General features: G+C 40.0%; 1 protein-coding gene across 1 annotated transcript; it reads left to right on the forward strand.

Annotated features, from left to right (window-relative positions):
* The first annotated feature begins 3407 nt into the window (after window positions 1–3407).
* UBL3 (ubiquitin like 3) lies at window positions 3408–58904 on the forward strand. The gene is made up of 5 exons (XM_086772005.1): window positions 3408–4313; window positions 48262–48370; window positions 52040–52126; window positions 56640–56717; window positions 57127–58904. Exons 1-5 carry the CDS (start codon window positions 4287–4289, stop codon window positions 57177–57179), a joined length of 354 nt encoding a protein of 117 aa, XP_086628131.1. The 5' UTR covers window positions 3408–4286; the 3' UTR covers window positions 57180–58904.
* Window positions 58905–72089: the final 13185 nt, after the last annotated feature.

Below are 72089 nucleotides of genomic sequence, written 5' to 3' on the forward strand. Positions count from 1 at the left end.
ACCAGCTGTGCTGGATCCTCCATTTGTTTGTGTTGTGTCGTCATAGCTCTGAGCTGGGGGAAAAAAAATCATGCAAATGTGATATAAATGTCAACTGTAGAGTAAATATGGTACTATGAACCTTTCAGGACAAAAACTCTGATATGTGCTGTGCCTAAGACAGTGGATTCTGTCCTGAAGTCATAATTGTAGATTCAAATATGTCATAAGAAGAATTTAAAAGCTAATTCTTCATGCTGTCTCTTGGACAGCAGAGCTGCATGTCAAAGAGGGGAGCTGATCCTCGTTTACACAACACTCTGCAGAAAAGCTGACCAACGTGAGCATGTACATAAAATAGCAAGGGCAGTCCCCTGACTCCTCCTGTACCCCACTGCTCCATCAGTACAAAATGCATGATCCTTCCTTTTAGCAGACTGTTAAAGGGAAGACACAAAAAAGCAAAAACCATAGAATTAGGCTGATTCAATTTCTATGTCTTCTTCTTTTTGGTTATGTCTTTGGTTCTGCTCTATGGTTATGCCCGATGGATGTGCACCTATCATTATGCACCACAGATGAGCTCATCCAACTACATAGTCTAAACGCAGTGGATGTGCCCTGCTGCTGCCTGCTTGCCTTGTTGACCCCTCATCCAGTCTGTCTGTGCTTGTTGGTGATGGGCTTGAGCACGTGGACTTCTTGATGCTCAATCAAAGGGTATTTCCATATAACCTTTGGCCACAATTATGAAACCCCGCTGTCTGCCCTGCCTCCTTGTAGCAGAGAAAGTGTGACGGGCCATGCGCCTTAACCTCAACTGTCACAGCGTGGCCAAGAAAAACATTTTGAGTTGCCACCAATTTCAGTTTACATGAAGAGACAGCTGTAAGTTGCAGTGCCTGAAAAGCAGACACGGTGCCTACTCTCTTGCCGCTACTACAAGAGTGCTAGCAGGAAGCGTATGGGCAGAGCACCTCCTAAATTACCCTGTGATCACTTTGAGGCACCTGTACAGGGCTGCCATCTGCATAGCATAAAGGGCTGGTCTGCAGGATGGCCTTGGAGCAGATCTCAAGAGCCTGTTTAAACTGAAGCTGTTGTATGCAAGGGGTTTGTTTGTTTGGTTGTTTTTTTATTTCAGGAGAAGCCTGCATTAATAATGTTCTAAGTATAAATTCTATTCAGCAAGATCTATTTCTAATTCTTCAGTCTGTCGCTGACTTAACCGGAAAGTCATATATGCCCAGGAATGCATATTATTTGGGACGAAGAGGCATCCTTCAGGGTTCACCCCTTGGACTCTCATCTATAAGCATTATTATTTAGATGTTTTATAAAAGAAGAAAAAAGAATGAGGAACCCTTGTACTTTTGTCTCTCAAAGTTACCTGACTGGAAAAAAAGTAAGTAATGCTTCAAAAATAAGCTAATACTCCCACAGACACAGGTCTTTTTATCCCATTGGTAGCTAGAAGACCTACCTGAGATTGGGGCTGATGATACAAGCTACTCTGTCTATAGGGGAGAGTGACAGTCACATCATTTGGGTTGAAAAGGACCTTGGAGGTCATTTACTCCAACCCCTGCTCAACCAGGGTCAGCTGGAGCAGGTTGTCCACGACCATGGTTTTGAGTATCTCCTCAGACAGAGGCTCCACAACCTCTTTGGGCAACCTACGCCAGTGTTTGGTCACCCTCACAGTAAAAAAAAAAAAGTATTTTCTTATGTTCAGATGGAATTTACTGATTTTTATTTTTTCCCCATTGCCTCTTGTTCTCATCAGCAGGAACCAGTCGGGATCCTTCTTCTTCATTCCCTCCCACTGGGCATTTATACTGGTGACATCCTCCCTGAGCCCTCTCTTTGCCAGGCTGAACAGTCTCAGCTCTCAGCCTCTCCTCCTATGAGAGATGCCCCAGTCACTGCCTCCCAAAAACGTGCGCTCGGAGCAAATTCGGCTGACGAGGGAGCGATATGCCCGAAGTCACGCAATGTATGACAGCATAGGATCATCACACAGGCCATGCGAGTGAGGCCACTTCTGCTGGTCACCAACTCTTCTAGGCATCACATAGGACTGCTTGCTGTCAAATCTGTCTTCTGAAGTTGGTAGCTTCATGCTATTTTGGTGCAGAGTATAGAGAAAAGAACCTACAACCTCTGCAAGGGACAGTGTCTTGCCAAGGGTTTTCTTTGCTGCATGGAGTCATAGAGAAGAAAGGCAGCCTCAAACTTTTACTATTAAAGAGAACAACTCTGTCTTAATTTCCTGTGGTTTTACATGAGATCTGCCCTTGAAGGAACCCGGCTGCAGGGTCACAAGCTCCATCTACTCAATTTTCTCAGTTTTTTTTTTTTTTCTTGGACAGTTTTACAGTACCAGCATATGAATATGTCTCTCCGCATCCCTCTCAAAAAGCCTACTCTTTTCTGCAATAGATCTGCACCTTGTGTAGGACTTTTTGTCTTTGATGTACGATGCATTTTTCAACAGGCACAGCCTTTCTTTGTTGAATGCTAGGGTCCAGGAGCAGCCTGGAATAAGGAACAAAATCCCGGTTACACACACCATTTCACACAACATGGATCCGTAACGAACACAAAGCGCTTTGGGGAGCGGGGCAGCTTGGGAAGGGGGCATTTTACAGGATAACTGCCCTTTCTCCAGATGTTTCCAAGTTGTAAGTCATCATTTCCATGGTCAATCTTACAGGAGCTTTTTTGATTAATAAAACTATATAGTTTGAAAAAAGAAAAAGGGAAAATAAGAAGAATTTTGGTATTCTAAACTAAAAAAAAAGAAATGAGAAATACAAAGAAAGGCTGTGGAGGCCCAGACTTGAGGGTCTGGGGTGCAAAACAAAAAAACCCCCAAACCCAACAAAAATTTTCTTTCTTTTTTTGTTTTTTTGGAAGCTGTCAAAGAGCACAGCACAGGCCCACAGGCGGGGGGCGGGATCCACAGAGCACGGGCCGCACCGGGAGCCCCACCAAACGCCCTGAGGAAGCTGCAGCCGCCCTTGGGAAGACGACGATTTACAGGGTGTTCGCCCGGGTGGCGGTGGGGGAGGCTGGGGTCTCTGCTGCCAGGGCGGGGAAGCCGCTCCGAGGCCCCGGTGCTGCCCCGGGGACCCCACGCTTCACCCCGGGGGCCCGGCGAAGGGGTTCTTCCCCCGCCCTAGCAACGGTTGCTGCGGAGTGGGGGGGGCGGGGCCAGGCGCCGAGGGGCAGGGCCAGGCGCTCCCCCTCAGCCGCCTACAAGCCCCATGGTGCCGCGCGAGGTGGCGGTGCGTGACGCGACGGCAGCGGGGGGGAGCGGAGGAGGGGACGAGGGGGGGGGGGGTCTGTCTCTCCCCTGCCGTGTCCCCTTCCTCGGCTCGGCAGACGCCATGTTGGTTTGAGGCGAAGATGACAGGGGGTGGCTGCGGGCGAGGATCGTGCTGAGGAGCGGCACCTCCGGCTGGCAGCGGGGCGAGGCAGCGGGTGACGGGGTGGGGGGGGGGGCACCCCTGCCGCGCCGCCCAGGGCGCCCGGAGCCGCTGGAGGACCAGGCGGGGCAGGCAGGGAGGGCGGACGGGCAGGCGGGCTGAGGAGGCGGCGGCGATGCGAGCGGAGACCTGAAGCTGCGGGAGGCGGCTGCCATCGAACGCCCCCCGGCCCCCGCCGAAGCGCCGCTGGGGAGGGCTTTCCCCTCCGGCCGCCCCTCAGGCAGCCCCCTCCCCAGCCCCCGGCAGACCCTGTTGAATGTCGCACACCGCCTAAGGGGGGGCCCGAAGCCCGGCGTCCTCCCCAAGCGGCCGCGGGCCCACCTCGGCCCTCCTGCCGCCGAGGTCCTGCCTGCCTGCGCTGACTGAGGAGGTGACTTGGACGCACCATTATCCCGTGAATCATCCCGTTCGTCATTTGTCAAGGCCGGGAGAGAAGGAAGAGGCAGAGAGGGGAGAGAAAAAGCCCGCACACGGCTCATGTGGCGGTGGTGTAGCCCTGCCTGGTCTACCTGGCACCGCTGCTGACAGGGATCTGCTGCCATCTCTGGTCTCCCGCCGGCTCCTCCGCTGCCGCCCCGGCACCGCTCGCCCCTGGATATTTCTCCTCCTCAGCCTTCCCCGCTGAGCATCGGGCACCTCTCTTTTTTTTCGGTAGGGGACGTGGAAGTTGCTGCCTCCAACGTTGACACCGGGTTGGCTTCTTGAAGATCTCCGGCGGGCTGCTCTTGGTGCTTTTTTTTTTTTTTTTGTCCCGGCTTTTTTTTTTTTTTTTTTTTTTTTGTTAAGTTGCTTTTAAGCCATTAGGGTAACATCAAGATGTCCAGCAGCGTTCCAGCTGATATGGTAAGTCTTATGTTCCTTATTAAACAGGATTATTATGGAACAATGTTTATTTCGACCTGTTTTGGCAGAGTAGATGGAAGGAAGAGGGGCATGTGAAGAAAAAAAAATAAGTCTCGGTTACATATTTAAGGAACAAAAAGTTCCCAGTTAATTCCCCCCGCCCCAGATGCTGGTTCTGCTTTGCGTTTTGGTGGCAGAGTGGGAAATCTGCAGCGTCGCCTTCTGTGTAGCGAGGCGGGGGGGGATGTCTGCTTTTCCTTACCTATGGCAGGGAATATCTGACTGCTCTTGCTTGTTTGTAGCACTGCTGTTCAGCTCTGCCGAGCGTTTTTGAGGGGACGATAAATATGAAGTAGAGCATTCAGAATGATTTACTCGAGCCATTTCTCTCTCTTTTTTTTTTTTCCACTTTCTAAACTAGCTGAAATTTAGTCTCTGCCTTCTTCCTTTTCTTCTCTCAAACTTCGCTGGTTTCTTACCGACGCTTTGTCTTCCGATGCTGATGGAAAGTTAATCTCTTCACTTGCTGCCGGGTCAAGAGCGAGAGAGAAATTCTCCTGCACTTATTTACATGGCGAGGTCCTTTGTGCACTAGCTGCAATCTGGACATTTTTCAAGGGCACTCCTAGTACTTCTTATGGCGGACTGTACTTCAGCCTGTGTTGGATACTCAGCTCGGTACATTTTAAACAGGAAGGTGTAGCAGGGCATCAGGAGGGAGGGTGAATCAGATCTGCTAGGTAATCTTTCGTCCGGCACGACTCTCCCGTTTGTATATATTTCCTTAAATCACTTAATTGGAGAAAAAAAAAAAAAAAAGAAGAAAAGTTGTGGCTGCAGTTTGATATGTTAGTTCTTTATTCTCACGGCAGAATATTTTCACGTATCTCCCCACGATTGTTCACATCCAAAGGTACTTTTTTTTTCCTAAAAAGCGGCAGACATGTCCACGCTTTTTTTTGTTTGTTTGTTTGTTTGTTTTGTTTTGCGAGTAAAACCTGCCCCGGCAGTGATAACAATAAAACCGAGTAGCCCTTGTTTCAGCCATCGATAGACAATTAATGGTGCATATGTGTGACAAACCGGCTATTGAAATAATGGCATCCTTTAGTTGCTTACTTTCAGTGTTCCCTTCACAGCTTTTGTGCTGCAGTCAAAATGAGTGGATTCTGCTAAAAAAGCAGAAACAGTAAGATATAGAGGATGATCAAACACAGTTTTAAGCTCCCCCCCCCCTTCTCTGCCTCTCTCAAATATATAAATAAATGTTGCCACCTAGAAGAAAAGGATGATGAGGAGACTGTTGCCTCTCACTTTAAATCCTTTTCATATATTTCTTTTTAGGGTCTCTCTGGCTGTTAGAGAACTCTGAACCCCCTTCTTACTTGCACGTGTCCGTCTGGCATTCCGTCACACAGTCCTCTCCTTAGCTGTGGAGGGTTAGATGCAAATCTCTCAGTGCTGCTTTTTAAATTGCCTGGAGGAGTCCCTTGACGGTGACATGAAGCACTCCTCTCTTCCTCTCACCCTGGGCTGAGCACACTGCCACCTCCACACTGCTTCTAGGTCCTGCTTGCCTGCCTGGGAATTGCGGTGCTGCCACTGTGCTTGTAGTGTTTCGACGCTTGACGTTTTATGCAAAATATAGACATTTTAGGATAGGTTACTGTTTTGTTCCTATGAAAACGATTTCCTTCTGTTATTATGATGTAATGAGAATACCACTGACAGGCATAGCTAGGCCTAGCTATGCTCTGTTTCTTCAAATCAGGAAGAAGCTTGTTATACATAGTGGTGTTTAAATACTGAGTCATTACAAAAGCATTTGGATGAAGATGTTACCAATGTCGGTAGGATTTAACTGAATAAACAGACGTATTCTGTTTTGTCTTAGGATCATTTTATCGAGTTTCTGCATTATTAGCTGCAGTTTCTCTCTGAAAGTTTGAAGTGTGTTGAGGAAATTCGAGTTACTAAATACAGCTAATAAATACTACTTTGTAAAGACAGCACTTGAAAATTCATTTTGGGTCCCCTTTTGTCACCATCTTCCTTATTTCAAAGGAGCTTGTTCGGGAAAGAAAACAGGATTGTTATTCGATTGCTCTTTAAAGAGGAGCACTTACCAGGCTGTCACCTTGTTTATATATGTTTTTACGTAGTGTAGGATTTTGCAGTTTGCATTTCTCTTATCCACCCACTGTGTAATTTGCATTTACATAAAAATGATTTCCCATTTCTGTAGGAGTTGGTATCAGTGTCGTGGATTGTCATGTTATGAAGACTCCATCGCACTTAGTAAATCTGCTATGAATTACTTAAGTATTATAATAATTATGTTTCAAACTGTTTATGTTGGATTCATGAACTAACCCTCTCATAATAATAATAAAACTATTATAATTGCTGCTTCTTAAAAATGTGTTAATTTGTCTTCCTGTCCCACCTTTGGGAAGGATCTGCTATGTATAAAATCACAGTAAATTATCAAATCTTCAGGAAGCTTTGTATCTGTATGTCGGCACGATTTGATCCAGCCTCCTTTTCTCTGACATTTGGTTGACTTCTTTCCAGAACTATGACAGATTTTGCCAGCTAACCATTTCAACATCACTTCTTACATAATTAACACGGCGCTTTATCATTTGCATTCCACTAATAAGTTGAATAGCGACACACCACATTCCGACTCTTGTAAGTTTGTGGTGCATTATTCCTCAGCAATGTCTGCTGCTTACAAGTTAAAACTCCACTCCTGGAATGAAACCTGCTAATATTGGCCTCTCTACTTGAGTAGCTTCATTAACCTAATTAGGACTAGACATGTGTGAGGCAGTGCTTGAAGACTATACTGCGTATCCGTATCTAGAGCCCCATTATGTTTAATTTTTCACAGAAGTACTGTCGATTGTAGTGGCAACAGGGCATCTCTGAATACGTTCAATAATTTCATCGGGTAATTTATCAGTTTTGCAATTTAGTAGCAGCTAGAGCTTGACTGTGAATAACAGCAGCGCCGTTTGCAAGTTGCCTTTCTTTGGTGATAATACAGAGACATTAGGTGGTTTATGGACTTGTGAAGTTAATCACACTGGTGTTTTGAGTGGATCAAATGAAAATAGTTTGGTATTTGTTTAAACAGTGTAGCTGACTGTTTTAAAACAAGTTATGAAAAAACTTATGCCCAGTCCAGAAGTTATTACTCAATTGTATAATCCCCCTTTATGTCAGGGGAGTTATCACAAGAATCTGGGAAGCTGTGTCTTTGTATTCTGTGTGCCTATGATGCTTCTCCTTACAGATATAAATCTTCAGGGATCTTAGAAGTTCCCAGTAAGGGACCTGTATGACTAAAAATGATTACCGTGTTTGCCGTTCCCTGTATCGGTGCGTTTTATGTAGGCACAAAAAGGCTCTGCCAGTAGTTTCTTCCTGGGCAATTCTTTGCATGCCCTGTAGGATATAAAATTCTTTTTCTGTCCAAGTCGTAATCGAGAGTGATGCTTTTGGCCCAAGGTGAGGGTTTTTTTATCTGTTTGATTTGGGTTTGATTTTTTTTTTTTTGGCATTTGATAAACAGAAGAACACTGAAATCTACCAAACAGTTAAAGGTTCTCAATTTTATTATATACAGCTATTGAATCCATATGCTATACTTAAGAGATGTAGGCCGTATGGGAGAGATTCTTTTTCATAAAACTGAATGTTTGATGTGAGACGTTTGCAGACATGAAAGAGGATGGAGTCTATGGTCTAAAACACTTCTATGCATGGACAGTGTTAGAATAGGGCAATAGGTGCAAGAAGAATAACAAATAGAAACCCTGCTTAGTTCATGCCTGGTTAGTGTCAGCATCTTTAGTGGAAATGTGTATGTGCATGTTCTTTTTCAAGAAATGTTTTAAGAAATTTAGTATAGAATGGTGATGAATAGCTTAACATATATAAGAACTTCCTTTTTAAAATATATTAATGGAGGCTAACAGGAGAAAAAGATGGACATGTAACTGATGCTACATCAGTAGGGGAATCTTTGCATCCAGCAGCAAGATTCAGACAGGAGGGACCGAAAGGAACTGGTTATGTGGCAGCAGAGGTTTGTTGTCTGTCATTCAGTCCAAACAATTTGTACATTTGAGAATAAGTGCCATATCATTATAATACGCTTGGAACATAGAAAGAAAATACTTTGTTCAATCATAGCATTTTAAGGTGTTGGAACAAAATGTAAGAGTGCATCTCTCTTCTTCTATTTCAACTGCTTTTCCTTTTGCCTTCAGTAGATCCTTTTTCCTGGTTTTGAAAATTGTTGTATCCCTAGTAGCCTTTGTGCATATAGTCGTAAGTTAGTCCTTTAAGTTTTTTAAGAACAAAATTCTAATTATTTCTCTGTATTTTTGCACCCCCAATGATGAAAGTTCTAGTTTATTACGTTCTAAGATTAAAATATCTTATCAAGTTTTTCTGTACAGATATTATTTTCCTTTCCTTTTTTATATTTTCGTTACTGTTTGCTGATTGTAACAGATAGGAGTTTCCTAACCTTTGTCATCTTCACTGTTTTGGTTTGGGTTTTTTTCGAGTTGATGGGATCTGTGCTAGGAAGAGGAGCTTGAAGAAACTCCTTCCTGACTTCCTTATATATTGAGCCAGTCTTTGTAGCATATTGCAGTGCTTCTTGTAACGAGATGAAGAATCTCCTTTTGTTACCTGCAGCAGTGGCCAGGGATAAACTTCTCAAAGCTGATGTTGAATATATATATTTGGGTATATGTCAAAGTGACTTGTATTTACCATTTCCCTCACCCACCCACATTTTTTTTTCTTCCACAGATTAAAAAATGTCTTACTATTTGTCTAAAACCTAAAAAGAAATATCTTAGTAATTACTGGTGGTTTTTTTTCGTATGACACTGTAGTGGTAATTCCACAGCATCTTGACACATTGAACATACTGTGAAATGATGTTTGTGTGTTCTTCATCTGATTTTCTTCGGGGATGAACGGCTGTAACCTGTGGATGAGATAATGATTGATATTTATGCTGGGCATTGGTGCAGCACTGTACTTCAGGTGGACGTGTAGGCTGGCAGTGTAAACTGTTTCTTCCTTCCTGCCACGCACTCTTGTTTTTGTTACCTGAATTGGTTTGTCTCTACTTTTGTTGTTTAACTCCATGAAATACTGGAGGGGATGTGCACTGAAGGACATTTAACTCCTCCCTTGTTGGGAATGCTGGGAAGCCAGCAGTAGCTGCTGACAGGTTCCAGCAGGACTGAGAGATGAAAAAGGAAAGCCGAGTATCTGAGTGTAGCAAAATTATCACCTCTACAGCAGGAACACTGAATTCTGCATGTTAAAAAATTGTCAGACGTCATCTGTGGGAACTGGACAGCTCAGTCAAGAACTGAATGGGGACAAGTTGCAAGTCTCAGATCTGGAATTAGGGACGACTCTGGGTACTGGTAATCTGTTTTTCACCTTGAAGCTTGTGACTGCTGTTTGTGCGTATATACACTTAAATTTTAGATCATTCAAGTCCTGTAACACTCTGCCTTGGCTTGGCTTAAGGCTGCAGTAGGAAATTAACCTGTCTGAATGTGGTCCTTGCAGCAGACTTGGTAAGCAATACTTTTATGGTACTGTAAACAAAATGACAAGGGCATGCTTTTCTGGTTTTTAACTGAGAGTTCCTCCTGATACATTTTCTGTGAATGTTGAAAGCCATGGTCATGGTACATGCAGTAAATGGGATTTACTTGTTTTATATTTCTGGTCAGTCAGCTTTGTTTCTCAGTAAAAGTCAGAATGTAAACTTTTGGTGATGTCTCTCTAAATGCTTATGCAATACTGAGCAGAATGGAGAGCTCGTTCTGACTCAGCCCGAGTGCTACTCTAGCTCGCAAGAATCCAGAAATATCTGGAATGTGACTAATAATTCTTGTGGTTTTATGTAAAAGAGATAGTACAGCTTATTTTCAATCTTTTCTTTGTACAATATTGGATCCACTGACTTGATTATTTCTCATCCTAACTATGGTGAAAGGCAGAGCTTCCGATCAATACTCTTTTTCACGTTATGTCTGATTTTGCAGCAATTAATTGAGCCTACTGAAGCAGCAAGCCTTCCCCACCACAATTTCACATGTGTAAACTTCAGCACACCGTAATTATTAAAGGGATATGACTGAGTGCAGTGCTGTCATTTTAGAAGCTATTGAAAATGAGCAGAATGTCATTGAAATTTTAATGTCATTGTTCTCAGGTGAAATCTAAACTCTGAGACCCCAGCTCTTCATCAGTTTTAACGTAATTTATAGGTCTGTCTTTTGAATTTCATCTATTGTTAAAAATTATTTTCTAAATTCTGGTAGAAGAGCAGCTTTAATTTTTGACAGCTTCTGTTGTACATATGTTGCAGAACATCTTAAAGCAATGACTGGAACATTTTTCACTTGGTATACCTCCAGACAAATTTAAATTCACAGATATACCACAAACTGTTGCAAGCAATGATAGGGAGGAAATATTGAGAGAAGAAAATAATGAAGAATCAACACCCTGCAAGAATTGTTGTTTTTTGTTTTTGTTTTTTTTTTAAAAAAAAAGAGGTTGCTGAGACATCAGTGGAGGTTCTGCAAATAGCATGATGTACTTCAATACTATTTTTTTTTTTTTATCCAAAAATAAGTTTGAGGAGGAAGAAAAGTTTCTTACAGGCTTCCTGAGAACATAGAGAAACTTATTTAGGGCATTTTAGGTTTCAAAATAGAGGGAGGTATATTTAGATTAGATATTAGGAAAAAATTTTTTTACAATGAGGGTAGTAGAACACTGGAACAGGTTGCTCAGAGAGGTGGTGGAAGCCCCATCCCTGGAAACGTTCAAGGCCAGGTTGAATGAGGCTCTGAGCAATCTGATCTAGTCGGGGATGTCCCTGCTCCTTGCAGGGGGGTTGCACTAGATGACTTTTGAAGGTCCCTTCCAACCCTAACCATTCTGTGATTCTATATTTATTTTTGAGAGCTACACTTAAAGAAAAATTTCAGGCCTTCTTACCTGTAGGTCTGGTGGGTATCTACAGTATAGTTCTGCAGCTGAGAATTGTTAAATATTTGTGGAAATTTGGTGTATTTTTTGGTCACTAACTGGGGATTGTGTTTAGCTCCTTGAGAGAGAATAAATGTGTTGCTGCTTATAAACCATCCACAGTGAAGGCAATCTCTCAATTTGTATTAAGACTCTGCAAGTATGTTGAAATAGGATTTTAAAATGTAGTGAATATTTTCCACAAATAGAAACTTTGTGTAAAATGGAGATTTGGCAGATTACACAATTGTGACATTGCCATCGGCATCTTGTAGTTTTTTCTGCTTTCTGTAAAGCCATTTGAAAATAGCTTGCCAGTGACAGGATTACATTTGTGAGTTTGTTTTAGTTTGGTTTTTTACTTAAAATTATTTGGGAGGTTCAGTTTCAAGTTAAATGGAAAGTTCGTGGCAGAGTTTAGCTGGGACTTTAATCCATGATGCTGTTGTTATGGAGACAGGAACAAGCAAGGTACTCCTTGAGTTTTATGTATCCCGTGTAAATTAACTGAATAAAACCAGAGATTCTGCCTAGGAGTTTGGTAGATTTTTTTTTTTTCTACTACCAGAAGATGAATCTATGCCTTACTTATGTTCAGCAGCACAGGGATGCAGTCTGGAAATGTTTGTGTTGATATCTACCTACTGTGATGGTTTAATTTTCTCTTGAGAGCTGGCACAGATTACTGTTCAGGCTAATCTGATTTATGTCAATGGTTTGGACCACTGCTGAGGAACAAAGGTGGTCTTATCCTGGAGTGGTCTGTAGCTGCAGCTGAGGATCTGGATTTTAATCTGTGAATCTTTGGCAGTTTGGATGAGAATGAAAGCTTAACTCCTTTTCTTTTTTAAAGGATGGTCCTGAGCTCTTCTGGAAGCTTTTCTGTAATCTTCACGGGAATATTCACTGTTTCATGTTGCGTAAGAAATTCTTTCAAGCACTTGATAAAAGTGTAGTACCAATTTCAAAATAAACACAAGGAGACTAAATGTGTTTTTCTTTCAGAGACTGGAAAGAACAATGTGTTTCATCTCAGAAAGAATGGTACTTCAAAGCTATATACCGTAGCATTGGCTGGTATCTCCTCAGTGGAGTTATGATATGGTAATGCTTTGTGGTCTGGCAGAGATCCACATCTCTGTAATCTGTTTCTGATACTTAACGTATATTCTAGATGGTACTACTTCATCTGTCTCTGGAATCTGACGTATGTTTTTAATATAGAGAAATAATGGAATCTTGATAAAATAGTGAAGTGCAGTGTTAGTCCAAAGTTTTTCATAGCTGAGGGTGTAAATTTAGGATTCTCTTCTTAAAGGTAGATTAGTACCAATCTACATATGTAGCATAAGCTAGTAAGCCTCAGGAAAGTTGTTATAAATTATATTACTATAAAAAAAAATTCTGAAATAGTAGTCCTTTTTCAGTATTTCTTTTAAGATTAAGTACTGTAACGTTTTTCAAACATGCTTATCTTTTATATGCTATAAGGGACTAACTAGAAGACGTTGTATGCTTCTAAAGCCTGAAATACCTAGTTACAATATTTTATATATTTACTTAATTATAGAATCCATGTTTGTATGGGCAGAAACATGAACATCAAAATAACCACAGAACACTATTCCAATAATTAAGTTTATCTTTGAGGCACAACACATTACTTAGGGCCTATTAAATCTGAATATTTATGTCATTTTTCCTGTGAATGAATATACTTTTAGTCTGTGCAAATGACTTACACATCATAACAGCTGTGCGGTGTCATGGTGAAAGCTTAGCTCTCACTTCTGAATCCTGGTTATTGATCTGTGATGGAAACAAACTTTATTGGACTTGCATGTTTTAGTGGTTTATACTTTGTATACTTGTATAGCTGTTTTTGGCAATAAACCCAAAACTTTCACAAAGCTTTATTAAAAGATTTTTGGTGATGAGGAATAAGTCCCCATTGACTAACTCCTTATGATTCAGTAATAATGAAATAAACAAGAAATCACACCCAAGATTAGTAACTTCCAATACCCATATTACAGCCCATAAGTGGTGATGAGGATGTATTACTGTGTGTTTATAAGAATAATTAAAAAGCTGTTCTCTCAGTGGGGTTCTGTGCTCTCTCGTACTCTTTTTATATCTTTCCCTGAATTGACTACGAAGAGTGTAAAATCTCTCTATAAAGAGCCTGACACTTCTAAGCTGAGGTGGTCTTTTTTTCAAGAGATTTGTGGCTTCTAAGCAAATACAGTTTATCTTGTATTTTTTGCCACTGCGAATATGGTGTATGCATCATAGCACTATTTACGTTGTACATGGAAAACTCACATTAAGAGGGAGTTCTTCCACTTGTAAAATGAAGCATGAAACCATTAATAAATACCAGGATCAAGACTGTTTAAAATATTTATCCGTCCTGTGGGATTAATGCATAATTTCAGAGCCATGTGCTTTTTCCTCCTCACAGGGTCCCTTCCTTGTTCAGCAGCTCCTCATTGTTCGGAGACTGGCTCAGTGCCTTACCTTCCTGTACTGCTCAAACTTTTATTGGAAGATAAGTTGTAATTAATCTTGACCCTTCCTGTGATGGTAGTCTCTTTAACAAGTACTTAGTAAAATTCCATTTATTTTTTGGAAGATCTGTGAAAGAAGAGGTTATCATTTATCAGAAATTGTAGATATTGTGGAATGTAATTTCACTTAAATATACTCTTGTACTAGATAACTCTGCAGCAGAGTTTTGTGGTTTTTTTTTTAATGACACTGTATATTCTAGTTAAATTTTATTGAAATTTCTCTGGCCAGCTCTGCTCTGGTGCATCTTCAGTGCCTGTCAGTCTTGGTTGTTCAGGGTAGTCGTATTGCCTGGCCGTACCAACATTTCAGTTAAGCTGTGAGGGTTTTATTCCAGAAGACTTGTTCTGGACAGCAAGTTAACTAAAATGATGCAAAAGTCAGTAAAACATTTATACATTGATAGATGCTCCCAAGAACATTTGGAGAAAGGCTGTAACCATATTTCTTAACAAGTTGTGAAAAGCAAGTTTGGAGGAGAATCATAGAATGGTTAGAGTTGGAAGGGACCTTCAAAGGTCATCTAGTCCAACCCCCCTGCAAGAAGCAGGGACATCCCCGACTAGATCAGGTTGCTGAGAGCTTCATCCAACCTGGCCTTGAACGTTTCCAGGGATGGGGCTTCCACCACCTCTTTGGGCAACCTGTTCCAGTGTTCTACTACCCTCGTTGTAAAAAATTTTTTTCTAATATCCAATCAAAATCTACGTCCCTCTATTTCAAAACCATTACCCCTCGTCCTATCACAACAGGCCCTACTGAACAGCTTCTCCCCATCTTTCTTGTAGGCCCCCTTTAGTTACTGAAAGACCGCTATCAGGTGTCCCCGGAGCCTCCTCTTCTCCAGGCTGAACAGCCCCAACTCTCTCAGCCTGTCCTCATAGTAGAGGTGCTCCAGCCCTCTCATCAGCTTTGTGGCCCTCCTCTGGACCTTCTCCAACTGGTCCATGTCCTTCTTGTGTTGGGGGCTCCAGAACTGGACACAGTACTCCAGGTGGGGTCTCACCAGGGCAGAGTAGAGGGGGAGAATCCCTTTCCTCGACCTGCTGGCCACGCTCCTCTTGATGCAACCCAGGATGCGGTTGGCCTTCTGGGCTGCAAGAGCACATTGCCAGCTCATGTTGAGCTTCTCGTCCACCAGCACTCCCAAGTCCTTCTCCTCAGGGCTGCTCTCAATCCATTCTCTGCCCAGCCTGTATTTGTGCCTGGGATTGCCATGACCCAGGTGCAGGACCTTGCACTTGGCCTAATGTTGAAGGGGAAGCTGGTTTTCGTACCAGCTTTGTTGTAGGGCTGTGTTAGTACTTCTTTCAACTCTTGTTATTGATTGAGAATCACATGATTTTGCTGAAGTGTTTTCGTTGATCTTTCAAAGAAACTGAAATTCTGAGCACTTTGTTATCAAATATTGCCTTAATGTAACTGTCAATTTTCATATTCCTACTTTTCAAATAGGATGCTATCAGTTTAAATCTGAAGTAATTTCAAGAGAAGAAAACAAATCCACAGCAATTTCTGATGTTTGAGGACATGGGGATTTAATTTTATTCTTAAATTATCTCCCTCAAATTCTGTATTTATTTTTTCTTTTTTTAGAAAATTAATGTGGGAAAGACAACTTGCCCTATCCATAGAGCACAGAATTATTATCAGTGAATGTCTTTATCTGCAAATGTGCTGCTTGGTAAATTTCAAACTCGGCTTAAAAAAAAAAAGGCAAGCACCAAAGTGAATAATTCAGAATGCTGACTAATGCCAGATAAGGTGCAGTGAAGGTAAATAGTTTCCTGCCTTTTATAGTTGATCCTGCTGCTGTGTATTAGTCCTGACTTTAATGATTAAATAAGTGTCCTAGGAATAACGAACATGTAGTTAGGAGGTGATTTTGTTCGTTTTTGTTGTTCTCTTTTGGGAAAAAAAAAACCCCCACAACCCAACGTATTGTTGTTTTATCTTGTAGTTCTTAGCATATAGAAATGAAGACCAGAGGGAAAGAAAGTTGATGTAGTTAGTGCCAGTACTAGTATAGTTTCAAAGTTGGGGTTTTTTTTGGTGGGGTTTTTTTTTTTTTCCTTTTCTTTTACTGGATGTTGTTTTGCAGGAGATGGAAGATAGGGAATTATACTTGAATAAGCACGACATTTTCTGCAGTCTTTTGTATCACCTAATAGTTTTCCTTGTAAAATCAGATTGCAATGTTTTGAAAAAATGGGATACAGTTTTTAGGAAGAACCATAGCTCTTTGTTGTGGGAGTTTGACATTTCCTATGCAAAACTCACTTATTCAGAATCTTAAAAATATAGTAGTTTTTATTTTTGTTCTGTCTTTGGCTTTGGGGTAAAGCCAACAGTTGTTTTGTGGTGCTCTCTTGGAAGCTGCATTGGGTAACCCTGGAGTGTCTGCAGAGCTGTTGGAATAGGGAGGAGAAATCTTTAGAATGGTTTCAGAGCAGTTCTTGCTGGGTTGCTGGAAAAGACGCCATTCACTGTCTGTTGTAGGCATTTTGGACTGCTGTAGCGGTTTGTAGGATGGGTGGTGGTAGCAGCTGAAAGGAGTACAGAGAGAAGCCAAATAATGATTACACAACCATCTAGTGACAAAGGTACAGTCACTGAACAGAGCAGTGTCAAAGCCTTCAGGCTTATTTATGGGCAGTAATTTTCCGTACAAGCACAATGGGAAGCAGGAAACAGTCAAGGAGTTGTCATAATTTTCTCTTGCCATGAATAAGTTTGTACTTTTAGTGATTGAATTCCATTTAATGAAGTTTTTAATGTGTCAGCTGGTAACAGGTCTCTGATGAAGGACATCCTCACCCTTCTGCCTGCCAGACACAAACATATACAAATCCTGTCCCTTAATATTTGTATTTTCAGCATTGGTGCTGAATGCAGATAGAAAAGCAGCATGTGTTACGTTGCTGGATGGAAAAATGGTTGAGATGTGTCCATGTAAGCATTATCTTATCTTCTGGCAAAAGTAAATCTTACATTACAAAATATAGGCTCTAGAGCAATAAGACTTCAAAGACTTGATTCAGTTGCCTCACCATGGCGTTTAGTGCCAGTTCACACATACCAGTGTGTCCAGGATGGCCAGAGAGAGCAGACAGCAGTGACACCATGAGTTATGGGAGAGCCATGCCTTTCAGGGGGAGCAGCTGCACTGTGTAGGGGGAGTACTTCACAGCACCTAAAAATAGCCCTAGAGGTATATGTTTAGGTAATTCTTTTGAGCTGTTGGGGCTTTTTGTAAAGCCTCCCTTGAGACATTTTCATATTGTTTTTACGTAGGTTGCCTATTCCCAGCTTAAATTGATTAAGTAGTGCTTCAAAATAGTTAAATGTTTTAATTTACAGTAAATCAGCTCTACCAGCTTTGTTATTTCCTACAGAAAACTTGCACGTCTATGGTTGTGAACGCTATAGTAAAAAGAAATTTTTCCAGCATTCAAAAGACATTTCTTTTTAGAGTAGCAGACCTTCCCCTAATTAGAACTGTATGGAAATTTGAATAGCTGTAGTACTACTGCCTGTTGTGGTGGCGTAGCTACTGTGTGATTGCAGATGTCACTGCCAAGCGTGATCCCATCTAAACTGTTGCACACAAGCTGTTCATGTGTCTCAACTTCCATTTTTAAAATTTTTTATCACAGTGAACATAAAGTAATTTAAGTTACCGAACAAATGAAAATTTCTACACAACTAGGTTAATTTTGAAAGTTGTCTGAAGTCCTTGAAAGTGCGTTATCCATGAACTTTGTAATTCTTGGTATAAAATTGTACTTGCATAATCTGTTCTAAACATCACAGCAGAAAGGCAGTGTGGTTTTAGTGCCTAAGTGTGTAATCACACTTGCGTAGCAGTAGAAAAAGAATACTGTCTATACAAATGCTATGTTATTTTAATGATGCTGAATTTTTTTAATGATGGAGTCTTGCAAAGAAAGTCAGATATAGGGTGTTTTTCTATTCGATTAAAAGAAAGAGGCATACTACTTGAAGCTTGACAGGTCTCTCTTGACATTTGGCCTGAAATGTTTGCAAGAGATTTCATATCCTCAGAGCAGAAATGAATATGAGTGGGTTGAAAATGTATGCTTACGTAATTAAATAATGAAGATTCTTTGGCATTAGATAAGATATGAATACAGGGAAGCTTGTTATCATTGCCCTATCAAAGCTTCTATCGCATACTGGAGTAAATTTCATACCTGTGATTCGATAAATACATTTTACATTTACATTTGGGAGGGCAGCTTTTGATACTTGTGCATTGCTAAAGGTTGAGTTATGGATTGAGTGAAGCCTTTATGCTGTGTTTCGTATTAGCACCTTTGTTTTGACTCAATTTAAGTTTTGAACATTAGTTTTGTATGTGTGGTGCTTTGGGTTTTTTGTTTGTTCTGATTTTTTTTGAAGTTAAGGTGGAAATTTAATGGTCACAAATGAAATCTCTTTCTAAAAGAGGAAACTATATCCAATCTACTTCATAATTATCTTGAAACTAAAAATATTTTACATCTTATTTTCCTGAAACACTTCAAATTTTGAGGAATATCGCGTAGAGGAATCTTTATGTGGTAACTATGTAAATAGATATATGTCTAAATATAGTCTTAATTCCTTAGACAGGACTAATCTTTGCATTTGTGCTTCTAGCAGACTTCTGGATGGCAAGATTTCGTTACTGCGGGATCAATCAAAAATTTACAGAGTAGAACTGATAAATCAGGAGCCCTGGAAATAACACTTGATCTGAAGAGTCAGATTTTTTTTTTTTAATACTTTTTAGAAGCAAAGAACTAGAAGCCCACAAGTGTATTCATTCATTTCCATCCATTTTCTGCTGTTGATACATGGGCTGTTATACTTTATAATACAGCTTCTATTTGTGGAGGAGCATATCATGATTGTTGAATACAGGCAGTTTATTCAAAAGACTTCTATTGTTCAAACTAAGCTGAAAATGATCTGCAGGATAAAGCTGTGACCTAGTTCTGGATTTCCATGATTTGGAAAGCATCACATTGCCAAATCTGTGCATGTGTATGTCTTTCTTTAATTGTCCATCCTCCTCTTTGAAGATTGAAGATTAATCAGTTATTTTTAGGTTAATAGTTACATGCCTATGAACAGAATGTGCGAAATATTCAAATCAGTATTAAATTTTAGGGTTTAATTTTTGTGGGGAGAGAATTTTTCACCCAACGTAATGCATCGGAGAGAAAGTCAGCCTACATAACTCATGCTGGCTCTAAACTAAGTATCATGCACACTTGTAGCATCAGCGTCCTACGTATATAGGGAGAGTCGACTGCCTAATCTGTAATGACAGGTATTTGGATTTTGTAAGTTTTATAACATTCACATTTCTTTTTCAGGAATCGGCAAGTCTCTGTAAATGAGCAAACTCAATAATAAAACATGTACTAGTATTATAGATTTTTAAAATTAGAATGAAGTTGCAGTTATGCAGTTGTGTTCTGTGCTCTGCTTTGCTTTTAAATTGGAGAATTACGAGGCTGTGCTACTTTTAATAGTAGCTTCACCCTCCCTTGGTTTTGGTTGTGTTTTTTTTTGTTTTTGTTTTTTTTGTTTGTTTGCTGGTGACATTGAACCTGCTGATTAAAAGTTCACAGGACTGGCAGACATTTATTTGCAAGTTTAAGAAAAATCCCAAATGCAACATAATGTTATCTGAGAAGATATCTTCACTTTTCCCTTCGTAATGTGAAAAGGTTAAGACTTTGTTTTATAAATTAGTAGAAGGGAATTATACTTGTTATTTAAAACAAACCTCCTTTCCCCCTAGACACTGTGATGTAAAACAAAGATGATGGAATTGCTCTTTTCTCTGTGAAAAGTGAGTGCAGTGTCATGGTATTACCTGCCAAAGGTTTATATGAAGGCAACTTGGTAGATATATGAATGAGAAGAGGGTTTTTTTTGTTTGGTTGATTGCAGTTTATTTGTTTGATTGGGTGTTTTTTTGTTTTGCTTTATCTTTCCCCTAATAAGCAATATAACGTTCAAACATCCTTTAGCTTTTTTGCTTGGCATGCCTTCAACTTTTTTACATGAGGTACAAGAAAGTAACCCTAAAGCTCCTCATTTTTCTCAGTGTGGAGAGTTTCTCTTAGACAGTAGAAATGTGGACTAGGATATAATCTATAGAAACACAGTGTTCCTTCTAAATGGAAGTGCATGTGCTACAATATGTACTTAGTTTTGTTCCATTTGAGAAATATTCTAAGGCTGTTTAAATATTGTATCTCAGTGATGTTAAAATGTATATTCAGAGACTGCAGCAAAGACCAATTTCATAACCTGTGCTACCATCTGTTAAATACACCAGAAGCTTATTTTTTTTCTGGATGGGTTTAGCCAGCTGTCCATTTTGCACTGTTGCGTGGATGGAGGCGTGCATTTAAGCATAACACAGTAGGCTTTCTGTGAGTTGACAAAAAAGCTTTTTTATTTTCGTCTGAGACTCCTTTGGCTTGTCTGACACTTCCTTAAATTTAGTGTCTGACTGAGGAATGTATTTGAAAGCTTTCCCCTGTTGCACTCCTCTAGTCTGTGCTTTCATCTTCTCCCACTTAGGTCTGGAGCTGCTCCACAGGACAGGACATGTGCCTTCTCGCGGAGCCCTCTGTGGTGAATTTGCTAGCAGCAACCCGAAGTCCGTTCTAATCCTATTGACATCTAACCCAAGTGGCATTTAGTTAATCTGTCTGGCACTCTCTTTTCTTTATCTGACCCTACGAGATGGTACAGCTTTTTCTAACTTTATTTCCTTTTAGGTGAGTGTTTTGGGATGGTAATACAGTAGAGTTTACCCAAGTGATTTTCCCTTTTAAAATGTTATCTTCATGATAAATATGACGTATTCAATAGTGGTGTCAGGGTGACCTGGCAGATTTTATGTGGTTATTATGCTTAATTATAATTTATATAAATCTGAGGAGACAAGGAGAAAAGTTGGCATTTACAAAAGTCTGGAAATAAAATTGTTGCAGAATCATTCTATTCTGCTGTTCAGTTTGCAGGAAAACAACCTGTATTCAGAAAAAAAAAAGTACAGAAAGTGGTTTAGATTTAGAAACCAGCTCTTCACTGACTGCAGTTTAGAGCTGGCTTTTAACTCTAAAATGTAGTTTTAGAAATTAATTTTCTGACTTCCACAGGAGTTTTCCTTTTTGAAAATTGTAAAATAATACCCAATTAAAGTCTAGCAGAAGCCAATTGAAGAAGCTACCTGAGGCAGCGCACTGTATTTTCTGGTTTGGGTTTCCATGAAATATGCTGTGCTGCGTCTGATCGTTCACACTTAGAATGGAAAAGCTCCTTCCGTTGGCTCTCTCTGTTCTGTTGGTTTGGGAAAGGATTTGGCTTCACTTCATGTGGAAATCCTTGTTTGTTTATTCTTCATCACAGAGTTAGCTAGAGGTGTCTGCACCACTTAAAAGCATGAAACCTTGGAATTCAATGTCGTGTATGAATGCCCCAGTATACTCTCATCCTGTCCAGCTTTGTGTTCTGATCTCAGAACAGCAGCACTCTGTTCTGGTGCAGCTTGATGGAGCAGCATTTTGCTGTGTCTCCGGAGTGTAGAGAAGCATATGAAATAGGAACAAGAATTTGTCGCTATTGTATGGAGGACATCTGTGCTACTAATCAAGCTATGGTATCAAAATATTTGAAATGCTTGCTTTTCTTTTGTGCGTGTCAGTTGGATAAAATGAACTTGAGAATTAATTGCATCCAGTCTCAGCTGTTTGTACGTGGTTTGCTTTGGCTTAACTTTATTGGTCCAGCTCATCAGAGGCTTATTCTAGGAAGATCAAGGACCTCAAATCTATGCTTTTAAAATCTCCTTTGCCCCAGCCTTTGTCTTCAAAGTCTCACTGAGAGCTTTGTAGCTAAACCCAGGATATATAAGGTGATTGCAAGACAGTCCATTTATCTGTCTTCGTGGCAAGTGGACAGCCAAACCAAGCACTTAATGCCTTCATTCAAATGTTTTGATGCATCAGTGGACAAAATTGTGCTATAAGCTCTGTTTTGGCAATTCAGTTTCTCCCTCTACTTTCCCATCCAGTCATTATGTCTGTACATGACTGGCCATGTCACACTTGCGCTCCGCTTGCCACATTTCCACCATGTTCCCGTGGTAGGATTCAGTTAGTGGTTGTGCAGCCAAAAGAGGAATTAACCACTGAGTGATTTGATGAAGGAGTAATCTACCAGAAATTCCCCCAGAGCTTTTCCGTACTTCCAGTTTAAAACCAGTTTAATCTGATGATGTTAGATTCACTAGATCTGATCCTGGCAAAGGGGAGAAAGTGGGACCGTCCCTTTTGTTGGCAGCCTGCATTCACGCAGGTTCAGATGTAACAGAAAATGCGCTCTCTTTATGAAAAGACAAACTAGCTGAGTGTTAGAGACCCAAGCCTGCTTACATTTATGTAACCACCAAGGGACTTTTTTTTTTTTTTTTTTTTTGTGAATTGAGTAGTGATAGTAAAAGGCACATGAATACCTAAATAGTTTTCACTCTAAATAGTTATTGCTGTTGTAAACTTCAGATGAAAATGAATAACCATCAAGAGAATTATGGAAATAAATTTGTTTCATTTTAATGCCTTTTTGATGCAGTATTTACTCACTTCTTTCTCACATTCCAGGTGCCATATTTATCAGCCATGAATCTCCCTGCTGGTGCTGCTTTGTGTAGGGGGGAGGAAATCAGAGGAACAGTGAGAAATCTGTAGCAATAAAAATCTTCTGGCCTGATAGAAGAAATGAGTTTTAATAAAGATATAATGTGCATGTATATGGGAGGCATTGGAGGTGTTCACTTATTCCAGTAAAATGGGGGGGGGGGTGTTTGTTTTGTTCAGCACTTGTAGTAGTAAGATAATAATATAAATTGCTAAGGTAGAATAAAAGATTTTTTGCTTTTTAACTTTTCAAGTCTCACAGAGAGTTTGTGAGTTAGGTTGTTATACAGACATATAATTTTATGCCTATGAAAAATTATTTTTCCAGAACTTATTAGTTGGGCTTAAACCTGTTAGGCTGCTGAACGTGGTCTTTTGAAACTCTACTCAGTTTAGCAGTGCCTTGATATAGGGAATATGTTTCATGCAAATGATCTTCAAAAGTAAGAAAATCCTTATCATGAAGTCTTAAGGTTATAGGAGAACTCTGAAGGTTGTGTAGCCCAAAGCAGAGCTAGCTGTGATGGTGGCTCAAAGCAGGGTAACCTCAGACTTGGATCACGTTGGTCAAGCCTTGTCCACTTGCATTCTGACTGCGTCTAAAGATGCCAATTCCACGGCCTCTCAGGGCCAGAGTTCTTTGTGCCAGAGCGTAAAAACTGGGAGGCTTTATCTGCATGTGCAGTGGGAATTCCCTTCCTGCAGCTTGTGACCATCAAGATGGAACAAAATGCTCTTAGATACTTGAACTCTTTGGATAAGAACTTGCAAGCAAACTCCATCAGAATTCCTTGTATTTTTAAGTGATTGATTTGACATTTGTAGCAAATAGGGAGCTTGCCTGTGCATAGGAGTTTGAAGAGGTGAGGTTTTTTCAGAATAACCTATTCCTAATTTCTTTTCATTAGGATGTTTACTGTCATCCATAGAGAGAATGATTGTGATTGTATAGATTTTTATTGAAAAGTGGGCTAAGATTAAATACAAAAAAATTGTCTATCTTTGTTATTTAGGTAAGAGTAGGAAAGAGAAAGTATTTTTTTTTAATTTATTTTTTTTTATTAAGAGGGACTTAAAATAGCAAGACACTTCAATTGAAAATAGATAGCTAGATAGGAACAAAGAAAAGAATTCTCCCCAAATGCAAAACAAGCTCTTGTGTGTGTGAAGCTTTTGAGACCAGCAGTTGATAAGGTTTTTGTAAGTCAAAAACACTAAACAAGCAACGTTGAGGTTGGGGTTTTTTTTCTTGTTGTTGTTGGTAACAGGAAAAAGTACTTCAAAAACGTACGCACAATGTTATGTTCTCCCTTCCATCTTTTTGGGTCAGAAGTTAACCTTTTGTTCCTTGCATGTGTAGTAACTGCATTTTGTTCATTCATATACTCTGTTTAATGTGTTAGGGTTTGGTTTGGTTTTTTTTAACTTTATTTTAAGCATTCAAGCTACTGAAAGAAATAAATAGAAAAAGGGGAAAAAGACACCATCAAAATGTCTTATTTAATCTGAGTGATGTCAGTGTTACTAAAAGAGGTGGAAAAAAAGCGCAAATTATGTTTAAGTTGTTCTCTAAAATGCTACATTGCATGTCTTTCATGATTTTTTGAAAACAGATATTGCAGGAGAGGTTCTCATCTCTGAAATATGCATCCTGTGGAATTTGGTACTAATTGCTGGGAAGGAGGAAGTCATCGGGAACAGAACATAACAAAAAAGCTCTCTGCTTTTGTTATGGAAGAGGAGAGGGACACCGGTTAGTGATCTTGTCCCTGGCTTCACTGTCCTGTGCTTCACTGTGTATGCTCCACTTGGATGTCCATGCTGTTGCTATACCTTGCTATTTGTATATAACGAAGACTCTTTTATTTGAATATCTGCTTCCCTGGCTTTATTTGTGGAAAAACCCTTCTGTTTTCTGAAGTGTAATAGAACACAACTCTAATTCTTGGTTTGTTCCTGCAAGGCCATTGGGACCTGTGCTCCTCCCATACAGGTAGTGTCACATCAAATGTACAATACCTCCAGCTGCGTATTCTCAAGCAGTGTCATCCTCACAGCAGGTTGTGAAATTGCCAAGTAGTATTTTAGATTATGTGACAGTATTTTAGATAATATTCTTCACTTTATGACTGCTTCTATGTGTCCGTTTTGCTATCTCATTCTAATACCAAGTGTAAACAGACCATGAGTCAATGCAGAAAAGCACATTTATAGTATTTACATATCAAGGGAATGTGAATAACTGCTTGTACCTGGTGACTCTTTGAATCCTTGCAGATTTACAGGAAAAAAAGATCCGTGCCTGTTGTTCAAAGAAAGAACTTAATACTGGAAATAGAATTATGACATAAGAAAACACCCACCTGTAAAGCTTTGTAGACTCAGTAAAGGGTTTGAGTAATGTTCTAGGGAAGTGAAGCTTTGGAAGATCTTCGTTTTAATGAAAATGACACTGTGGGGTTGTTTTTTTTCCCCTTCAAATATAAGCCATAAAGAGAGAAGTTAATGCTGTTTTAATGAATTTTAAAAATGACCTTTTCATAATCTTAAGAAGTTACAGGAAGAAATAGTAAAAAAGCACAAAAAATACCTCCCAAATCCTTTCTGAACAGATATTTATTCCTTGCAATATGTTTGCCTTTCTAAACAGATCCAAAGGTTGGTTTATTAAGTTTACATTTAATTCTTGGTGCCAAGAGAGAATTATGAGTAAAATGAGAATAAATTTAAAGTAGGTTTATATACCAACAATTGAAAACATTCTGATAAGACATACCTTTCTTCCCTCAACATTTGCCTGTCCCAAAAGTCCAAAAATCCCTGGTCTGGTTTGGGAAAAGCTATGTTAATTCAAGTGTAATGTAGGCAGCCATATGGTAGGAGAAGAAACGGGGGATTTTTTTTTTATTTTTTTTTTAAATTAGATAATGGTGGAGATACTGTAGACTACAGCATCCTACAGTGCCAACTAGAAACTGTGCTGTGCCTTTGCCAAACTGCTGAAGCTTCCCTTTTCTGAGCTTTCTTCATAGGGCTTTTTGCAAGTTCCATTTCTTTTATGCACAGGAATTGCCCATCCCAATAATGGGGAAAATGAGTAGATGAGCCAGTAGACTGGCTTGGTTAAACAGGGAACTGATGATTACAAGAGAGATCCATTCTGCTCTGACTCATTCATGGTTACAGGCAGACCTGCAGGGATCTGTTGTAGGACCTAGATTGTTTAATATCTTTATCAGTGACCTGGAACTCGTTAAGTTTGTGAACACCAAACTGTAGGTGCAGTTGACCAGCTTGAGGGCAGGGCTGCCATTCAGAGGGTCCTAGGCAGGCTGGGGAATGGACCAGCAGGAGCTTCCTTAAATTCAGCAAGAACAAATGTCTTGCACCTGAGGTGGACCCAGCCTCCAGAAGTGATGCATGCTGAGGACTGACTGGCTGGGGAGCGCAGTGGGCCAGATGTGAGACACTGGTGTGTCTTGGCAGGAGTGAAGGCTAACAGCATCCTGGGTGATGTATCAGGAGCAGCGTGAACCAGGGCATTAAGGGAATCATAGAATCCTGGAATAGTTTGGGTTGGAAGGGACCTTTAAAAGTCATCTAGTGCAACCCCCCTGCAAGGAGCAGGGACATCTCCAACCAGATCAGGTTGCTCAGAGCCCCCTCGAACTTGGCCTTGAATGTTTCCAGGGATGGGGCATCCACCACCTCTCTGGGCAACCTGTTCCAGTGTTCTACCACCCTCAGTGTAAAAAAATTTCTTCCTTACATCTAGTCTGAATCTACCTTCTTCTGTTTTAAAACCTTTACCAGAAGTGATTGTTCCTCTTTGCTTGGCACTCAGGAATACAGCGTCCAGCTTTGGACAGTTTTTCCTGTACCACACTGGAAGAGGAAATGCATTGATCAGCTGCAATGTGTTCAGCAGCAGCCATTGAGATGGTCTGGACTGGAGCACTTCTCTTGTGAGGAGAGGCTGATGGAACATGACTTCTTTAGCCTGGAGAAGAGCTGGCTTTGGGGAGACCTAACACCAGCCTCCTAGTACTTACAAAGAGGTTATCTAAAAGATGGAGGCAGGCTCTTTACTGGTGTTGAAATGTGGAAGAATGACGGACAGTGTCCTTAAACGAGAACAGGAGAGGTTTTGAATTAAGGGGGAAAAAAATACTGTAAGAAGAACTGATGGCATTATGTTGTTTTGCTCTTGCATTCATCTCTAGGAAACTTTGATTCTTTCATAAACTTGCTGCACATCTTTCATGTTCAGGTTTACTTTCCTCTATCTTGTGGCTTGCTAGAGAAGTCTTCTGGTCATAACAGTTGGTAAAAGAGCTTCCTTCTTTTCCTGATCTCTGGTGAACCAAACCACCCCATGCAGCTTCTGAGGGTATATATTTTATCTTTGCTGGATAGCTGGCAGAATACACTGGAAAGTAAAGATGCTTCATAAATCGGCCAAATCCTTAGGTTGAATGACAGCTTTGTTGTTAATAAATTACCTTGAAATATTTTTTCATTACATCTAGCTTAAGGTAAAATTCAAAACCACACTCTATTTGTAATATTTTGAGTGGAAAACATAAATTATATAAAGAACACAAATACAGAAATGGAAGAGAGGGTTATAGTTAATTGATTTACATTAAGATTGAATCTGGAAGACCACCCTCTTGTATCCAGATGGTTTTCCATATTCTATTTTTGGAAACATACCTTGACAAGGATGCTGTCTTTTTGTGTTATATTCCATGTAGTTGTTTCTCCTGGAACCCTTTTTTTTTTTTTTTTTTTTTTTTTTAATAATCTCTGGCTTTTAAAAAATCCTGAAAGGCTGTGAACATATTTAATATCTCCCTTGAAACATCTTAATTTATACTTCAGAGAATGTCTTCTGCTCTGCTAACACAAGAATTGTCTTGCTTTCTTAAAGATGGAATTGCAATTTTGTTTTATCAGGTGTCACTTTCAATTGTTTTTGTCCTGCTAATAACAACTAAAGAAGACTTAAAACTTCTTGTTCTTCCTTCTGCGCCCACTATAATGCCTGTAAATCTTTGAGAGAAGTGTAGTCTTCAACTATATCATCTATCTGTGTCCAACATTTACTAAATAACACACTTGTTGCTAACATCTAACTGAGATAAGTGTCTATATCTCACTACTGGTTGTAGATTTCGGACCATGTGTGGCAGTAAATGACAGCTTTGGGGTGATAATGGATTTGTCATAGTCTGTCCTTCAGGGATGCTGTAATATTATTTTCTCTTGTGTTTGTTTTTTTTTTTTTCTCTGGTGTCTTTATTGCGTCCTCTTTAGATGAGTCTTTAACTCTATTTTACTCCAAGCTTTCCTGTAGAGATTTCACAACACTCTGTCCTCGGTACTTCCCTCAGTCGTGTTTGTGCACCCGTCTGTGCTCCATCTCTCCCTGCTATGACTTTACCAAACCTTTCCTTGTTCACAGACAGAAAGAACCTCTGCTGCCAGGTTTGTACGAAAGCCTCTGGTCCAGGCTTGTCTCCTGGTCCAGCTAAAATCTCTCTCTCCCTCTGACACATCTTTGATTAGCTCCAGCAGAACTGGGCCTAAAGCCATCGCCTTTACCTCTGTTTTGGTTTTGTGGGCAGTGTCAGCTCTCTGATCATCCATCACTTGGGCCTATAACCTGGGTGCCATTTTTGAATGGGTGTGATTGAAAGGCCTTAATGAGATCTTTATCTAAGTATTTCAGATTCTTGTTTCCAAGCAACTTATGTTCTCTTTACTTGTCCCTACAGCTAGAACTCTCCAGGTTCTCATCTTGTTATTTTTTTCAATTACTGCAGCGTTCTTTCCTCTGACTCCTTTTATGTGCTTCCAGAATGATCTGCAAAGATATAAATGTAATGTTTGTCTTCTTAATATGTCCGTTCACTATCTCTTTCTTCCCTAGTTCATGAAAAACAGATTGCTTATCTTTGTATCATACACTTCTGTTTTCTACTGGGTTGTTTGACTCTCAATGGCAACTGCTCCTGCACATGCACTTAATGATCCAGTAAGTGCAACCTCACCTTTATCCTATGCTGCCTATTCTGTTCAGAGAGAATATAATATATGTCTACTGCAAAACTAATGTTTTCCACTTTTTTTCCTCCTGAATTTCTTGTGGAAATTTCTGCAAGAAATTTGACAACACGTAGGTCACGTTCTAAGACCACTGACCATAATAATAGTCAGCAGTGCTGTCTTTGTGGGTTGTCTTTAGGGTTTTTGTATTTCCTTGTGAACCTGGAGTTATAAGGGACAGTTTGTTTATTCTGGTCACAGTTAAGTGTGTGAGACTTTGATTTCTAGGCAATACTATGATACATATAAGGAAGGGAAAGGTAGGCAGTGTCTGTTTATGTTTATAAGGAGGGAAAAAATATTCAAGACAATCTGAAAATTGTAAGGTGTGCCTGAATGATGCAAGTCCTGGTCAGCAGCTACTCACAGCAGTCAGGAAAATGGGACATTAGTAGTAGGTACAAGTAGGGCGACAGTTGGAAGGGAAAATATAAGCATACTTCGGGTTGTGCTGAGAGTGAGCTACCTGCAGATGAAACGAATTGTCAGATGTGTAGGAGACTAAATTGAGGGAAAGTGATTTGACGTATAATGTCAGATAAATGTGTGAACACAAATGAGTCATCTTGGACTGGGTGCTGGCAAGTAGAAAACACTGCTGAAAAGGGGAAAAGTTAGGAAAATGCATAAGAAACTTGACAGGATGCTGAAGTGTTGTAAGAGGCAGAGAGGACAAAGAGCACATGGGATCACAGCAGTTTGGAGGAGACTAGGGATTAAACAAGAGTCATCAGAATGTATTATTGCAGTTCTTGTTCACCTTCTGGAAATAAATTGTTTTTTGGCTTCCTGACAAGTCATAGTCAAACAGGAAGGGTGATGAAATATATGTTTTCTAGTGATTTGTGCTGGTTTTTTTTCCCAAGATACAAAAACTTACCCACCTAGAAAAAGTGAAGTTCATTGTATGTGATGATTCATGAGGGAAACCGAACATGATATGTAATGCTCATACAAAGATTTCCTCAGTGTTGTATACTTACCTGTATTGCTGTGGATGGTTGCTTTCTTTGGTTGTATAAGTACCTAATTGATTGTGAATTGAAGTGGGAAATAAACCTTATCTACAGACAGCAATGTTGGCCAATGAATTAATTACCAGAAAGCTACCAGCTAAAACAACTGCAAAGGCTGACTTGTTGCGAAGCTTCCCTTTAAGATGTAAGTCTTTCAGGAAGGAGTGAATAGCGTGTTCTGATATGATTTTCAAGATAAGTGTAAATAGATGAATCTTCTTCTCTTGAGTTGGAAGCTATGTATAGATCATCAGTTAATGCTGAACATATGGCACATCACTCAAGCCTTACCACTGGGCCTTTAAATTTATTTCCATTTGTCTTGATACAGTTGTTTTGAACATTTTATTTTAAAAGTTGCTTTTAAAAAAAATATATGGAAGTGCTTCTCCTTTTTCCTTGTCCCTTCGCTTCACCCAAAAGTGGTCATCTCATTCTGGTCCTCCTTTTGGACAAACAGAGCAGGCCCTCTTTGCTCTGTTTCTATAGAAAATCTCAGTATAGAAAATCTCAGAATATCAAGTGTGATCAGTGGCAGAAGGCTTCAATAGAAAACCTCGGTTGGTGGTAACCGTCTCTTTCCTTCTAACAGTGTGTGTGTTACGAATGCAGTGAATGTGGGTCTGTCTTTAAAAATGTTTTTCTGAACAAGTTTGAGGTGAATGAACAACCTGCAGTTTTATACATCAAAAACGTAATCTTACTGTTTCAAGAGCAATTAAAATAATTGTGACTGTTTAAAAGCCAAAACAACTCTACTAGCCCTTTATTGTACATAAAAAAGATCTAATCTATTAAAATATGTTATTTATTTATATTTCATGAACATCTAATGCTTGCTTTTACGGAAAGGGAAACAATCAGTGTTATTTCAAGAAATTAAGTATTTGTGGAAATGGAAAGCTTTCTTAGGTTGAGGCTTATGCCTTTGGCCGGTTGTATGAACTTATGCTTCCGACTGTTAATCTTGCCGCTTTGCTTACAGGATAGTTTTTTTTCCCTATATGTATTTAGAATCTATGATTCTATGATTTCCATTTTGAAAACTGTGATGTATCTGTGCACACTTTGAATAGTTTTGGATAGACATATTGTCCCTGGAAATGGATGTAAAAGTACTACTTTAAGCACATGCTCTTAGTTTGAGCTTAAGGGGAAAAAGAAAACCAAACCAACAAACATTTTTCACCAGTGCCTTCCACAGGCAGGGGAAGCATTTCTTAGTGTTTCTATCTTCACTGGTTTCTCTGCAGGACAAGAATCATATGACAGCACGTGTGAGTTTTTGGAGAGACAGAAGGGGATGGAAGGGGGTCCATTTAGTGGCTTGTCATCATTAATATTTCTCTTTGGTTTTCTTTTTAATGCTTTTCAACGAAGCAGTGACAGCTCTTTAGGAGAATCTGTTTGGCTTCAGCCTGTTGTTACGAGGCAGGAGAAGCAGCAGCCTGGGGAGCTGCAAGTCAAACTTCGAGATTCCCCCCCTCCAAGCACGTAGAAACGATGCAGAGGCCTCGCTTGTCATCTTTTCCTATTGAGTCAGTGTTGGTTGGACACTCGGCATCCATTCAGAGGACAGCTTAGTTGATTGAGAGAGGGGAAAAAAATAAATAAAGAATCACTATGACTTTGTCTCTTGTGGTTTGCAATGTCAGTTATACTTCCTCGATGAAACAGACAGTATAATAACAAGGGAGTGTTAATTACCATTGTGTTTTCCTTTGGAAAGTTTGAAAGTCTTTAACTGAGGAGTGCCTGTAAATGTAGCTTGTGAAGCAGAGAAGTAGGGTGACATACTCTTTTGACTTATGACCCTCTACTCATTTAGCTTGCCACAAGTACCGTCCCTCTGTGCAAGTGCTGTTGCCAAATTGCAGAAGAAGTAATTAGTAGGCAAGAAACATTTAGTTTTGTGTTGCAATTTGCAGAGTTCTGAAGAAACGTGTTTTCTCTGTGTGTGTGTGGATGTGTCTTGTGGTAATGGTTATCAATATTTAAAGAAAGATCAAAGTTATGTTCTTTCAAAACTCCCCATGCAACTTAGACTGAGTGCAGTTGTATTTGACTTCAACGTTATCTGTACATGGAAATATCACACTGTGAATTATGTTTACTATTAAACATTAACTTAGAAAGTAATGTGTTCTGAGGAGCTATGAATTGTTACTAGCCCTTCAATTCAAGGAGAAACATGAAATTCAGGTATATGCAAGGGTAAAAATACTGGTTTGTGGGTAAAAGGACACTTTTTCTTGAATAAATACAATCTTTCAAAATAGACCAAACTTGATTCAGCCACATGCTGAATTATTACCTTTTTGGACATGAAAAATATGCTTAATCCTTCATCTGAGGCAAGAAAAAGGATGGGAAAGTGCTGTAGGAGTTGATGTCTATATAAATTGTCTTTGGACAGCGAGGCAGATGAATTGTAAGATTTAAAGAGCATAGAGATTGTGTGAGGTAAGTATTCAGTAGAATTTACTAGTTTGTTTTAATGAGGCAGAAGACATAATTTAATAAGAATCATTGTGAAAATGATTGTCATGACTTATGTCAAACAGAACTGTTAATTTTCAAGAGTCAAAACCAGTCACTGAAGGCAGGAAAGCATCCTTCACTTACAGCAGTGTGGAACTGAGACTCTCTGTAAGATTTTTCTCCTTTCTCTGAGGCATCCAGAATAGGATTGTGTCAAAATAAGACTCCAGCTATGTTAGATGCTTGGGGTTATCTTTTGTGGTATTTTTTTATTCCTTTGCTTTAATCTCAAGAGGCAAGAAAAATTCTAAGCTTTTTATACCCCCCACCTTGCCCCCAGTTTTGTTGCTTTATAACTTCACTCCTGTGTTGCAAAATGACAGAGTACTCTCCGTATCTTGTTTTACCTTAATTTTAAATTCTGCTTCAGAAGTTAGATGTAGCAAAATGGAAAATTTTTAAAACTTCTCAAATTGGGGTAGATTTAATTGGGTTGACTTTGAGATTCTTACACTGTGGTGTAATAACTGATTACATAGGGCAGTTGTGTCATGCATTGACGGAGACTCATCCGCAAGTTAGTATTCTCCACAGGTAGTTTTTATACGGAGAAGTAACACTGTGATTAATAATTATGGATGTGTTTGCTGGTATATAGCTATTACTTGTTTGGTTTTTTAGCAGAGGCTTTAATGGGGAAAGGTGGAGATGTCACTTGCAAAATGCCAGTAATATTTGAGTTGCAAAGGAAGTATCTCAGAAGTTTAAACTTGTGAGCTGACAAGCATTCTAGAATGTAAGACTGAAACACTGTCTCAATGTTCTTTTATCTTTGTGACAGCAGAAATTATTAATATTGTGTGTAGACTCACACTATTGATAAAACTGAATTCTACACGTAATGTGTCTTAATTTTTCATAGCGGCATTGAATATGAGTTATTTTTCATTATAATGCAACCAGAATGACTCAATATAAGTATTCCACATAATACTTAAAATAATAGTGTTTTTTAACAACACTAGTCCCTTTTTCACTACTTAATCTACTTTCTTGCAGGCACTTGTGTTTGATATCTGTTTTGAAGTTTCAGATCATTTGCCCTTCGCTTGCACTGATTTTTATAAAATATCTTTATGGAGGCCTATTCTTGTTTTGATATTTAGTGTTTTGAAGACTGTTCTGTTATGTTACTCTGTTATGTATTCCAGTATAGTGTATATCAGTCTATGTAATGTAAGTAATATTACCTTTCTTAATGTAAGGATTTGAGTTTATTATGGATGAAGTCCATTCTCTACACATCTAAAGAAAGGAAGATGGATTATGGAGAAGGGATGTGTTCTTTGTTTGGGAGTTTGGATGGGTACAAGACTGTGCTCCTTAGCATGTGAGCATACATGCAATCTTTCCTACATTGTTTTAAGAACGTGGCACCGAGGCTTTTGAGAACTGAGAGTTAGCAGGTAATCACAATAATAATCTCTTCTTCAGAGAGCAAGTAGTACCCTGATGATTTTACTCATGCACTTGGGGAGGAAGGTGAATATGATCAGCTGTTTCAGTACTTGCATGAAAAGCTAATTAAACTTTTTAATCCTGCCTTTGAGGCATGTGTTGGAAAGGTCCAGAATACCATGGGTTTTGAAGAGAAAAGTTTTACTTACTGTCTATTACAGTTCTATGTGCTGCAGTTTTAAAAATCTGAAAGTAGTTTTTGCCAAGCTAGAGTGTAATCTTTAGTATTTGATTAAAAGTTTCAAAACGTTTGGCTCAGAGGTACTTTGGGCAAGCTTTTATTTGGAGCATATCATTTGAGGTATGTTTAACTGATATTTCTGTGAAAGGTTTGCAACTTGAGCGGCTCAGATGATTAGTACCTTGATTTTACTTATTTTTAATTGCTTGGCCATGAATATTTCTGGCCACTTACTTTTCATGACTTAGAGCCTCACGGGCTTCATGTAGCTTTACAAAGACTGTAGCTGACAGCGATCAATATCTTTCTGTGCCACGTTCATCACCATTGTACTTGATTTTCTTCCTTTTGCTCCTATTCTGTTTCTCTTGCTGATGTTATTTCTGTGTTCTTTGCAGTCTGGAACTGGGTTGATTTTAGGTGGTTTTTTTTTTCTGTTGTTTTTTTGCTTTAGGTTTTTTTGTTTGGTTCGTTGTTTATTTGTTTGGTTTTTATCCAGGGAGACAGTTTCCAAGTTTCACAAGTTTTTGTAGCCTGTCATCTTTTTTCGCTTCTACCAGTTTTCTTTGTTGTTCTTCTCCGGTCTGCCTTATTTAGTTGGTTTGTAGTGGTTTCAAAATTTTTAATAAAGTCTTAAATGAAAAAAAATTAATTTTTGAGCATCACTTCTGATTTAGACTAAATCAGAACTGACCTGTCCCAGGTGGTGGTCACCTGTTAATTAGCTAATCCACTAACAAATGTGTTTCCAAGATGACATGATTGAACTTTCTTGTAACATGGTGATGTTTGGATCCTAGACAGTATCTGGCACAGTGTATACTTATCCAGATCCTTGATTTGTTGTGTAAACACTGCACAGTGTTCATGCAATGCTTATTTGGTATAATTTGATAGGCTGTTTATTATAAGTAAACAGTCTTGCCTGTTGAAGTAATCAATGAAAGTTATATGCACATGAGAATTTATTATGTTCTTTGAAAACTAATTTCTGAATGAGAATGCTAATGTGAAAAGCAGATGATGCCATAGTTGTGTCTGGCACCAGTAAGTGACAGTATCACTCGTCGCAGGTTGATGCTGATTGACTCTCAGCTGAATAGTCACCCCAGCCATGGGTAGCTTAAGACAATAGTTTTCGTGATAGCTGTTTTGTATGACAAATGCACTTTTCTTTCTAAATGCCAGATCCTCCTTTCAGCTTTGTATAATGATTTGTCTCCCAAACTCTTGGGAAGAATGAAATAGTTCTGGCTGTGTGGACTTTCATTCTCTTCCTATAGAGCAGCTGTATTTTCTATACTGTCTTGTGAGATATGCCAGACCCTTTGTAAGAAATAGTTATACCTACAATTCTACTACTGTGCTGTAATTATGATTTAGTAATTAGCTAGAAAATCAGTTGGCTGATAACTAGAAACTTTTGAACTATACCACTATTAACATAAGGTTATACACACAGAATTGTCATTCAGTCAATGCAGCCATCATACATACATCCACGCATATTTCCCTCTTAAAAGATTGACAGTAACGAACGTTGTGTCTCCTGACAGAGAGGTTGCTAAATTCTGTTCTTATACTCTTCTCTCCAAAAGCATAGTTGCTTGAACTTTTATCATGTCATGACAGTAAACGCTAAGATATGGCTTCTTTGTTCCCTGCAATGAAAAGATGTTTTCTCTTCTTTTTTTTTTTTTTTTTTTTAAATTATTTTTTTTAAAGATTGGTCATCATAGCCGACATGGACATCTGTCCACAACTCTGGGTTGAACTTATTGAGTCCCAATAAGAAAGAAGACCTTCTGGCTTGTTTGCTCTTTGGAGAGAGTGTTTGCTGTTTCTTAAGTAATGCTTCAATTGAGATAATTCTGAAAGTTTAGTAATTGTCTGGGAAATAATTCTTCATTAACTGTAGTTAGTCATAACCAGTGGTACCAGTGAGATTTTTCAAAACATGATCAGTCATCGATGCTATCTGTCTAGACTGTCTTGCCTTTTGTCTTAATGAAAAGAGAGGATCGGAGGGTCTTTAAAACCCATTATAGGAGGTGTGGAACTATTAATAAAATACTCTTAGTTTTAAAACATCTGTTCTGTAAATGAGCTATAGTCTGGAAGTATTGTATATAAAGCAAAACACGCAGCTATCCTAAAAAGCCAACAATCTGCGTACATGAGAAATGAAAGGGGAAGAGAGAGACAGATCATCTCCACCTCTTGGAGAACTCGGACATGTGGAGGTGGTGAATAGTATGGGTTAGTTGTCTTGACCACATATGCTAAAAACATGAGGACAGGAAAGTTTAGGATTTGGAACATGGCTTAAATCTAAAATAATTTTATTCTAGCAAAAGTGACAATGTACGAGGAGAAAAGCCTGTTAACTGGTTTATTCTCCTGTTGCCTGTGTATATAGATTCAAACAAATTAGTCCAGGGAAGTAATCCTAATTCTTTTTTGTTTTAAAGGTAAGAATCATAGATACTTTGAGGAACTTTCAGTAACAAACCTCTGTAGCTGTCCATATATAGTGTTTTGTAAACCGTAATTAAGATGCAAGCTAGAACGCATGTTGCCCCAGATTCACAGAAGCCAACCTTACTCACCACTTTGACACAGAGCAGATGGTGTGTCATAATGTAGTTGTTGATGCGGTAAGAACTGAGAGCCATGACTGGTGTTGCTTGTAATTGCTACCAATTAAAAGACTAATGCTTTCAAGAAGGCATCACTATTCTCCCCTCCTGCTAAGGGTTTATTGAGATCCTAGACCAAGATTATATTTATGCATAGAAGAATCCTGAATATCAATTGGATCTTAAATTTGTGCCTTTTATGTTTGTATGTAGATAGATTTTTCTGGAGGGCTGGAATTATGCATTTTAGTGTAATTTGACACTTATTGTGTAGACTCTGGACATACAAGACAAATGAGGAAAGGAGAAAGATATTGAATGTGTGCTCTCTAAAAAGCTCTTCTTATGAATTCTTTTTTGTCCCTCCTCAGTAAAATCTAATTTTCTTTGAGGAAAACTCTTTTCATGGATGAAAAAGGTGAAGGTAACTTGCCAGGCAGATGCAGTCTGCTTTGGAAGCACTTGACTACTGTGGTGGCAAGTACTTCACAAAACTGTGTGGTAGACATGCAGGGATGCGGCATGAGGAACTAGATCAGCCAAGGAAGTTGAGCAGTAAGCTAACAAGGGGTAAATTGTATGTTTCTGACTCTGTAGAAGGCTTAACAATACTGGAGAAGGAGGAGGCCAAAATGAAAGGGCAGCTTTAACTGTTTTAGTCATTAGTAGACATTCTGGACGTGCTAGTGCTCTTTGTGATGGAAATAGAACAAAAATTACTATTAGACTGTCAACTGGTTGGGAGAACAGAAGCACTTGACTGGCATGCAGTAACAGGAAGGTGGATAAGCTCTGCCTTTTAGTATTCAACAGTTAAATCAGAGCACAATAAATAAATGGATCAGACTTTATTTGTGGTATCACTCCATTAATTTCAGTCAGTTGACTTCAGCAGGCTTAGCCGGGGGATGAATTAGTGCCATAATGTTTAAATAGAACAAAAACATGGAAGCTTTTAATAAACATGACTTACATTTTTGTTGAACATTAAGGATAACTCATTGAGGAAGGAAAAAATGGAAGGTAAAGAGTGTTTATTATTCTGTTCTGAGAAGTACAGGCGCATAGCTCAAGGTCAAGCTGTTTGCTCTTGGAGAGTTGTGTTCTGAATAAATTGGCGTCAGCATCACTATCCTTGATCTCTTATCACATAATTCAGTGTTTTCTCTGGGTTATTTTGGGATGAAAACAATTAGAAAAGGTTGTGTTCTCATTCATATCGAAGTTGCTTGCTTTCGCTAGACTAAACGAGACCTACGGTCATTGAAACATCCATTTTGCTGAAAAGTTGCATCAGAGATAAAAATATGTAATGCCCTGTCTCTTGCCTTTAATTATCACAGCTCAGTGATTTAGACAGTGCTTTGGAATGGCAAAACTTTGGTTGACTGCCATGATAACACGTAAGCCCAGAGAAGCTAGGAATCATAGAATCATAGAATGGTTTGGGTTGAAGGGACCTTTAAAGGTCACCAAGTCCAACCCCGTTGCAAGCAGCAGGGACATCTCCAACCAGATCAGGTTGCTCTGATCTGGAGATGAGGCATTGACCACCTCTCTGGGCAACCTGTTCCAGTGTCTCACCACCCTCATGGTAAAAAATTTCTTCCTTATCAGTATCAACATCAGTATCAGAATCAGTAGCCAATAATAAAAAATTGATCATATGGTATTTCCACCCAAGTGAACTAAAGCACATCTGAAAGTCAAGGTGCAACTCTGTACCTCTTTCATGTTTTAAAGATATCTAAGACTTTTTCCGTTTTGTTTTTCACACTCTCTCTCAAGGCTTAAAAACTTTAACAGTGCTGACCAAGATACAGAATCATATGAGATGAAGGACCTGTGCTGCTTGCAATTATTATTATTTTGTTTGCCCCCAGTTAATAGCAGCTCCCTTGAAATATCTTTTTTTTTTCCCCTGTATTTTTAATGTTTTCTTTGTGTTCTTTTTTTTTTTTTCTTCCCCCTCACTGAACTTCATTTCTGGTGAAATTGAAGCTGATGTTTGTTTTCATCCAGGCTATAACTGAAAGATTGCTTTCAACTTTCTCTATTGTCTCGCTGACCTGTTCTAGTTAAAAAATTGTAATACCTCCCAGTCTACGTATAATGTAGACAATTTTTGAAATTTCCATTATGTATCAGGAAACTCAGTTTTCTGTCTCTATTTTCTTATAATGCGCAAACAGAGCATTCAATAAACTCTTCCCTGCCCATCCTTAGTTCTTCTTTATTCTTGGTAACTGTGGAACAGCTGCATCAGAAACTTAGAGGAATGTGAGTTAAATCAAATTGAGACCCATAGAATTGGTTAAAGATAGGAAAAAATAGTTGATTTGGGATTAAGAAGGGGAGGAGGGTATCTGTCTGCCCCTTGGACTTGGAAAAAGCAGCTATATATGGAACTGGTTCCTTGGAATTGTATTTTCTCCTTTGTTAGCATCAGCAGTCACTTTCAGATCTGAGATGTTAGGCATTTCACAAATTAATCATTCACAAACTTGGTCTTGCGTCACTCTATCTAAAGATGACATTGAGTTGGCCTAAATAATATTTTAAAATATTACATAAATACTCTCTCTATAGAATACATTAGAACAAATGTTGAGCTATATCAGAATTAAATCCAAATTTGAGTAAGTGCCTAGCATTATCATTATTCATATTTGTGTATTGAACTTCTAAGCTTTAAATACCGATATGAGAGGGTGAAAACAAGGTGGTGGGCTTGTCCAGGGGCAGCTCTTGAGAAGAGACGGCAGGATGGTAACAGAGATGGTACGTTCTGATTTCACTTTGAAATTCTGGAGTCAAATATTGGGATGCGTGTCATTAGAAGATATTTTTCAGGAGATAGAGATTGGAAGTATAGAAACAGACACCTTATTTTCTGTCCTAGTCACACTCTTTCCCACTTCAGAAAGAAAACCTGGAATGCTCTTCTCTGCTGTTATTTTATGTATGTTTAGAAGAAGTCACACAAAAGCCTATTTTTTTTGCTGCTTCACCACTAACTCCATGTGCTACACGCCAGGATATGTTGCTTCAGGATGGGCTGGTTCCAGTTGCACCAGGAGTCCCTCCTGAGACCAGAAGCTTTGAAAAGCTGGAGTTGTCAAACCACCTCGCTGTGACCGTGCTTGACAGAGCTAACGGGTTCAGTCTGCAAGCACGAGCTTCTCTCGTGTGCCTTGTCATTTGATGCAGTTTTATTATTATTTCCACTCTTGTGTTTTGAAGTGACTGGTTTAACATGGTACGCTGATTGCAAAAACAATCTCTACCAAAATTTCATGTTAATCTGAGTCTACCAGTTTCTCTGTTTCCCGATTTAGTCACTTTATTTCAAAGTGAAAACACATTTACTCCCAACACTGGGTTGAAAGGATGAACTTTGGAAACAGCAAGCTTGAATGCCACATGGTTAACCCTTTCTGCTGTTTTTGCTACGTATTCATATTAAAGCTCAATTCCAAAGCATGGTCTTCTGTATGTTGTAATGTACACATTACTATTATGATGGACTTAGACAATTCTGTCATAGTATAGAGAAATTCACTTTGTATGTGCAAGGTGAAACTGCCCTGTCTCTGGCTAAGGAGTAGTTGGTGTAGGTCTTTCTCTGAATCTTTCCTGTCAGAGTGGATTCACTTGGGGGCAGGCAGAAGACAGATTAACTCTGTACCCTATGATTAAAGTATACACCTGGCATACGGTAGATAAAATGTCATTTTAGCTGAGAAGACCAGATACTGGAGTACATGCATTATTTCAGGTAATGGAGTGCCTCTGTTATCTTGTTGGGAGACAAATTATTCCTGGGTAGGCATTAGTGACTCTTACTTCATCAAATTATTGAAAAATCTTTTACTGATAGAAACAGCATGTTGCAAGAAAAGGTTATTCTTTTGTTTTTACTTTCAGATTAAAACTAATTTTCAGTTAAATTCTTAACTGCTTCCAGCTGATGCTTTGGTGTCTTTTGTTTGCCTCACAACTCTCCAGAAAAAAAAAAAAAGATGAAACCAGCCTTGTCCCAGGAATGCTAATAGTCAGGACAGTAAAGGAAACAGTATGTAAACTCTACTGAAATCCATTGTATTCTACTGGTTATTTATGATAGTACCTGTATTAATTTATTTTGAAGAACAATATTCTCTAGATATTTCTTCTTAAAAGGTAACCCTGGAACTCACGGGAGGATATTGAAAAATATGTTGCCATTGTTCCTCTGTTAGTTGAACTGAAGTGAGAGAATGGATGAAGTGTGACCTAGCACTATGATTTTAAGTTGAAGAATGTCTTGGTTTCCATAGAAACAGCTAGCTCTAGCATAGCTACCGAGTTAAGTGCTTATAGGATTTTCCTTTTTCCTCCTCTAAATAAAATTCATACTTCTTGCTCACTTACTTTTTACCTTACGCACCTGCATCTCAGTCCCTCTGCCAGCTAGTTTCTTCGTCAAGAAGGAGCCAATGTTACTATTCTAGATGTGTCTCTTAAATTCTGCGAAAACTCTAGAAATCTTCAGAAGGCTGCTTGGGAAAATGACATTGGATTCAATGATCACGAGCTGATACAGTTAAAATCAAATGGAAGAATAAACAGACTAGGAGTGTACATAAAGGCTGTGGATTTCAAGGGGGCAGATGCTGGTTAAACAAAGTATACTGGGTTAGTATAAGGAGCATATCTGAAGAATTTGCATGCTTGGTGTTTCTTCAGGTTGAAGACATTAAAGGTATTAAATATCTGCAGGCTAGATTAGTGAAAGGATGTAAAGAGACTTTGAATTTGATAGATGAATAACCACCTCCGGAGGGATATTGAGAAAGAGCAGAGAAGAAATAATGGAATAAAATTCATAATATATGTTTACCCAAGTTAGATTATGACAGATTCATTAGCTAGTTTTCTTTGGAAGGAGAGTATTTTTCAGATGAGGGAAATACAGGAGACTGTATTTCTGTCTGGACTTCAGTGAGCACTTGGTGTTGCGTAGGAAAGGATTGGTTTGGGAAGTCAGAGTTTGATACAGAGTGTGTGACTTCAGTGGAGAAGCGTTCAATGCAGAAGCGTCAGGCTGGCAGTTATGCTTAGTGGAATTCTTTAAAGATTAATTTTGTGACAAGCTATCTTTCTGATGTTTTCACTTATGCCACTAACACAAGGAAAATCAGTACGCTGATGAAATTTGTGGATGATAAAAATTTGGAGGCACCAGTAGTATGTAAGATCATTGTGTTGTGTGGAAAAGACTGGATTATCTCAAAGGCTGAATTAATAGAGGCAAAATTTATTCTACTAATATAAAAATATCCTGTACATCATGAGTGGTTAAAAGCAGTGTTTGTAATGCAAGCTTGAGGGCTTATGTCATGGAATTGATTGGACTAGAGAAAAGAATTGCAAGATTACTGCATTGCAAATGTGAGACAGTTGTGATGTTCATGTGGAAAATGGAGAGGCATTTGCAGTCAATTTCAGGCGGTTCTAGTATCATTTTATAAATTCCTGAAATACTATGTATAACTCTAATCATGCATACTTAAGAAAAGTTAATCAAAACTAGAGCAGATGCAGATTAAAGTGAATTGCGGAATCATTAGCTTTGGAAAGGACCTTGGACTTTCTAGCCCAACCTCCTGCTGGAAGCAGGGCCACCACTGAATTTAGATCAGGTTGCTCAAGGCTTTGTCAGTTGAGTCTTGATAACGCCCAAGAGCAGAGCTTCCAGAGCATCTCTGGTTGACTTCTTCCACTGCTTTAATGTCCTCAGGGTGAAAATTTCTTTTCGTTATCACAGTTCAAAGCCTTTTGTTTCTGTTTATGACTATTGTTTCTTGTTCTTCTGTCTTGGACCTCAGTAAAGAGGTCGTTGTCTTGGTAATTTAGGCATAGGAGGGCTGCTAATAGGTGCCCACCAGACCTCCAGGGTAAGCAAGCCCAGTTTCCTTAACCTCTGTTGATGAGCTTCAGAGGTTTGAAGACAGTGGTCACACCAAGGGCCAGCCTATTAATGAGGAAAACCTTTGCTTGTTTGTTTTAGCAAAGTGTGTCTTTGTCTGCAGGTGTAGAAGAAAGCAATCAGAACCCCGAGGCAGGGGAAAGCCTATTATAACTAAAGCACAAAGTAGGTCTGGCATCATTGAATGTAACCTGTCTGAGAATAAACTTCTACTGGGAGTTAGAAGAAAGCTCCACTCAGTGGGACAGTCAGGTTCTAGAGAAGCCTTCCAGGGAGTGTAAAAATGAAAGTTCTTCATTATATCAGGTGGATACATTTCCAGAAGGGACCACATGAGATTCTATGTCTACCTTAGGAGTGAACTGGAGTCTAGAACCTGCAGGTCCCTGCTGAGTTGGCCTGTGTAACGCTACTGGTTCACTTAGACTGGTATTCAGGCTTGGTTCAACCTCTTCCCTGAATCTGGCAGAATTCAGTCAATAAAATGTACTGCATGGTTCTGTGAGGTTTCATTTTGGCCTAGAGCCGTTAGGAAACTTTGATGCATCTTTGGAGAACAAACTTACTTCTTACAATCATGAACTTGAACTAGGAAGTAAATGTTTTGGATTTTGAGAAGTGAAACTTCAAGTCTGTATTTCTGAGTGTTCTTATCTCATCATTTTCCCTTCTGGTCCCTCATTATTTTTTAAATTCCATTCCACATCTCTTAAGAAAAGGAAAAAAAAGTCTGGTATGCGTATTTTAATCCTAAACAGCTGAAGAAAAGCAGTTAGTTTAAACTTGGGGTTGTATAGCGTGTGGTGATACAACACTTTTTCCTGCTCTGCATTTTAATTGCAAGATGGGAGGAATCTTAAGCTGTTAGTGGAGCATAAAATTTACAACAAAATAACTTGTTTAGCTGAATAGATGGGAAGTAACTTCAACATCAAGAACCATAGTGTAGGTTGTAAATCTCTCATTTCGTGCTATTGAAGTGACTTCCCATTTATTTAACTTCATCTGTGAAATTTAAAGCACTGTGGCACTAAGGCACTTCGTATTTACGCCTTAAAGAATGAACAAACTCTTGCAGGTGCCTATAACAAACAAAACAAAACTTACTCTACATCTGTATATACGTGACTCAAATTTCTGTTCCAAAAGTTATGGTCACAGTTGTTACTACAGTCTTTGCATCTATATATATTTTAATATTATTTTGTTTGCAGTATATAATCTACAGTGAAATTCTTTTCTGTGCATGCAGTGCAACTGATGGGGTAGTTACTGGAGCTGTAATTATGAGACTGGTGGTGGCTGTGGTGTGGGGGGGAGAGAGGGCGAGGTTTGCATGCTCGAGATCACAAACAGAATGTGCCGTTATATAACCGCGCCGAGGGGATGCAGTCCACAAATTGTATTTAATCCTACTTCTGGTACTGTGCCTCTTCTTAAGTGCTTTCATCAGTCATGCTGCAGTTGGTGCTATAATGCAGAAGTGTGAGGATCTGATCCTTACCAGTTTGCTGTAGCAAAAGGCTGGAATTCCCTTTGGTAGCCTGGGGAAAAAATAGAGAATGATTGTTGGTACATCCCCTGTGGAAGCACAAACTTGTCAGCACCATGAGAATCGTGGAAGTGTCTTTGGGACCAAGACCCTTTTGACAAGAATAGGTACAAGAGATACAGGTACAACTTAACCTTTAACATAGGAAATACAGGATAGCTAAGACCACTAAGAATCCTTTCATAACCTGAAAAATTAAAATTTACTGCTTTTGTGGCAAAACTTATCTAAGTAACCAAGATTTTTTTTTTTCGCACTTTCCTTTGAGTAAATGTGTATACTCGTGTGCTTTTTTTTTTTTTTTTTCCCCTCCCCTATTTTAGATATGAACTTTCATTAGTAGCATTTTGCCGGAAAGGTTTGTTTCAGATCCCCTATAATTTGTTTGAAGTGCAGTTCTCAGGCTCGCAGAATAAGGAGTAGAGCAGTTGCAAGCCATTAAATTTCCCGGTGCTTTTGAGGGAAATGAGATTAGACTCTAAATTTAAAGGCAACTTTTGGATTCTTCTCATCAAACCTTTTGAGGTAGTGTGATGTGCAACTCAAGACTAACATTCCTTCAAGATTAAGAAATATAAAGATATCTGTATCTAATATATATATGCACAGATATATATAGAGACAAACATGCAAACTAAATGTGTCAGTGGCATGCTGTTCTATAAATAAGAAAATACTTTAACCTTTCATTAGAGCAGCTGTTTCCTTGCACTTGATGCAACATCTGCTTAACTCATTTAAGGATTTATTTTGGGCTTCTCCTGATATTTAGTGGTGGGTTTTTTTTTTTTAAATGAAAGTATTCCACATGCATTTTACACATATTTTGTAGTATATCCCGTGAAATTATTAGTTTATCTTGATGTGCCTTTTATATTTCATAGTAAGATTGTAAGAAATGCTCTTCAGCAACAAAAAATGTCAGCGCTATTAAGTTATCTGTCTTGGAGAGGTGAGAGGGCAAGAAGAAACTAACATTTTAAACTTTTTTTTTTTTCCATGTTGCTTATATTGATTTTACATCGTATATTAACTGCAGAAGTATGACTTAATCAGATTTTCCAGGAAGCCAAATTAGTTGTGGTTATTTCTCTGTTATATTCTTTTCCTTTCTATATTCACTTTAGTGTGCCTGATAGTCTCAAAACTCAATAGTAAGAATAAAAAGAAATGTGTCTCCTTAATGTTGTGCTAGCTGAAGAATAACTTTATTTCTGTGTTAATGCTGTGCAATAATCATATTTTAAGAGCTGAGCAGGACTAATTTTCTGGGTTTGGGTGTGTTTTGTTTTGTTTTGTTTTTAAACATCTCCTTGCAGGATCCAAATCAGGCAGTTCTAGGGAGCTGATGGGTTTGTGTTATGCCTGCTGCCTAGGAAGGTGTTATGATCTTCAAAACAGGTCATCCCCACCACAAGGAAACTACACACAGATGAAGGAAAAGAAAAGCTCCGATAACCGGCCCAGAATCAGAGCTGGGGGACTGCTTGGCCAGAGGGAGCAAGCTAAGATGGGGTCCTCAGGAACCTGTTAGAGTAGAGGAAATGGATGCGGGGAGATTCAGGTGAGAGGCAGGAGGACTGCTGGTGAAGAAGCTCCTCACCACTGGTGCCTACAGCAGGCGCTGCTGCCGAATATTTGAGGTTGGTTGGTTTGTTTTTTAAACAGGCGGCCCATTCCCAAGTACAATAACAGTTTGTGACGCAGTCTAAACCTCCAAAATTTTTGGCAGTATGTTGGTGTTGTAATGAGATGCATTAGCGCTTAAAGGATAATTAAAGATAATGAGGTAGAGAGAAAGTGGAATGGAGTGCCGTACACCACGCCTCTGAAAGCTGAAGCGTGGCAAGCTGACTTCTGATGAAAATAACTTCTTTTCTACATAGATGTCTTTATAGTTTCATCTCAATATGTACATAGTAACTGATGGGATGTCGTAGTGCAAACTGTTCGTTAAATGGGATAAATTAACATTTAATTAAAAAAATTGTGAGTGTGCATAAGGTCCTGACATAGAAGACCTAGCTGAGAGGAGCGAGAGACCAGGCCAGAGAGAGCTCATTTTTGAAGTCATTCTGGATCAATTGTCAAATCAGCCTTATGTTTCCTGATTAATTTAATGACCATTACCCCTCATCCTATCCCAACAGGCCCTGCTGAAGAGTTTCTCCTCGTCTTTCCTATAAGCCCTCTGTTGATGACATGAAGTTTGAAAAATGCTCTTAACATAGAGAGGAAGAAGGGTTACACAGAAATTTGGAGGGAATTTCATAGGCCATGGGCCCAGACATGGGGGAGATCTGAAACATCTTTGTGATGCAGAATGCTTCTTTCCACTTAGCCTCCTGATAGGAGTAGGATGAAGTTTGGAGCCTTTTGCTTTAGTGTGTTACAGCCAAAATGTCAAGTATAAGCTTGAGGGTTGAATAATTGAAAGAATCAAAGTAGAGAAGGGTACGAAGTAACTGAGCAAACCGTTAAGAAGAAGGTGCAGTTATGAAGAGGGCATATGTATTCTTGGGACACCATCACAGAAGGAGTTTCCCGTAGACAGAGGATATTACTGGTGGTGTTAAACAAGCATCTGGTGAGACATCATTTAGTATGCTTCAGAAATAGTCGTCTGTTTTGAGGAGAAAAGAGAAGAAATTGAAATCTGCAGAGATGGGCTCCTAGGATGAACGGGGAAATGGGTGTCTCACTGCAGAAAGCTTGAAGAGCTTGTCTTGGGTAGTCCAGCTGAAGAAACCATATATTTAAGTGTTGTCTATACATATACAGGTGCAGACAACTAAGAGGGAGGAAACTACTTAAACTGTAAGACAATATAAGCAAAACAACAAGTGGACATAGCCTAGCCATTGCTAAATTTAGGCATAACATTTTGAAGTTGTAATTAATTACTGTAGTCAGGTTTCTGGAGTAAACCGGAATAGTGGAACTTGGTCTTTTTTTTTTTTTTTTTCTTTTTCTGCTAAATCGTGGTGCGATTTGAAAATAATTCCTTAATTATTCTGGAAATATCAAAGAAAACAGACCTGTAATGTTTATGGTTGGGTGTGTTTTGAATTTTATGAGTAATTGTCTTTGACTGAACAGTATTCCCGCAGCTTCTCACCTTTAAGTTTTTATACGGTTTCCTGGTATGCAGCGGTACTCTTACAGTGGCTGTGGTGCTTTCTCAGACACAGCTGCCACTTGGCTTCTTTCCTGGGCGAATGACGAGAACACGTATTTTCTGAAGGGCGTTAGTAGGGGACAGGGAGGGGAACCTAGCCCTTTTATGCTAACTCTTTTTATCCTTGCTATACTTTGAAATAGAGACTGAATTGCTTTTTTGGTCATTTTCTTCATTGACCTTGAAGTGTGCAGGATGATAGAGATTGTAATTTGAATACCTCCATGAGGTGCTTGAAGATAGGTGGGATGAATCCAAACCAAAGCATTCACAAGAGAATAGACAATGTAGTAAAAGACAGTAGTGCAACAAAGTTTTCGATTCAGAAGACCAGCAGTGGGATTCCGTTTCTGTGGCGGCTTCAACACAGGAAGGATGCTGTCTGACTCCCCGATGTTTTGTAGGAGATGCAGCGGGTGAGATCAGGGCTGACAAATACCATACTGGAGGGAGTGTGCTAGGGCTTTTACTGGGGTTCACAGGCTATTCAGATGCAGATTTTGATATTTTTGGTACTCTCTGTTTGGGTTAATTTTTTCTCTTCATTCAAGAAGATATGTTGTCAGTGTGTCTTGGGTGAAATTTTTTTATACTCTGCTGAAAGCTTTTGTTTTTGTTTTTTTTTTTAATGGGACAGTTGATTCAGTCACTGCCTGTCAGAATCTTCTGGTGTTTATCATCAAACATGCCAGCTGTTAGAATTTCGTCTTCCTAGATTATGTGTAAACAAACAAAATGTTATTGACCTCTTTGACCCTGTTCTTAACATAATCTTAAACTATTTTCTCAAGTCACTTTGGATCAATCTTCTAAAACTGATGACAACTTTTTAGTAACTTAAAAAAAATAATAAGAATAATAATAATTTAAATCTTCTCTGGATACTTCCCTAATACTGTATTTTTTTTTTTACAGATAAATTTGCGCCTCATCTTGGTAAGCGGGAAAACGAAAGAGTTCCTGTTTTCACCAAATGACTCTGCTGCAGATATCGCAAAACATGTGTATGACAACTGGCCGATGGGTGAGTAGCTGTGTGGCTTTGGCTTTTTAACTGGCCAGCTAGAAGCTTCCCTGTATTTTCAGACTGAAGTGTCAATAAACCGATGTCTGTTCTCAACATTCAATTAAGTATGTTTATTGTGTATGTGGGCATAGATTTATGTAGAAATACAATTTTCTTCTTGCCTTCTTTTTCCCCGTTTCTTCGATTGGGCAGATTTTTAGATGTCTGAACTATTTCCCATTTTATTTCTAAAATTTGCTTCCCCAAATGAAGTACTACTTTACCCATATCTTTAGACACTTTCCTTGATCAGTCTTGTTAGAGGATCTAGTAAGTGTGAGGAAATGTTGGAGGTAGAAAACCTCTTATGTGAGAACAGCTAATGTAAACATGACATGTCACAGGAACACATTAGTGAAATTGAGTCTGAAGTACTTCTTTCTTACTGCCTCATCTTGGAAAGGATCTGTAATAATGATATTTTTCCAAGAAAAAGTCAAATGTAAAAGAAGATTTTAAGAGACATTAAAAGACCTAGGCAAACTGAGGTTGTTTGTATGAATATATTTGGTGTTAAGCAGGAATACTAGCTTCAGAAAATAGAATTGAAAACTTAAGATGTGTATTCAGGTATGTGAATAGTTCCACAAAAACAAAGCGCATCTGTTCTCCCTGGCTGAGATTTCGTGGGAAAATAGTCAAAACACAGACATAGCATTACATACCTTCTTTTGGTACAGGACTTCATTTGGGTTATTGTTTTGATGTTTAGAGAGATTGCTATTTACACAAACTAAACCATTGCGGTATCTGTTTCTGTAGTGCCTTTGTTAAAGAGGTGTAGTGGATGACAATTAATGCCAAAAAGTTAGTGTTGATAATCCATATTTTAGGCCTTAAACTTGTCTTTGAGGTGAGGAAAAATGGGATTTCAGGGGACTTGTCTGCTCTTGGTTTTTCTGGGATGCATCATTATATATTCAGTAAAATACATAATGAAGGAGGCTTTTAGTCCTCTGAAGTATTAGGTGTCCATGTAAAGCACTTTTACACTTAAGAAATCTGGTTGACGTAGCATCTGTGTAGCTCCTGTATATATTTTAATGTGTGCCTGCAACATAGTTGTCATGACCAAATGTTCTTTGTATACTTTCATCTGAGTTATTAAAGGCAGAACTGTTTGTTTCTTTCTGAAGTTTATTCCTGAACAGGTGATCTGATGTTCCCAGGCTTGTGAAGAGCTTGAAGGTTGCAGATTCTGAGTTTAGAGTTGGGAAGAAACCCAAACTTCAAAGTCTCTTTTTTTTAAAGAAAAAGAAAAGTAGAACCAGACATGGAAGCCTCAGTTCGCATACCTGCCATCCTGAGGGAGTGCTCTAAATCTTGATGAATATTTAATTGCCTGTGCAAAGAAGAATAGTGTCAATTTAAAAGACTGAGGAAAAATCTGCTTCAGAATAGTGTATAGGTTTTCACAAACATTGTCCCATTAGCTGTTTTCAGACTGAAAGTGCTCTTCTTTGCCACAGGACTGAGAACTCTTGATGAGGACTATAGTTTCCTTGAAATAGAGATGATATGAAATGGTTGTTTTTACCACCATTTTCACTTGTCCTGATCTTGTGGGGAAAAAAAAAAAAAGGCATGAAATATTCTCAGACACATGCTGGCAGGATTAAGGCAAACCTCTCCTCTCTGCTTTTGGCAATACAGTTGATAATTAAGGATCTCTTAACTTCTAGTGGAAAATGCCAAATTTGTGTTAATGTATATCATCTAGGTAGGTTACTTGTTCTCTTTCCCACCCCCTTCCCCATTTTCTTCTAAATAATATTAATTTTTTTTCCTGTACAGCAATTATGTGCTGAACTTAAAAAATAAAATAAAATAAAGTCGTAGCTAAATATTTTCTCCTTCGCTCATTTAGTCATCAGTGGAAATTAAAATCTGAAGTCATGTCAGAAAGAAATGTTTCAGACTGCCAGCCAAGAAGCAAAAATTAAAAGGATGGGTAAATTGGCAGCTTAACAATGAGCAAATACCTGTGCCAAAGCATAGTCTGTCTTCTTTTGGTTGCTGTTTTACATCATTATGGCACTACAAACTGTCTGAACTTCTCCTCTTTACAGCCATAGTAGAGTGGAGTTCCAATTGTATGGAGTTAAAAAAAAACATAAAAAATTACTATCTTCCACAAAATCATTTACCCTGGCAGGGTGATAATTCAGATCCTTAGCGTAGCCCACTTCCAGCATAGCAAAAAGGCACGTGCTTGAATTGCAAGACAATTGAATCAGACCCTGAGTGGAAATACTTGAAATTCAAATAGCTTTGGTTGCCTAATTTGATCTAATCTTATAAACGAGGCACATGGCAGCACCCGGGAATCTTGCAACCGCTGCTGTTGATGCCAGCTCTGCCTCCACCCTGTTCTGCGCAGCGCCAGGGCTGCCATGGCTGCTGCTGCCCGCGTCTCTGCCCGCTTGCTTTTTCGCACCAGATGCCTCCCCGTACGCTCTCCGCAGCCGTGGCTTTTGTTTTAAGTGCTTCCCCTTTCTCCTTTTCAGTTCTTCTCCTTTTGTGGTGCCAGTTGCTACTGCCTGTATGTTAATTGTATGTTCCCAGTGAACAGGTTGGTTTCTGTTGCTTGTCGTGATCCCTTGCTGAATATTCATTTTTGATATATAAATGCCACAAAAGCAGAAAGAGAGAGCGTTTGTGAGCAGCTGTTGCCAGATATCTGGTCAGCTAAGAAACAGAAGACAGGGTATTCCCAGAGAGGGAAAAAACATTTCAAGGTTTTATGATATTTGTTCTGAAAGCAAAGTGCGTATTTGTTTGTTGTTCTCATTGTCACAGGGAACAGTAAAACAGTAGGAAAAGATCATTTAAGCTTATAAATTATTTATGATGGCTTAAGCATTATAGGAAATGCATTATAAGAAAATGCATGCTTGCTTTTCCTGAATCATTCTTTGCCACATAAAAGCATCCACAGATTGTCCTCTGAGAAGTTCCTTAAAATGTATCAGTGTCTCTTCTGTGAAAGCCCTCTGTTCAGGCTCTCCGCAGCGACCGTTCGGGGCTGCTCAGGTCACTGGTCCCTCTGGACATGTAACTGGTTGGATCTGGCCATCATCGAACAGTGCTGAGCAGCCTGCAGAGCGTTTTCAGTGCTGTGATCTGAGAATCTTATTTCAAATGACCCATCACATGCGCTTACGCTGTGTATGTGGCTGCTTCCCGTTGCTGGAGAACGGCTCCAGTTAGATAATTAGCTGGTGAGGGGGAGAATGGCTTGAGAATCTTCGCAATGGGAAGAAATAAAGGCCATTTTAGCCAAGTGGATATTAAGCCTCAGGAAGCAAATTGCATTTATGCAATATTTTGTGTAGGACTTGTATATGCTAAATGTCTCGCACAGTCTGTGAAGTAAGTTAGTAGTATTTATACTTACAGGCATAAAATGATGTGTGTCAATGCTCAATGTCAAATAATAAATGTAAGAATAGATCTCAGGAGTGCTAGCCTTGAATTATCTTTCTGTATCTTCAGTCAATGCTCTCTCTTCAGTTTTTCATGCAAAACAGTCCAGTTCTTAGTTTTCTTCCTAGGTAAAGGTAAGAGAAATAACAGAAGATGTTTTTATTACAATGTAATTGTGAAAATTATCTCGCTTCTTTTCAGATTGGGAAGAAGAACAAGTCAGCAGTCCAAATATCTTGCGGCTTATTTATCAAGGGAGGTTTCTTCATGGCAATGTGACACTAGGAGGTATGAAAATAATTTTCATCCATGTTACAGGCAGGCAAAGGGGATCTTTATTTACAGTGCAGTAAATACTGCTGTACTGTTCGAGATCACAGTATAGCTTGCTATATACTACTTTTTGTCTGCATAGAAAGACACTGTATCCTATTGTGTATTTTTCCATCTTGTTACCACTCGTTAAACTTGGGGAGGTACCACCTGGCAAGTCAAGTCTCCTCTTGCATAAAGGAACAGTAATATTGCTTTTATGTGTTCTCTTTCTAAATGGAATATTTTGTTCTACCTGTCTTACACTGCACTTACAGGGTAAGCTTCTTCCTAAATGTCTGAAGCATTTTAAAATGTTTGATAAAGGTTATGATAATTAGTTAAACAATACTTTAAATCTTAGTGCAATGAAGGCAGACACCCTATGAATGAGAATGAGGGTAAGCATTCTTGCTGTCCAGTGCTCTCCCAGGGATACAATTGCATAGTTATGTGAAAACAAAAGTAAATGGCTTCACTTCATATGTTAAGTAAATGCAATTCAATGATGCCCCCTTGTGGCAAGTTTTTTTCCCATAATTATATATTTTGATGGATATTTTTGATAGAGATATGACACAAATTTGTAACAATAATCTTTCCTTTTGTAGATAAAATTTGCCAGCATGAATATCAACTGTATCAGTGACTAAACAAAAATGAGACTCTCTTCTTTATGCCAGTTGAAAAATAAATTAATACTCTTACTTTTTCTGTATGTGCAGATTGTTCATGCATTTGGTACCTGGGTGCAATACAGAGAGGAGAATATAATACAAAATCACTAATGAAATGTTTTTGAAGTTAAAATGAACTGAAAAGAATATTTCTAGACTGCTTATGGTGGTCTTTCCATGGAGAAGTGGGATGATATAGCCATTGATTTGCTTTCTACTATTACTCAAATTGTCTAGTGACGTACATTTTAGAACAGATTTACTCTCCATGTAAATAAATTTTTAATGCTGCTATATGTACAGCAGCTGGGAGAATTCTGAAATTTTTATTCACTCTTTAATTTGTATGTTTACCAGGTGCTGATGAGTGCAGCTAGTAGCAGTTGGAATAGGGTTGAAAGACAAATGTTAAGTCTTGGATCATCTCTGGAATTACAGAGATGCTACTCTAACTCTACATTTTCCAGGCAAGGATGATAGCTAAATGGGATTTTCTTTGCCATTTATCTCTAGGTGTTGCTGTTGACCACCAGTGCTTGTTTCCTTTAGTGACATTTGTCTAAATTCAGAACAACTCTGGTTGTTTATTGTATTTAATATACCATTTAATGAGTTAACCTGAAAAAGAATAGCTGCATGCTGTTGACTCTTGCAGTAGTTCAGGTCTGTGGATTTTGAACATTTACTTGGATTCAGGGCATTGTAGTTCATTCTTAATCATTCATGTGTTGCAATTTAATCATCATGATTTCACCCTAAGGATCTTACATGTATATTAGTGGTTTTCAGACATCTTTTTGTTGCTGTATTGTTTTAAGAGAAAAATAATCCCTAAAATATTGGCTTACTTCAGTACTAATGAAGTCATCTGGAGTAAGATTCTACAGCTGAAAGGGGAACGGCAATTCATGAAGCGGTGTGAAAAGGCTGTTTGTGGTGTTCATTCGATGTAACCCTAGGTGAACTAGTTATCTTTAAAAGGGGGGAGGAGGGGAAAATTCTTTCTAAATACAATATTTAGTTTCTTGTGGTGTTATAATACAGTTCCATTAAGCTTTTCTATCTGCAGCTCTCTATAACTGAGTTACAGCACTTAGTGCTTTATTTGCTTTAGGTGATTAGGATATATTGGCTGGAATTTGGACCTACTATGTACTGGAAGTCACTTTATCAACTAGTGAAAGAAAAGTTTCCAAGGAAACAATTTGGTGTTTTCTTTTTTAACAGGAGTCCATTTTTGTTCACATTTAAAAATGACACTGTAATGTTATTGTTGTAATCTCACATGTCTACATAGTATCTTATGAATTTGAGACTCCTATACACTCAGAAGCCTAAAAAAATGACAAATTGATAGGGGAAAAAATGGCTCTTGAGTGGGAAAAAAATTATTTTAAGGAAATCATCTCTTTTGCTAGCTCTTCTGAATGGATTGTCACTACAAGAACAGTAGAGCTAATGGCACTGGAAGTGGTAAAGAGAAACAGAGCCCTCTCTACAGCTTGCCTTGCCGCTCTTGCCTGCAGTGCTAGAGCCACTGTTCTGTTGTGTCCTGCCTGTGTGAAGGGCTGGAGAGTTAGCTAGCAAGGTAGGGTCTCTTGTTCAGCTTCCAACAGGAAATTTCATCCTTCAGCTAAATATTTGGTCTGCAGTTTACGCTTGAAATAATATTAATTAGGGAGGTAATACATAGTTTTCAGTTCTCCCTTTCTTGTGAGATAATGGTAATCAGCAACGCTTTACTCCCTCATTTGTTGGGGAGGGGAGAAGGGAAGCCAATCCTGCCTCTGCCAAATCTATACCAAAAGAGGAACTGAAAAGTAAATTCTGACAATAGAAAATCTGGAATAAAAGTGGAATTAAACAGGTGTCAAAGGAATTAAATTAAAGTTTCGGTAAAGTGAGATAAAGGGGTGAAAGAACGAAGACAAGAGCAAGAAAGGATTACTGAGTGTAGTTAGGGTGCTCAGGTTCTGTGATGGTGCTCCAAGCAAGAAGCTGGGAACTGCTAGTAAGAGCTTGTATGGAATACGCAAACTGCTAGCTGAAATTAATTAATTGAAATATTAGCATACTTTTACTTGATTGCTGTAAATAATTGATCTCCACAGCTCACTAATCAAGTCTCCTCAAGTGTCTTGATATTATGAAAGGTGTCCCTGATGTGATTAGAGTATTTTGCTCTTTCTGTAATGGTTTCTTGAGAGTTTGTCGTGAAGATGATCCTTTTCCATTGAATTTAACAGACTGTTAATATGGTCTTTGCAGAGTTTCCAGTTGTATCACAGAATCAAGTACCCAAAATACTTCATCGTTGTCAGACTTTAAGCTGTCAATAGCTTCTAGTTCCAGACACAGGCAGCGCTTCCAGTAAACTACCAGCTTTCAGCTCTGACTTTCTATAGAGATGGCTTTTCCCAAAGTACAGCTGCTTTGAAGAAGCTTGTGGATCTGTGTATCCCTCCATATACTTACACCTGTGTTTTCATCATAACTTGTATTTTTTTCAAACAAATCCACAGGCAATGAACGTGATTTAATAGCAATGTTGTAGCTAGGCTTGTATTGAACACAGGTGGTAGCTAAATACTAGGTTTATTTATATATATTTTTTATTACTGAATTTTGAATCTATGCTGTAGTGATTAAAATAGAGAGGTGTTTTTCTCTTTGGTTACCTTCAGGTTTATTGGATATTCTATGATTCATTATTCATTTATTCACTTAAAATGCCTTGGTGCACAGTTTGTGAAAATACAAGATGTAAATTGAATGTGAGAGGACAAATTCTACTCAAGTCAAAGTTCTTTGTGTATTTAGGGTTTAATTCTAGTTACATTTATCACCAACTTTTTTTCCTTTATAGGGAGGGAGGACAAAACTTAGAACATCTTTACCTTACATTTCTCAGAAAAATAATCAAGAAAGATGCTTAGTCTCAGAAACTGGAGAGAGGGAACAAAACTAAAGTTATGTAAAGAACTTGTAAAAATAACTGCCTCCCCCCAAATAACTGGAAGAAGTCAAAGTTCAGTATTTTGAATCTGGTGATGAGAATCTGCTAAATATAATGAGCAACATAGAATCCTTTCATTTCAAGGAGACTAGAAGTTTTTGTAAATATTATATTAAACCCATAAATACAGCATTGTGTTGGTATACTTAAATCAGAATGTGAAATTTTAGTTTGAGCAACCAGCAGAATGAATAGTGGAAAGCTCCAATTTTGTCATTTTCTGTTACTAAAGCTCACAAAGGAGGCATTGTGAGAATGACCTTATCTGATTCAAAATGTTTTAAATTTGGCATTTTTCACATGCAGCTGATGTTGCAGATTAATATTAAAAGGCAGACATTTCATATTTCGGAAAAATCTGTATCATGGATCAAAGTATGTTTTGGGAAAATTGGTTTTGCAGTAGTAGCTCAGTGTTTTGATGTCTTGGGAGTAACAATTTAGTGGCTGAATTAGCTGCTTTTTTGCATCTTTATCAATAAAGAGCGCTTAGCACCTGAGTCTTGGCATGTGAATGCTCACTTCTACTCTTACTCAAAAGAGGAAGGCTCAGTTTCCTAGCAGGAATGTCGTGTCTCTAAGAACATAACGTTTTAAGTGATTATCAGGTCCCAAGACCCTGATCTACAAACTTTAGCGAGAAATACCTTTGTAGGTCTGTTTTGTAAGTGATTCAAACCTAACAGTATGAACTTTTGAACAGATGCTAATCCAATTATAGTTAGTATCAATTGGGTATTTTGAAGAAAGAGGACTGCTGTAATGTATTAATACATCTCCCTTTCTCCTTTTGCAGCATTAAAACTTCCTTTTGGCAAAACAACAGTGATGCATTTGGTGGCTAGAGAGACATTGCCAGAGCCAAACTCTCAAGGTACGCTGTGCAGTAAAGGTATTTTTTACTCAAGTATGTGGCAAAGTGGTCAGATCTCTTACAGGCTTGTTAAGTATATCATAGTAGAGAAAAGTCAAGTCCTTGAGGTCTTTTGTGAAGCAAGTAACAGAATGCTTTAGTACATGTTGTTTATAGAAAACTAAGGAATTAACTTTCTGGTTTAGCATTTTTGTGGAATGCAGAAATTTATCCAAACCTTAAAAGCTTTAGCTTTTATTGTTAAAAACTACTCCTGATTTCTTTTTCAGATGTGTATGCATGTGTATAATAATAATAATTTTTTTCTTGAACTAATAAAAACCATACTTGAATCAAGCGTACTCACACATAAAACAACCCAATTGCTTTAGAAACGGCATGTAAGCAAAACTTTCTTCTTGCTCCACAGGTCAAAGGAACCGTGAAAAAACTGGAGAAAGCAATTGCTGTGTAATCCTGTAAACCCTGTTAGCTTTACCTGCTAAGTGTGATGTAATATAGTCTTTGTCTTTCATGCTGCTGGAATAGAAGAGGCCCTATCTTGCTTCAAACACCTGTAGGAAGAGCCTGTCTGTAAATCCGTGGAACTGAAATATTACACGAACACTGTCTCATGAGTCTTTTTTTTTTTTTTTAAGAAAAAAAGAGAAAGATCTATGAACACTTTCATTGTTTGTTGTTTTTTTTTTAAAAAAAAAAAATCCTGCTTTTTGTTTGTTGAATAATCTTATAGTACATCTGTTCTTGAAATAATTCGATCTCCAGAAAAGGTAATGCGTTGTTTTCCATAGCAGGAATCGTTTTGCTACCACAAAAAATCTCCATTAACCAGATCTAACCAGTCAAGCTTTCTAGATGCAATTTGCACTAAATATGGTTGACAGTATATTTCTCAACAATCTCTAACAATATTTGAGACACCTAGTAATAACCTACAATGTATAATGCAACACTGGAAAATAGTTTCTCTATAATTAAAACAAATCTCACTTATGGCCAAGTCAAAGGAAAAACTGTTAAGTCAATTCTACCTAAGTCAACCTTGGTGGCCGAACTGGCACAGAATGCTAACTGAACCAAGTCTAACTATATATATTTTCATTGCAACAAACAAAAAAAAACTATGTGCCTGTAATTTAAAAGCACTCTGTAGAGGGCTGAAGAAACTGATTTTTCGTTACCGGGTGCACTCTGATCTCGTATGTTAGCTGAGTGCTTATTCAGACAGCACAAACAAGTGCAGAGAGTGCATTTCCTAGCCTTAATATGGGAGGGGTATTCCTGTAGTTCATAGGCTTTTATTATTGTGCATAAATGTTAGAAACCATCATTTACTGATCAATTTTATGTATTTGAATATTGGCAACTTGGTGTTTTTCAGTCATTTTCTCATCTGTACCTTAGTGTCCAGTGTCATGCTTACTCATTAGAGAATTCAACAGAATTATTAAAGTTTAAAAAGCAAAAAGAAAAACCTCTGCCATAGTACTAGTTTTGTTTCTTTACGTAATCTGCATTTGGTATTAGTGCTTGCAATTGTGTTAAAATCAGAAGCTGATTTTTGAAGGCATACATAGTTAAAAAGGATGCCATTCTTTTATTTCATATCAATAATTAAAATGTTGATATGCTAACGAAATTTGCACAGCACTAAAGCATGAGCTAGTTTCATCTAAACCTGTAAAAAAGAAAAATAAAAAAATATAAAAGATTTTATATTTTTTTCACTGGGGAGGAATTCTTCCTGGGTGAAATTACAAATATGTGTAGAATATATTTAATAAAAATCTTATAAAATACATAACTATAGAAGTTAAATATAGATTGGCGTGTAGTATAATAGAACAATATTCCATATAAATAGCTTTAGCCTTTAAAAAAATGAGTCACAGGTTGACATTGTGTTCTGTACTTAAGTGTCCACAACTCTTACAGATGTTCCGTGTAATCGTTTTTTCGAATGATTGGCATCATTCAAATGTAATCAGGTTGTTTTATTCATTGTTACTGCTTTGATGAAATGCTTTATATGCAGTAGATTTACAAAAATATTGTTCATACTGATCAAAATTAAATTTGTATAGAGCAGAGTTTTAAAACAAATTGTAAATAGCACTAAACATTTTCTTTCTGCAACCTGTACTGATAGACTCTTCTGTAAACTAAATAAAAGAATATTGTAGTGCATTTTGGTGGTGTTTTAAGGACTGTAATTGGGTCTGTAACTACTTCTAATAATACTTCTTAATCTGGAAACTAAGTAAGGACTCAATTTTGTTAAAAAAAAAAAAAAGGAGGGAGGGGGGCAAAACCTGCTGAAAACTGCTAATGTGATTTATCGCTTCAGTTTTATTTTCCTTTCACATCAAAAGGAGTGGCCTAGAGGTATTTTTTTCTGTCAGAGGAGAATGAGAGCCTAGACAGTTGCAGTTGCAAACATTCAGCTGTGTCACACCCTGGCGTACCTCACAGAAGTTATGGGCTCATCCTGTAAGTTTTTGTGGTCTTCACTCACTTCTAGCGACGAGCATGCACATCCATACCTCTTAGGGTGTTGGGAATGCCCCTTAGGGTGTTGGGTCTCATGCCCCATCCCTGGAAACGTTCAAGGCCAGGCTGGATGAGGCTCTGAGCAACCTGATCTAGTCAGGGATGTCCCTGCTCCTTGCAGGGGAGTTGGAGTAGATGACCTTTGAAGCTCCCTTCCAACTCTAACCATTCTATGATTCTACGAATGACAGATTGTCAGATGATAGCATTATTATGTGCTGGTTGCCTAAATGAATTTTGCAGGGGGGATTTCCTTCTACTCTCCAGTGTAGTTGCTGAGTAAGTAACTATAAGGACACAAACCTTATTTCTTAAAAAAAAAAAATTATAAACATCTGCTTGAGAGGGCTACTAGGAGCATCTTATCATCTTTAGCTGTAAAATGAAATTTCCCTTTTCCAAAATGCTGACCACCTAAGTAACACAGACTCAGATGGAAAATGGCTGTGACAATACAAGAAAAAGAAACAGGCTGAGGCAGGATGTGTTTTATTAGTTAAACAAGTCTTTCAGATGCATTGATTTTGAAAAATGAACGTTTGAAATGTAATCTTGGTTTGAAAAAGTAGCTAGGTACTTAATACAGTATAAACACATGAAAATCCAGTAGCTTCCAGTTAAAATATTTGGCGAGCTTGAATAGCAAAGTATGTGGAGTTCACTTTTGTTGAGATGAATAAGATGCATATATGTGCATGTCCAAGCAAATCCTTAAATGCTGCTTGGCATTTGAAGTGTGAGCTTGCCAAAATAACTCCTGCAGAAAGCAGGTAGAACCGTTGCCTCATTTTTTCTGCAAATTGTCAGAGTTCCACCCATTGCGGAGCATTTCTGTTGTGGTGTGAGGCTGATGGAAAACTGTGGGGGAGAATTGCTAAAAGATTTGTGCTCTTTTCCTTGGATGCTTGGTATTGTGGATTGCATATTTGCCAAAATAAAAGCAGTAGCTCTTAATCCCAGATTCCTCAGCCTTGCTAAAGTTCATGCATATGCTTCTCTTCTACGTTGATTGAAGTCAATAGGATACTTGCAGCCCATAAAGATTTAAGCTAAATCTGCAGGGTCAGGCTGTGAGACAGTCTGATCATACGTTGAAGAGTTTGACATTTGATTTTCACTGTTAGATAGAAATGATATTTTCCCTGTAGATGAGTTAATAGATGTCATGAAGGAAGGGAAGGAGAGGACGAATTGGAGCCTTTCATATTCCGAAATACCCTGAAGGGACCGTGTCCGTCTCCCATCCCATTGTGTGTGTTACCAATCATACATTAATATTCAGACGTGTGAGGAATGCTATCTGGTAGCAATGAAAGTATTCTGTAACTTCAATTTTCTTAAATGATAGCAAAAACATGATTGTTGAAACAGTCTTTGGGATTAGCTCGGCTGCTGGAGGAGGAAAGTATGGCCACTGTGATGTGAAAGGCTTTGCTAAGGTGCTGCTTTGATATTAATCCAGTGCTGATCTCCGCAGTCTCCGAATACCTTTCCTTAGTATGCTGCGTTTACAGCAGAGGGAACAGTGATTTACTTTAGAAGAGAAATACACAGTGCTCTGAAAAAGCTTCCTTCCTCTCTCATAGGTAAGAAGGAAGGCAGCTATTCCTGGGCTGGCCAAAAGTCAGGATTTTCCGCCCCTGCTCTTTTGGGAAGTAAAATTTGTGTATTTTGTGGTTCTGTGTGTGCTCTGATAAGATTCATTATACAAATCTTACTTCACGAAGCAAATAGGAAGATGGATAACTTCTCTGTCTAAAACACTCTCACTAACTTTATGCTAATGAAGTGGGTAAAGGTAAGCAGATTTGGGGTTACGTGTCCTGCCTAAACTGGCGTTTAGACCGTTAACAGCAGTTGCACCATTGAAACCGATGGGACTTCTGTGCTTAAATCAGAGGAGATGCCAAGGTCTGTTGAGATTCTTAAAGGAGGGTTCCTACCCTCTTCATTCTGAAGTATTTGGATTCTTCCTAGATACCCTGTTTTGGCCATAACTTGTCAGTATCAAACTTAATTTCAGAGCACAGTGAAAGGCCTTTGTTGTTATTCAGGAGGCTGACGGTAATATATGGTTCATGATAATAAGTTGTTAAAAATCCCCATAAGGTGTTAGCATACTCATCTTGTGCCACGTGTACGTACCTGTGAAGAGGTTTACAATGTAATAGCTAATTTGCTTACCAGTTTATTATACTAGACTGTGAAATTACAAAAACCTCTTCATGCTCTGGGTTTTCCCAGTAGTTATGATTGACTTCTGCTTTTTTTTTATTTGATAAGGGTTTTTTTTTTTTTAATTAATCTGGAATAAGAATGAGCATTGAAATAGAAAATGGTGAAGGTTATTAATCAAGCTCACAAAAAATAAGGAAAATTTAATGATACCTTATCAAGCTCGTGTAATGGATCACAGTGACAGATGAAGTTCAGTTTTGAATGTAAAGGACGGCGTAGTTGGAGAAAGCAAAGTACTCGCACAACTCTGAGTTTTAAAATTACTTGGATCAGTCTGGGACTGAGCTCTGGGCATCGTGGGCAAACACTTGGTATGACAAGTTACTTAGGGTTTAGAAAATCATTAAAAAAATAGTGAGACAGCAGAAATATTACAGAGAGATTGAAGAGAATGAGAGGTTAAAATAGCTACAGTTATGACTAATAGAGAAAATGGATGAAGAACTTCTATTTTTGTCTTGTCGCTTTATTGGCCCAGTTTTCACATTTGTCTTTAAAGCAGAGGTGACAAATTCAAATCCAATAGAAATATTTTTCATGAAATCAATGGCACTTACTTCCACTAGAAGTAATTTGAGGAGAAAAGCTGAGCAAGATGTAAAAGGAAAATGGATCATTGTATCAATGAAAATTGATAGAATTTCCAGAATTATCAGTGATGCCAGACTTTTTCTCAACAAGGCAGTAATTTTTGTCCTTCAGACATTATGCTATCTTTCAGTGGAGAGCCCAGCTCTTAGAGGAAAAGTACTTCTGGCACGTTACCACCTCCATTATGTGCAAGCAGCTGTGTTATATGAGCCCCAGCCTGTGCAGGACCAGCGTCTCACGTACCCTGGTAAGAGTTCATCTTTCCAACCCCCTACTTCACAGGAAGAACTCTTGGTCGGAGTCTTGTGCTTTGCTGGAGCAGGCTTGAAGGAATAAGGTCCTGTGTTTAGCTGGTGGAGAACGTGAACTGCATGCCGTTCCTTACGGCTGAAGTTAATGCCTCTTGGGTGGTGAAAGATGAAAGCACCCTGCTTTTATCAGTTCAGAGGATGCTGAACTTATAGATAGTAAATGTTTTGACTTTTCTACCAGAAAAATATTCTTCAGCTACTGTATTTTTTTTTATAGAGGCAGGGTAATGGGATGAAACAGAGAACAATTTTATGTTTGTGCTGTCTTTTATCTATTCTTTGAACTAAAGATCAGGAAGAAATAATGGGAAAAGTTTTAGATGCCTACCGTAGGATCAACCATTAAATGGCTGGTCAAAATTCACCTGCCAGCAGCTACCCCATGCCACAAAGAGCAGCTGTGGGAAAGAGGTGACCCCTGGCCCCAGTGGGGCAACTGTGATTGCCAGGGTGATGTAGCTAAGGTGGTGAATGAGGGGCAGAAGGGGGTGACATTTGGTCGCTTCATGAAGCTTTCAGTTGTTGCCTGGCAAAAAAAAAAAGAGGATTGGGATCTTGCACTAGTCATTGAGGGGCAGAATAACAGCGTGGAACTGCCTGAGGATGTTAGATTTAAATATATATATATATATATAAAGATAAATCTATGATACTGAAAATAAACTATGCCGGATGGCTGATACTGCATTTCCAGACCAAGACAGGGAAATGTATACTGGTGTCTGTGTTACCTGCATCTTTCTTTTACCTGTGCCGGTTAAATTAAAGAAAGATTGAGTTTCAGTTCTTTAATTTCTGCAACTCACACGTGTCCCTGAATAAGGATCGTTAATCCCTGGTGCTGTCAAGGTTACGGCTCTGCTGAAGGCAGGCAGCAGAGCTGGCAGGGAGCTCGCACCCCGCAGCCTCGCCAAGTGAAAAGTCAGTGTCGCAACTGCGCACACCGCTGTGCAATGAAAAGCACGTCGGTCTGAAGTGGGCGGAAATGTCAACGTGGCAAGTCAACAAGTGCCCGGGCAAGGGAACTCTACCAAATCCACGCAACTGTACCAGCAGCTGAGTATTCTGCCTTTCAGTGAAGTAAATTCAGTGGGTATTTGTCTGGAAAGCAAATACGCAAGAGTCTTCTCTTGCGATGTCAGCCAAATTGTTTGGTTTCTGATCACCCTGACTGCCAGCATCCCTGGGAAAGGTCTTCTCTCAACAACCAAATACGAAGGCTGCCTAACTCTATTTTTCCTGTCCTCTGAGCAATGACCATCCTTGGCTTCATTTCCAAAGTCTTCGAGCATCCCGTTGTCCTGACTTTCTCCCAGCCTGGTGCCTCTGGCTGCAGAGAGCGATGATCACCACTGGACACCTGCTCCACTGAGCCGAGTCCACGACAAGGACTGGAAATAGACGTTACCAACATAGATGCAGTGTGCCTCTGCAGCGGTCTCTGGAGAGCTGCGGACAGGAGTCCTCCATGGCTCTGGTCACTGATGGGTAGTCTGAACTGCCTAGAGGAGAGCAACGCGCTTCCGCTTCCAAGCCAAGGGCAGGCCCACTGTTCATGACGCTGCGGCCAAGCCCCAGCTCCGGCTGCATCTGCTTCTTTCAAGTTGGGCAAGATTGAGTGTTGCAGCAGAGAACTTTGCTGGTGATCATACTGGTAAGAGGTGCTGTCCCTCCTGCACAGGAGAGGCCGTAACCCCCGGGGTGCTTTCCCAGATCTAATCATGAGAGCAGATGTGGGTCAGGAGTACCCTTAGCTCTGCCCCTGCTGCTGAGGCAAGCACCATGCTGGCACGGGGCTGCCCCTGAGAGCATGCGGAATGGGCAAGGGAAGAGAGCGTGGGGAGATGGTTTGGGACCTGGCCATGCTTCTCTCTTGGCTGCTGGAGCTTCTTGTCATGGACTGGGACTGCCAGCCCGCAGCACCCTGAGCTGCCCTGGGAGGGACTTGCCTGGGGGCTGCTCAGCTGCCAATGCAATTTTACCGTCTCCAGGACTGAAATGATGAGGATAATCTTCAGCTCGCTGTTGGGAGGCTGGGATGTAACTGCGGGGTTGGGATGCCCTGAGCCCACCCTGTCCTTGGAGAGCCACAGGGGAAGCACAGTCAGCGCAGATCACTTCTGCCAGCTTCCCATGGTCGCACAACTGCTCTTCTTTGCTTGCAGCCCTGGTTTCAGAAGCTGACCTTGATTACCGCTGTGCTGCACGGCTCAGCCTGTCTACCAAGGAGAAGCCTCATTGCCTCCCCCCTATTCCCAAAACCAGCACTCACGCCTGAGGTGGTTCCTCCTCCGGGGGAACTCCCTGGAGGCGTGCTGCCACCAGTGGGACAGGGGGACTTGCACTTCCAGAAGGTTTTGTGGGGCACCAGGTCTGAGTCCCTGGCTTTCATTTGCCTCGTTGGCCCGCCAGCTGCTGCCAGGCAGCGAAGGCATCGGCCTCCCCCCAGGCTTTGTCCCGGGTGGGAGCAACACAAGTTGTTTAACTCGTCATAGATGTAGTTTCTTCTGCCTGTGATTAAAAGCCACGAGGAGGCTTTTGTTCATGTTAAATATTGTGTGTGCGCTTCTGTGCCTGGCTGTTATGATCAACTGACAATTAATGGTTAAGCTCCAGAGATCACAGCCGGGCACTTGTGAAGCCTCTCCTTTACCTCTGGACATGAAGGCAGCTGGAAGGTGTGGTGACTGGCTGTGTGCGTACGTGCCAAACACCCACCCTGCCTGAGCACGGCTGTGCTTCCTGCGCATACGGGAGGATCCGGCTGCAGCGAGGCTTGTGTGCACAAGTCCATGGGCTGCTTAAGGAAACGTGGTCTTAAAGATGTTGGGCTGGTGTAGTGGTGTTGGAATGTTTAACTCCCCTTTGATTTAGCAAAGAACTTTCCTCCCATTTCCTGGAAAAGGGAACCAGCGTGCAGAAGGTTATCCACTCCACTTTTTTTTCAGATAACAATTCTGCTGGAAATAGTTGCCTAGATGGCAGATGTAGGTGTAGGTGTTCCTTTCTGCTCCAGGGACAAGCTGGCCAACAGAAAGGCAATGTGGAGCTTCCTCATGTCCTCTGTAGGGTGAAAAGGGATATGATTTAGCTGAGAAGTATTGGTGATGGTTGGACTGGATGATCTTTTAGGTCTTTTCCAATCTTGATAATTCTGTGAATGGAGCTGCTGCCAGGGAAAACTGGAAAGGTTCCTCTGGTCCTTGCAGGCTGATTCCAAAACCTGGAGAGACACATCTCCTTTGCCAGGTGGAAAGAGGAAAAATGGAGGCAAAAATAATTTTCATGCTGGTGGGTCATTGCAAACAGAAGAGCCTGGAGATAAAGAAGCTTCTGAGAGCACAACATAATTGGTTTCTAATGCACTGCTCACCTTTTCAGCTGCTGATGGGTGTTTAACTGTGAGTGATTCAGTTTCTGCACCTCCAGGATGTTGCAGTCGTTAATGCCTGGGATGTGTGTGAGAGAGAAAATGACCTTCTGTATAAAATGCTAAGGGCACACACATGTAGTGGAGTCTCATAGCTAAGAGCACTCCCTGACTTGCTGGATTTTCTCTTGAGGAAAGCCAGTGGGATTTGCAAAATCACAGACTGAAGCTTATTATCTGCTGAGGGAGAAGATGATGAGGCTTGACAGCCCCACAGTGCCCCTGGCCCCATGTTGGGCAGCGTGGGGCAGCGAGCCTTGGGCAGCCCCAGCGCCTGGGCAGGAGGGAGCGGAGGGCTCAGCCAGGGCACAGTGGAGCTTGCAGCTGTGCTCACCTGCATGAGGAGGTTTGAATTAGAGGTGCACGAATCCCTAATTGCACAGTTTGACCAAATGTGTCCAAAGGGTTTTCAGCCAAAGCTACAATGAAGTTTTTGTGAAGCAATAAAAAGATCATCTATTCAACTGCCCTGAAGCAGAATCGCAGTCAGAGGTGCCAGTTTCCAAGGCAAAAGGTAGCACGGTTAGTGGAGGGGGAGGGAAAAGGCTGAGGGAAGAAAGCAGGGTACCGCAGTGGCTGGGCACCAGCATCAGCAACGAAAGGCTCGTTGTAAATAATGCTGCTCCCGGCACTCCGGGATTTTGCAGACTGTCATATTGAGGCTGTATTGATTCCTGGGTACAGGTGCTGAATTTCGATGTCTGATAGTCCTTCGCAACTGCCATTCTTGCGCTTCTTTCTTTATAGAAGCACCATTTCTATGTGTGAAAAGAGCTGTGTGTTAAGGAGCACTCCACGGGAGGAGAGCTGCTTTCATCAGGAAATGCAGAAGTTACTGATGTGGGGAGCAGAGGCCCTGGCTTTTTATCTGACGTTCTTGCCAGGTCCTGACGAGGTGCTCAAGGCTCCCGCAGATCAGGACTTTCCCTCCTGTACCTGCTGCCATTCCTGCATCGGGATGTTTGTGCTGACTGTCGTTTTTTAAATGTGAAAATACGGTCTCACCAAATGATAAATACCAAAGCAGGCACTTTTAGTCAGCTGTACAGTAGTGTAAAAACGTAGCTTGACCTTTTGTCCTTGTTTTGGCATGAAAATAGTATTTTTCTACTGAAAACCAGAAAAAAAAAAATAGATTCTGTATGATACACTAAAGATGCAGAAGCGTGTAATAGATGCTATTATTTATCTCTAGACTGAAAATTCAGTCACAATTCTTGAACCTGAGTCAACAAAAATTTACTATTTCCCGTGTGATGTCCCTGCTTTACACCTCTTTTAAGTACTGAATTCACTTCGTCAACATGAAAAATCACCTTTCTGTGTCTCATGACCTCTTGGCAATGCTGCACCATCAACCCTGCCGTGCCTTTAAGAACAGTTGTATCTCCTTCTCGATGGCCACTCCATCCCTGCTCCCTCTGGGGTGGCCAGCCCAGGCACAGACTTTGGCGGGGTCACCACCCCCACCTACTCTTCTGGGTCTGGGTCAGACCCTAGATGAGATTGCCAGGTTTTCAGGTGCTATCAGGAGACTACGAATGGGTAGGGCTCTGAACTTCTTTAGGAAGATCATACAGTAGTGTCCGCATTTTGTGTCTCTGCAAGGATGCTGTGTCAGTGGTCTATGTATTTATAGACTCTTTTTTTTTAATGTAGGAAATACGGAATTTGGTTAGCCAGGCTGCAGCGGCAGGAATCAATCTTCTTCCCTCACAGGAGGTATGTTACATTTTTGAGGATGCAGTTGTGTGCGGAGTAATAGCTGCTAGCTCTAATGCAGTCGTTACGAAGCAATCGCAGGAAAGGTTCAGAGAAAATAGCAGAGAGCAGCATCCCGCGAGTCACGCAGGAAAGGAGGAGCTGAAACTGCTGTACTCCAGCCGATACGTAAAATGCTTTGGATTATAGAGGGGAAGGGGGGCTGATGTGCAGGTACATCGCGTGATGACTGAGTTTGCGCTGGTGTAAATAAACATCTTGGAAAGCCGGGGCCCAAACGGGAGGGCTGTTGTCTGCTCTCACTAGCAGCCTTCTCACAGCTTTATTCTCCGTTTCCTCTTCCATTGCATCATCTCTCTTGGGCCTTTTGCATTTGGGTTATGCCAAGCTGGAGGACAATATTCACAGGCAATGAGAAGGGGGGAAGAGAGATTTTCCTACCAGCATGTGAATACCCGTCTAAGCTGCTGCAATATCCCTGTTAGGAAAAGGGCAGATGGGAAAAGAGGTCGCACTGATTTTTGCCGTATTTAGTGTCACTCCTGTGTTGGTCCCTCAGTGCTTTTTTTGCATCTGCCTTAAAAGCTGAGGAACCACCTTATATAAATATATGTGCTCCTGTGTTACACAGTGCTGTTGTGCAAACTGGTCTGTTAAATCTGTCAAACCTAACCGGCTTGATGATCTGCTTGAGAGCTACAGCTGCCTAATGGATTTTGCTCAGTCCTCCTCAGGCCAGGCTGCCCTGGGATTTATCAGCAAACTGGAAATTGCTGTACAATTTCCTTTATTTCCTTTCAAAGGCTGAAAGTTGTGACGGCGCCGCCTTTGTTGTGAACCATTCAGCAACTGTATGTTGTCTCTGAGCAGGCATGTGCTCTGCTGCAGATATTCTGGAAATCAGAAAGGCTGATTCTCATTCATGTGAAGGACCACATGTGCCATGAGGGAGGGTTCAGTGTGAGCAGATGTGCAATTTGCATGTGGATGGAGCCTTTCAGTGCCTTTGTGCTGACAGAGACGCAAAGGGCTCCCAGCATCGTTCAAATCAAAGTGATCGCTACTAACGGATGGGGGATGGAGCGTCCTGACTGAGCACCACAGAAGGGTAGCAACTGCAAAAGGGCCTATCAAGGACTCGACCTTTTGAAGTCTCCTCCAGAAGAAATTGTATGAAATGGCCTACAGAATGCCAGAGACCCCCCCTGTCAAAGCAGCTGTTTTACAAACTTTAATTTAAGATAAAATAAAAAAAATTTTTATACTGAGGGTGGTGGAACATTGGAATGTTGCCCAGAGAGGAATGTTGCCCCATCCCTGGAAACATTCAAGGCCAGGTTGGACAGAGCTCTGAGCAACCTGGTCTGGTTGGAGATGTCCCTGCTCCTTGCAGGGGGGTTGGACTAGATGACCTTTGAAGGTCCCTTCCAACCCAAACCATTCTAGGATTCTATGATAATGCACTAACAGAAGTAGCCAGAGCAAGGATATTGATTTTTAGGAGTATGCTGATAAATGAGGAGCACAGGAAGCAGACTTGGCTGTTCTCCAAGCATAGCCAATAGATAGGAGTAGCAAAATGAAAAAGGTTCTGAGAAACATGGCCCCATCTGATTCCCACAGTAGCACAGGGAAGGTTTTCTGTTGGCTCCAGGTTTTTGGTTTTTTTTTTTTCATTTTTTTTTTTTTTGCACCCTGTGAAACATGGTGAGAACTCTTGTGGAAGTTTTCCACTGAAAGAGTTTGTCCATCTTCTGAATCCAAGAGATCTCAATCCTTGAGGACACTCAAGTCCCTCTGGGATGGGGATCCCTCTGGATGTCTGAGTGAGTTGACAGCCAGGCTGGGTCAGTCCTTCCCTCCCGTAATTTTCTTCTGAGGATCTCCTCCAAGAGAGGAGATGCCTATGGTACAAATGCAGTCACAGAGGAATCTGAGGAATGGCTTATCTGTTCTAGGTGACTATGGTACTTCACCAGTGGTGCTATTATGCTTTATTTAAAAAAAAAAAATCCTCCTAAAGCTTTGTGATATCTTCAAAAGCAAGCTACTGATCTCAGGAAGACTGTTGTTAGTACACTTCTACCGTCATCATCTTACTCTCTGTTGTTGTTAGAACTGAAGAACACACGTTAAGAGGTTGGGAAGATTTGCCACCATTTGCTCACCTGAGTGTAACATCATGACTCTGCAAGTCCAGTTTGGAGATGCAAATGTGCTGATCCTTGAAAGGTCATGGAGATGGTGTGAGGTTCCTACCATTGAGAGAAAAGCAAGTGTTGCACCCATCTTGATGGGAGAAAAAAAAAAACCCAAACAAACAGGCAAAACTATGATCTGGAAACTACAGCCTGGTCACCCTTTTCTTTGGTCCCTGGGAAAATCACGGAGTGACCTCTCCTACATAGTCCTACATCCAAGCTAGGACATTATGGTCTGGATGGTAGGGCAACCAGATGGGTAAAAGTAAAAACCTGGCTGGATGATCAGGCTCATGGGGTAGGGGTTAACAGGTTACAGTCTGCCTGGAGCCCAGTAACAAGTTGGGCACCATGAATCTATTGTAAGACCTGTTCTGTTCAATATCTTTATCAATAACCTGGAGGAAGCAACAGAGTGCATTTGTCAAGTCTGCAGGTGACACTGAACTGAGGGGACCCATCAATAGGCTGCCATTCAGAGACGTCCAGGCAACCTGGAGACATGGGTCAGCAGGAACCTCGTGAAATTCAACAGGGACAAATGCAAAGCCTTGCAAGCCCTCTGCAACAACACAGACCAGGGAGCTTAAAATGCCCTTTTGCCACATAACCAAATGTCCACCATGAGGGTAGCCAGGCCTCAGAGTAGGATATCCAGGGAGGACGTCCTGTTTCTTTGTCCTCAGAGTTTTAAAGACTCATCTGGGCCCGCAGTAACCTGGCCACATCTGACCTTGCTCTGAGCAGCAGGTTGGACTAGAGACCTCCTGAGGTCCCTTCCAGCCTGAAGTATCCTATGGTCCTAAGATCAGTGAAATGCTGAAACATTGTCAGAGCTACAAACTATAGCTTGGTGCGTTACTTACCCTCTCACACATGCAGCAGCCCCAGCCTCGTTTGGTACGTATCTGTTTCCAAATGGTTTCCTGACCATGGCAAAACCCCAGAGATAGTTCCATTAAAAATTGCCCTGTTGTGAGTGGTGATTCAAACGATGATGCTGATTGCTAGGACCAAAGCTGTTTGTTCCAAATTCTACCAGAAACCTTCTTACTTAAAACCAGGGAGAGTATAAAACCTGGATGGTGCTGTACCAGGATAAAGCCAGTCTCGCTCCTTGAAGCGGCCCTGGGGAGGGCGAGAGGAGCAGGAACAGCTGCAGCATCCTCCAACGGGGCTCTGCTGGGACAGAGGAGGAAAACTGTGATGCGGGTGCGCTGGGGAAGAGAAGGAGGAAGCCTCTCTCCAGCTGTGCCTTGAACAATGTGGGCTTTGCGTGGTGGGTGGTAAGGATCCCTGCGGACTTAAAAAGCTTTCGCCTTCTAGTTTGGAGAGAGGCAGGCAATCCGTATTAAGATAAATGTAAGAAAGGCCCGTCTGAAAAGGTTAATTTATTTTCTACGTTGTGCTTAGCAGTGTCTCCAATTCAGATGATTCTGCCAAAAAAATACATGGGTAATAAGACAAAAGTATGAGGCAGTTCATTTCCTACCTGGGCCATCTTTTTCCTCTGGCAGATATCTCACAGATTAAAAAAAAAAAAGTATGGCTTCAGCTAAACAGTCCTGGCTTTCCTGTGCATCCTCTGCCTGAAAGTGGTCTCCGAGCCCCTAAATCAATACATTCCTTCCTGCCCCTCCGAGACCACTTATCTGCAGTTACTTTGCTGCTCTTCCTGCGGACTGCTGAGCTCGCTGGTTTGCCTATTGAGCTGGGCACATCGTGAGAAATCTTCAAATTCCTGTGCCCCAGCTCAGTTTGCTGGTTCAAAGGAAATTCCCTCTTCTGGTGCTGCGAAGCCCGGTCCCTGGAAGCTGTGGTTCATTCTGCCGCTCCATCTCCTGTGAGGCCATTTGCTTTTGGTGACGTAACAAGAAGGCAATTCCTGAGGAATAAATAAGACCTTCTCTACAAATGGCCCAAAGTGCTGTAAGGCTTCACCACAAGCCCATGCAGTGGAAATTCAGTGTTTATTTTGGAGGGGTCAGGCAGGGGCAGTGCTGGATCCCCCTCCTGCCCCTTGCTCTGGGGCAAGATGTCCCTGGCTCTGCCCCACAGCTGTGCTGGCCCCCACTTAGTGCTACGCCATCCTGCAGCGGGGAGCAGAGGTAACTGAAGATGCTTTTACTCCCTCCAGCAAATTTCGGCTGCTCCTTAGCTTGTTTTCAAGCTGTCAGATGGCTTTAGGTTAGACCTTGCTATCATGTTCATGGAGCTCTTGGGGAAAGCTCTCACAAGCTCCATGCATTTCTCTCTGGCTGTGTGCCCGTGTTCCAGGGATGGAGGCAGCAGCCTCCCACCACTGCAGCCCTGAGTATCACTGGGCATG

The sequence above is a fragment of the Chlamydotis macqueenii genome, chromosome 1, assembly GCF_036417535.1.
Source record: "Chlamydotis macqueenii isolate bChlMac1 chromosome 1, bChlMac1.mat, whole genome shotgun sequence".
Taxonomy (NCBI): Eukaryota; Metazoa; Chordata; class Aves; order Otidiformes; family Otididae; genus Chlamydotis; species Chlamydotis macqueenii.

Bases quoted from the DNA above. Each gene is read 5' to 3' on its own strand.
- UBL3 (XM_086772005.1), top strand. From the start codon at position 4,287: ATGTCCAGCAGCGTTCCAGCTGATATG. The intron at 48,371-52,039 runs GTGAGTAGCTGT...GCTTCTTTTCAG, and splicing joins GTATGACAACTGGCCGATGG to ATTGGGAAGAAGAACAAGTC. The intron at 52,127-56,639 runs GTATGAAAATAA...CTCCTTTTGCAG, and splicing joins TGGCAATGTGACACTAGGAG to CATTAAAACTTCCTTTTGGC.